This window comes from Diadema antillarum, unplaced genomic scaffold, assembly GCF_040938485.1.
Source record: "Diadema antillarum isolate AM-2024a unplaced genomic scaffold, OU_Dant_1.0 scf00000143, whole genome shotgun sequence".
In the NCBI taxonomy this organism is placed as follows: domain Eukaryota; kingdom Metazoa; phylum Echinodermata; class Echinoidea; order Diadematoida; family Diadematidae; genus Diadema; species Diadema antillarum.
This window is the reverse complement of record NW_027271032.1, coordinates 248,750-314,472: the sequence shown is the minus strand read 5'-3', so window position 1 is coordinate 314,472 and position 65,723 is coordinate 248,750. Positions and strand designations below refer to the sequence as shown.

The 65,723-nt window shown below is 37.9% G+C and overlaps 2 protein-coding genes across 2 annotated transcripts; both read left to right on the top strand.

Annotated features, from left to right (window-relative positions):
• The first annotated feature begins 10,448 nt into the window (after nt 1-10,448).
• On the top strand, nt 10,449-59,693 carry LOC139721404 (cystine/glutamate transporter-like). Its single transcript, XM_071632720.1, has 12 exons — nt 10,449-11,322; nt 21,145-21,304; nt 45,770-45,893; nt 47,510-47,879; nt 51,534-51,659; nt 53,632-53,731; nt 55,318-55,362; nt 55,998-56,121; nt 56,869-56,972; nt 57,535-57,778; nt 59,047-59,224; nt 59,629-59,693. The coding sequence occupies exons 1-12, from the start codon at nt 10,449-10,451 to the stop codon at nt 59,691-59,693; spliced, it is 2,514 nt and encodes an 837-aa protein (XP_071488821.1).
• A 2,367-nt stretch (nt 59,694-62,060) lies between these two features.
• LOC139721446 (beta-1,3-galactosyltransferase 5-like) lies at nt 62,061-64,944 on the top strand. The gene is made up of 2 exons (XM_071632761.1): nt 62,061-62,284; nt 63,375-64,944. Exon 2 carries the CDS (start codon nt 63,510-63,512, stop codon nt 64,683-64,685), a length of 1,176 nt encoding a protein of 391 aa, XP_071488862.1. The 5' UTR covers nt 62,061-62,284; nt 63,375-63,509; the 3' UTR covers nt 64,686-64,944.
• The last annotated feature ends 779 nt before the right edge of the window (nt 64,945-65,723 follow it).

Here is a 65,723-nt window from a genome sequence, read left to right as displayed (position 1 = left end):
CACCAGAGGCATTACCTCTTTTAAATTTTCTCTCTAGATAATTCCAATTCTTGTGACCTTGGCAGTTCCGCTGGTACACGTAAATTATTATCTTTTTTCATCGTTTTTATGAAATTGTGTGGACTTACATGTACTTATTGTTCCTGCTTCACGTTCAGGGACCATTTGTGTGTGTATTCATTTTCTGAGTGCCTGATGCACACCTTGTACAGTGAGACATCACATGCTGTGCCTTGTCATCTGTTTTCACAGAAAGACTGAAGGTAGATAATACCCTTGGAAGATATGTCCAGTCTCCCCTGCCCCCAATGATTTCTTCATTTCTTATCCTCGAGATGTTGACTGGTTGGCATGATCGGACGATTGCACTGCAGTAATTCACTGCCAGTTTCCTCCCCTTGATTATGCCTCCGCCACGAAGTGGTGCCGGAGGCATTATGTTTTCGGGTTGTCCGTCCGTCCGTCCTTCCGTCCGTCCGTCCTTCCGTCCGTCCGTCTGTCCTTCCGTCCGTCTGTAATGATTTTTGTGGACAGGGTAACTATCAAAACCTTTTGAGGTATCTTAATGAAACTTGGCATGTATGTGTATTAGGGGGTGAACTTGTGCCTATCAACTTTTGGGTGCACGTGCTCAAGGTCAAAGGTCAAAAGGTCAAGGTCAAATACATAAAATTTCACTATTTCCACCATATCTATGCAATGCCTGCAGATATTTTCTTGTAACTTAGTGTATACATGTATTACCCGATTAAGATTTTCTGGTGAAAGTTTGGGTCATGAGGTCAAAGGTCAAAGGTCAAAAGGTCAAGTAAAAATATTGAAACTTCACCTTTTTCTCTGTACCTTGGAAATTGTTCAAGGTATCTTCATGGAACATAGTATGTACTGACTGGCAGTGATTATCTAGAGAATTTAGGGTTCATGGGGTCAAAGGTCAAGGGCAATACTTCAAAATTTTACTATTTCCCTCATGTTTACGCAATGCCAGCAGGAATTTTTTTACACTTGGTGTATGCATGTATAACTTAATAGAGATTCTCTGAAAGTTTTTTTCTTTTGTTTTTGCCTGAAAGGTCAAAAGGTCAAAGATCTAGTGAAAGTGCTGAACTAAATTTTTCCTCCATATCTCGAAAGTGGCTCAAGTTATCTTGAAACATACTACATATTTATGCATGTTCTGCCTGACAGTGATTATGTTATGAATTTTAGGGTCAAAGGCCAGATGAAAATGGCAACAATTTACTATTCAATACAGAAATTGCACTTTGTTGAAAATTACTCAATGCATTTAACGTATGAATGGGTCGAAGTCAAGTTAAAGTCCTTAAATCCCAAATACATGCTCTCCTATTCATCCAATTAAACGTAGGTCAAGGAAGGTGAACATTCAACACATTCATGACATACTTGTCATTTTATTATTTTGCCAATTTTGAGAAAATGTACTCACACATTGTCCACATGTACTATCTAGACCTATTAGGAGAATCATGCATTATGGCGGAGGCATACCAGTCGCCATAGCGACATTTCTAGTTTTAAATTGTCTTCTCGTTCCTTCACTATTTTTTGTTTTACTCAATTCCACATTGAATTTTGTTTCCCTTAAAGAAATAAAATCTGCAAATATCTTTTTCGTTGTTATAAGTCTGTTCTAGAGAGATGATGTAAGTTTTTGCATTTTTTTTTCTATGATGTCTGTTTCTTTTTTTTTTTGTTTTCATTGCTTTCTTTCTCATCCCGTCATGTTGTTCTTCATATCTGAAAACTACATGTATTGTGTGTTTGTGGTAATAATTTGCAGAAACAAAAACACTCCCCCCCCCCCCCCCCAAAAAAAAGGAAGCCCATAGAGACCTTTATTCCATGAATAATAGTTAGGAGTAAATACAGTGGATTTTTTTATTATACATGTACATTGTAGCAGTATGATAATCATGACAAACAATGAAATTGAAAAAAACCAATTGACATTCAGAAATATGAAACAGAGGGTTTGTCTAGCCTTTTTCTTATTTTTTATACAGAAATACTTTGCTGCAATTCAAGTGGGAAACAATACAGTTTTCTTTCCTCAAATTTAATGGAAGTGTATTTAATGAGGTGTGCGACAGTGCTCTGCTGGTCACTGCATACTGCCACTGTTACGCTGTGAGATGGTCCGGTCCCCATTTTATAAAAAATTGTTAATTTTATTATGATAGCAACTCTTGCTGGAATAGCAATTGTCATGGTAATGACAAGAATAAGGCTACCTGACTGGCTGTTACTACAATGTGTATGGGAAGTTGCCATTCCAGCAAGAGTTGCCATCCCAACATCTTTGATGAAATGGGGCCCAGGTATTTGTTTTTGTTTTCTCTTTTTTTCATATTGTAGGGGGAGGGGGATGGTACTTGATGTGATAAACATGTCATGTAAGGGTGTGTGATAAAGATGGCTCATATGTCGTGTTTGATGTGTACAATTGTATTCAACTAAACCATTTTGCAAAGTATGTTCTAAGTTGTGTTTGAAACCCGATTGGACCATCATGTTCGTGGCGATGAAGGATTATTTGTTTTATAATTTCTCTGTATATGTAGTTGGTACTATTAGCATTGATAGATCATGTTCATACATCAGATTATCTCCTGTCAATAGTCTGTACAGTTTATTCCCTCAAGAATAATACATGTATGCTGATTTGTTGACTGGACAGTGCCTTTGTAAAATCTTTTGTTTAAGAAAGTGTGGTCAAAACTTGTTGTAGTGTTCTTATTTTGTTATTGTTGTTGTTGTTGCTTTCTTTATCCCGATCAAATTTTGTACCACACATAGTAGTGTTTTGTGTTTATTTGCATCACATTTTCTTGTTTTTGTTGGCTATGTATATGTATGAGGACATGGTGTTTAGAGATCATCATTGAGATGTTTTGCTCAATGTTGGCGCAATAGCAACTGCGGAACCTGACTGATTGAGATGATTTTTAGCTACTGGCAGCTAGTTGTTGTGTTGTTGTATTTTTTGCATCGTAATTAATTTTTGCTTTTATTTTCTTCAACATGATTATACCTCCACCCCTTACCACATTCAGGATATGATGTAGGATTAAATTTAAAATTTGAAGTGTGCTCTGAAGTCCATTTTGAGCATGAAGTGTATCATGCATGTATTCCAGAGTTTGCTTTGCCCTTGTCAACGCAACTCGCTTCAATAAAATTACAAGATTATGAGCTTTTGCTGGCTTAAAAGCTTTTAACAATCTGTTAATATGGCGGGTGTATTGGATGAGCTGCACATTAAGTATGGTCAATCAGTGTATTTGCCTGTAATTCAATCATTATAAAAGATTAGAATGGTCAGGTTTATGATGCTTTGCTGTAGATGACATGTTGGCCATACTGGCTTTGTTAATGCCTTTGTTTGATATGATGTGTATATACAGTATTTAATTCAATACTTTACAGGAGTGTTAACTTTCTCACTTCTCTTTCGTAGGTAATTGTGAAATTCTTTTTTTAGAATTTTGCCATTGCTTGTGTATGATGTCTTCCATTCTGAAGTTAGTTGTTGAATATATATTTCACAAGATTTATATATTTTTATTATAAGTGTGTATTAACAGGACATTAACCAACATGGGAAACCTATATCTTTTACAGGGCATACAACTCACAATCGGCAATGTGTTCAGGTGCCCTTATGATGTGTGTACTAAAACTTGATAACTTGGACCAGACTGACAAAGAGGGCGCTATGCAGGAAAGTAAATCCTGATCTTTGACATGCTACAGAGTTATGTTTGTGTAACTAGTGACTCGCATTGTAGGCAGGTCTGGGCAAATAGGGAATCAACTGATAGTCATTGTGTTGAAAGATGGATGCATGTCATCACTACGAATATCACACACAAACTCCCCCCCCCCCCCCCCCATACATGTATCACTGTTACCAATACGGTAAGCATATTGTGTATGGGAACTTCTACTCCTGCCGGAAACACATACTACTGCTATCAATTATGTTAATGAAAGCCCACAGGTCTAATCCGTTAACATCTGTACACATGCATTTGGTGAGATGATAGTGTGCCTGACACAATGAAGTAATTCAGATTTGAATGTGTTGTGTGTAGGAAGACAAATCGACACTCTTACAACCAGTCCCAGACGCCTCTTAGAAATGTCACAGAGTTACTGGCTAGGATATTCTCATCGCAATTAATCTGCTTTGCTAACCCACGACTGCGTCGTTAGTGTACAACAATGCCACACAGCCATGTCATTCCAGTGCCCATATGGAGTGGCTTAATAGCATTTATAAATCAAAAATAGATGTTTTGATGTTACTATGAAATGATAAGTGGAAATTGTGAATCTTTTGTCTTCGTTGATACGTACATGATTGAAGTAGGGAACGTATGGTCTCACAAATATTCAGCATTTACAAAAATCAGTAAAAAACAGAATCAACTCGATGCAAAGACCAAAGCTTGGGATACATTTACATAGGACGAGCAATGTATATACAAGGTATACAAGCAAAATTGTTGCTATTTTGGCTACTGTTAGGAGCCTGGTCACCTCAGACTTTTCTTATCGCATCTCCATGATATGACTGTAAAAAACAAAAATTTGATGTCTGCAAATTTGTTGGTCAAACTGCATCAGGGAGTGTTTGTGAGTGTAATGTGTGTCAAAAACCCCCGGATGTTTCATACTTGGTTTCTGTGTTGAATCGGGTGAACGTGGGATTACATTACCATCCCTTCCGACTCTCTTGAAGTTAGGCAGTGTGGATTTGCATTTGTAAACATTTTTTTTTTTCATTACTTTCACACCCTGATTTGTTTTCTTGTCTTTTTTTTCTTATCACATGATATGAATGTCGATCAGCAGTACATTTATTATCAATGGGGGGGGGGGGGGGGTTTGAACAACCTGAAGCATTATTGATGTGGCGAAATTTGGTTTGTCCGTTCGCTTGTACTAATTTCTGTTTATTCTTGTCTTGAAGACTGATGGAATTAAAGCAAAGGACATTTTCTCGTGCTTATTTTACTTGTATTTATAATTGATCATTACAATTTTTGTTTGTTTTTTGCTTCTAAATTTTGCAGAGTATGTGCATCACTTGGCACCAACGTGATTTTGACTCTGTGGGTCTGACATAATGCTGTCATGCTTCTTTGAAATACATGTATTAGCACAAAAAAGTAATTTTTCAATACTCATTCTGTCTTGGACTCCTTTTGGTTGGTCCTTACTTGCTTGTGGCATGGAAGTGTTGAGACTTTTGCTCCCCAGCCGTGTGAAATGGGGTTCTTGTGTGTGTGTGTGTGTGTGTGTGTATGTGTGTGTGTGTGTGTGTGTGTGACTGTGTGTGTTACATTCACATCATTTATTATACATATGTAATGTTTATATATCATATGTACATAATATATACAGCCATGGAAAAAATGATGAGACCACTATTTATTGAATGAGATAATATCTTTTGTTCAGATGGGTGCAATTATAAGGAAATAATTATTGTTTCCCTTTACTTCTTGGTTTGGTTTCTATGGTATTATTCCACGCTGAGTGCGATGGTGTTACCCAAATTTTGAGAATTAGTACCCCAAAACTTGTTTTGGTATTTGGGCCCAACTGTGGCCGAATCGGGTGTTTGGGTTTTTTGGCCAAGTTAAACGTGGTACTTCTTTTCTCCATGAGAAGTTTCGCTAAGTACTGCCATCATGCATTTAAATCTGCTTTTCACGTATGCTCAGTTGACATGTTGGTAAATCGATTTCCACGATGGTATAATCTGCCGATATTTCTGGTATTGCCATTGAAATATTGCCGAAAGAAATATCGGCATATCGGTTTTTTTTCTATATTATGCTATCATATCGCTATCATATCACTATCATAATAGACAAAATATGGAAATACATTTGTCATTCATGTAACATTTACTATTACTTTCCCAATTCAACATTCAATTTCTTCCAGAAAAGACATTACTTCCAAAAACTGGTAATATTTATAGGGAAATTCATTTTACCCGGTCATGCATTAAAAAAAAAAAATTATTCGCGCAGAAATTTCCACATTTAAAGTTACAATATATAGGTATACCAGTACAGTATCCCGCATGCGCGTCATAATATATACAAGTAATCACTAACACACCAAACGTGCACTCATGAACACCCCAGTCTGGCAGCAACATCAACGGAAGGTAATCGGTTCTATTTTTTTTTCTTGTCACTTTTCTTTTCACTTTCAACAGTACTTTGCCGATATTTTAGTATCATTACTACACAGACTTTCTGTTTCTTGTACAAATACTTAGTGAGCTTTTCTAATGCTTCGTTACTCCTATTTTCTTTATGATTGTGATTTTATTTTTTTGTTTTGTTACTACATCCCTGATGAAGGCCCATCAAACGGACCTCTCTTCTTTTCTCCTCTCCGTCTCTCTCTCTCTCTCTCTCTCTCTCTCTCTCTCTCTCTATATATATATATATATATATATATATATATATAGGCCTATATAAATTATATACATATTATATATATATATATAATTATACTGAAAGAAATTAGACTGGGGCGGACGTAGCTCTCGATCTTGAGTCTCCCTTTTATTCAGTCAAGGTTTCGGCCAGTCATCAGGCCTTCCTCAGGATCTACCAACAGAATAGTTATTATCTGAATAACCTGATATATATATATATATATATATATATATATATATACAAGCGTGTTTTTCCCCTCTTAATTGTATAACCTCAAAGTGCTGTTGATTAACTATGCCTCGTCTGATGGTTATGTTTGAACTCACTTCTACAAACCAGTGACGTGAATAGTCCCCATTTCAAGCAAGTAACTATTGACCAATACTGACGTCGTTTGGTAGATAACTAAAAGAAATAATCATACAAGTATATATCACATGGCTCTGATTCAATCAAACCTTTCGCGTGACAATTTTTTCGGCATTAAAAACTGAAGTTGACGTATGTCTAAGGAAAAAAAAAACCAAATAACAAAAAGACCATGCAGGAGGGAAAATGATACAAATTAAAAAAACGCTTCACGTCATAATGTCGTAGTTAAACAGTTAAATATGCTCCGCTGTACAACGACATGGAAATGTACAATATTTGGACTGACATTGTAACCTCTGATTTCTCAACTCTGATAATACATTGGCTGTCCCTTTTATAAGACATACATACATCTGACGTCTTTACCACTTCATATTTTATTTTTCTTGGCAAATAAATATAACTTCTTTTCATATATTATATCCACTATGTTTATACATACATATATGAAATACGAAGGAATTTATATGAAAAGGAAGCTTGTTAGACGTGAGACGTGGAGTTGAAATACGAAGAAATTCCCAAAACCTTAGACCTATAATTATTATTGATGCAGTAGATTCCTCAGCAAGAAGCTTTAGAGAAAAGTGCCGGCTACAAATAAAATGTGCAGCAATAAGGTGGAGGAGAAACGAAAGATAAATAAGAACAAAAATGAAAGGATGACATTACACGAAAGTCGATCATCACTTTACTTGCAGTCCACGTCCAATAGTGTAATGTGTTGGGTAATCTCTAATGTCCGCGATGCGTTCTGAACTTCTTACGCGGATGTTTTATTCTCTTCTGTCATAATGCTTCGTTCAATGTCATGTTAGCATCGCATACAACTGGACAAAATAATATTCAATCTAAACCTTAAAATCAACAGATTTGGAAAGTGTCGCATATAGTTTTCAACACGACATTCTTTTACTGATCAAATTAATAACACGACAATATGCAGTTGAGTTATGCTGAGAAGGTGCATTGTTTGTGATTTTTTTTTCAGGGTCGACATCACGAGGTGTAGCACAGTCCTGCTTAAGGACGGTCGGCTAATGTTGGTTGCATAATTGGTGGATGATTTGACTAATGAGTATCCACAAAAGCAGCTAATTACAGATGATACTATTTTTTGTAGCTTTTATTCGAAATTAATTCTATAATCCTTCTATACACAAACAAAATTACTGTATAAGAGAACAACGTCTTCCTGCCGCAAGTAGCACACGAAGGATTTACACTTCAGGCATCGAAACTCTTCGCTACAACTTGCTAGGTTTTTCATTAACAATCCTTCATACTCTAGAAAGAATGAATTCATTGCTGTGATCGAAGCCGGCTCATTCAGACGTCACAATGTATAATCATGTCCGTTGGATCAGGGCCTTGCTAGCACAATAGAGATTATGTTGACTACCGGAATAGGTTGTTTGTATTCATGTCAACTGGGTAAGGAAACACAATAAGGGAAGGTCTAGACATCATTAATTGATTTTTGAAGCGTTTTTACTTTTCTGTAGACGGTTCACAACTTGTGGAGATTATCACAACTTTTTAGACCGCAGTTATATCCATGAGAAGGAGGCGAACAATCTGTCACTGGCTGTGCCTCGACAAAATAGTGCAAATTGTAGGGTTTACTACGCTTATCATAAAATGTGTCGATCTCGCCTTTCTATTCCTATGGCACTTAAACATCTAAACATGACACGTATTGAAACATTGCCCAATAAACAGGTGTACTCAGTTGAAGCGTGAATCAGCTGGTGCTATGCGGTTGTCCTGAGCAGAGATTGGTGTGAACAAGGAGGTAGGAATTAACTATTACAGCTATGGGCGTGTGGTTGAAGTTCGATATTCCGAAGGTTCGCGAATCCGATAATGAAATAATGTTCGTTATTCCGAAAGCTCCTTAACAGTAAAATGACAAAAAAGTTCGTTAGTCCGAAAGGTTCGTTAATCCGAAAAAAAAAAAAAAAAATGGCTCCGCAATTCCAAATGGTTAGTATACAAACCTTCTTTCCGTTATCGGATTAACGGACCATCGGAATAACTAACCATATTTTATCATTTCATTAGCGTACCTTTGGAATAACGTATGCCATTTCATTTTCGGAATAAAATCCCTCGGAATAGCGCAACAATTTAATGTCCGGATTAACGAACCCTTTTTCATTGTCGGATTAAACGAACAGCTGTTATTTGGAATTTGTGTGTTTCTGAAGCTAAGACCAGATATTTCTCAAGTTTCAAATTTAAGTTACGCAGCCATGTTCCGTTTTTACCGCGCACTTCGGCGTTTGCATTGAACGGTTGTAGCTTTCCGAGGGCTAAGGCTAAAAGTGAAAACGTGTCAGTTAGGATGCGTAGTAAGACAAGATTTGGATTATTTTGCAGCTTCAACTACAAAGTATTTCAATTGCAATTGACACTTCAATCGACATAATTAACAGGAGTAGTAAGTCTTGGAGATCACTGTTTACACTATGAACCATGAGTCGTGCAGGCTGGCCTGTTTATTTCACCGCTTTGATTGACAGTGCAAGTTGTCATTGTTGTCTTTAAAGTGTTATATGCTCAGTCATGCATGACATTATTTTGTAGACACAATTAGGTACCAATCAAAAGAAGAAGAATTGTTCTTTGCTCACAACTAATATTGCGCTCTCCGAACGCAGCCCTCTAAAGTATTATAGGATCACTTTTCTTTTTTAATACCACTGCATTATGATCTAACGGTAGCGTATCTCTTCTTGAGGCCAAATTGGTTTAGGCTGATGAGGCTATTATCGCAAAAGACGAATATTAACTAACCTTACCAAGGATTCTGGCTGTGAGGACTGCAAGGGGTGGGTGGGGTTGGGCGTGAACCCTTACATGGAAAAAAAAAATCATGAGACCATCATCAATGCCTTTGCCCCCTCCCCTCCTCCCTTCAAAATGTCTGGAAGTAGACTGAAACGTAAAGATGCTCCATGGTAATCGCCATTTTGCGAGCATCGTCACATTTGACGACCGGTTGGACAGCGCTTTAGCAACTTTTTGCGAAAAAAAAAACAATAATTGGTCAATGGTCAGATATCAGTCTTTTTTAGTAGGCAATTGATAGGCAACCGCATGGTTGCCTACCAAAAATCTTCATGCCAAGGGCCAGACATACAAAAAAAGAACAGAAAAAGACCACTTGCCAACTAGTTTGGTCGACCTAAACAACCGGTCGCCGCCCGCTGACAATCAGTTATCGACTTGAGAGGAAACAAACAAACAAACAAACAAACAAACAAACAAAAATAAAAACCTTTTGACGACCTGTGACAACCATCTCCCGACTAGTGAGTAGAATGGTCGGCGGCCGGTACTTGCTTATGTGTGACCACGTCCTAAAAGTAGGCCTAATTGGTCAACATACAATTTTCATATCATACTACTATTTCTCTTTCATTGTTGATGCTGACCTGATCTCATAAAATCGAGATAATATCATCAGACTAATATGATTTTATTATACTTTTCATTCTTTCTGAAATAGTGCATGGAAAGAAGATGGAACACATTAGTAACGCACGCTTCGTGGCGACCGAACCGATCATGTTTGTAACTATGGCTGTCCAAGGAACCCTTGCCACACTCAGAACATTTTACATCAAGGAAAGGTTAGAGGAAAGCTTCGACCACTTCATTCATCAGGACGGAAATGGCACGTGTTCCAGTAGCAACATCAGCGATCAAATAGAGAAGGAAATGCAATCACGAACGTCTCTTTGGATCATGTGGATTGACACCTTCTCAAAATTTCCACCAATCTTCACGGCGACATTTCTCGTAGCTTCCTCGGATTCCGTCGGTCGAAAGCCGATCCTCATCTTGAGTGGAGTTAGCCATTTCCTTGCTTCAATCATCTTTCTCCTGGCAGTGTTGTTTGACTTGCCCCTGTTCGTATTTCTGCTCGCGGCATCTGTTCTTGGACTGTGTGGTGATACAGATTCTGTCAGTATGGTATCTTCGGCTTACATTGCTGATTCGACCGAGGGCAAGTCTCGAATACAGAGAATGGTTGTGCAGTCACTGATGAGTTACTCTGGCTATGGTACCGGACAAGTGATAGCGGGTGTGATTCTCGATTGCTCCCATAACTTTTCAATCTCCTTTGCCCTTCCAACTTTACTTGCTGCCCTAAACCTTGCGTATACAGTGTGCCCAGGACTAGTCCTAGAAACGGTGCCGGAGTGCGTGGACTTGGCACCGGGAAGAATTGTTAAAGACACAATTCACAGCTTGACTGGGTTTTACACACGCATTGAAAGATCAAAGAGAATTAAGATTGCCATCCTGATCATCATTCTTTGCTTTCATCGCCTGGTGAAGGAGGCTTTCTTCGACGTTGTTGCTATCTATGGTTTGGGAGAACCATTTTGCTGGACACCCACAATCGTTGGATGCTATTACGCTGGCATCGGTTGGTTTCCTTCTTCAGGTAAGGGTTTAAAGCAAGGGTAGACATTAACGGCGGCCCAGAGGCTAGGGGGTCACTATGAATTGATATCGGGGAACCAAACTTCCAAAACGTTTTTTGTTTTTGCCCGATAGAGCAACTGAGAATCCGATTAAAAAACCTCTAATAAAACTCACATCGGGGTGCTTAAAGTACACTAAAATGAATGGTATATAGCTATGGTTGAGATGGGACTTCAGGTTTCCAACTCTTTGTGAGATAATGAGAAACTTCTTATGAAACTTGAAAGAGCATAACATTCTAAGAGGAATTCAAAGTTTATTAAATTGCTTGTGAAATGGCTGAGATGTTCGAGAATGGATCGAGAACATCTCTTCTTCGGGTCTCAATTTTAATTTCAATGTTGAGTTTGAGGTTAAATGTCGATAGCGCAATAGAGGACTTTAGCGCTACTCCGCGCATTGTACAAAGAAAAGTAAACTTTTTTTTTGTTTTTTTTTAAATCTCTGGTGTGACTTTAACAGACTTAAAATAAACTGAAACAATATGTTTTGCTAATCTTTGCTTACAAATTCGAATCAATGAACGATATGAATGTCATGTCAAATACTTTCTCACTCCGACTTTTCATTATGCAGTTCACGCAACGGTAAAACTTCAAGCAGGACTGGTTCGAAGCATATGTTGTAATCATTCCCCAAGTTTTAAACAACTGTCCTTTTCAATGTGCTCTTTTAGTTGCGACCATTGTAACCAGACCTCTTCTGATGTGTTTTTCCGAGAACTGGTTGTTACATTTTGGATTCGTCTCCTTTATCGCCCAAATGATCACCAGCGGCCTGGCAGTAAACACTTTGCAGCTTGCCATTATAGGTATGTTCAGATATTCATGTGTAAGCCTATCTATTGAATTTCCGTTCAGTAAAACTGAAGTAAGGCATAGGCTGTAAAGACCTACACAGTATGATAATAATGTTTTGCCCTGTAACCAAGCAGTATTATAATTCTGGCTGACCACCCCCCCCCCCCGAAAAAAGTGGTTGTATCAAGTTCAGCACTCCGTCGCTAAAGAAGAACAAACAAACAAATGAACAAACAAAAAAATACCTTTTCCCCTAATTCACACTAGGTTATTCACACTAGATAACCGCATATTTTGACAAATGTGCATAATTACCTTTATTCCGTATATTATAATGTGTATGCATTGCATTGTTCTTATGCAAGAGTGAAAAAGAAGGAGAAAGTTTGTTGACATGAATTATAATCATACCTGATATCTTGCTCCTTTTCTTTCTTTCTTTCATTTTTTACACTACTACAATGTTGATGTGTGAATTTTCTTCAATCTGTCTCCCTCTACAAATGAAATTTGTAAGCTTGCAACCGCTGATCTATACTGAATTCAACAAATTGTTGAATTATAGATCAACAGTTGCGGTCTCACAAATTTCATTTGTAATGCCCCAGTCACACATTGCTTTACGATGGGTTACGTCCGCCGCGGATAGATACGGATGAGTGGACGCAGGGGGACGCAACGTGGACGCAGGCATCCGCAGGGTCGTATGTAGACGTAACTGTCCGTATCATCCGTAAAGAAACGCAAAATGACGGCGCCAAGCCTGCGAAATTTTGAAATGTTCAAAAATCCACGGATGCAGACTTACGCAAGTGACCGTAACCAAACGTAACTATCCGTAACTGAACGTAACTATCCGTAACTAAGACGCAGACCATCCGCAAAAATTTTTACCTCCCGTCCGTTTGCGTTCGTTTACGTCCACCGCAAGTATCCGAATTTAACCGCAAGTTAACGTATCACAACACTTTCGTCCGCTTACGGATATTTGCGGACAGTTACGGATGCTGCGGACGATTACGTCCTTCGATGTTTTCCGTTTTCCACTCGCATGGGAACACAGAGACTCGTGGAAAGCCACACAAAGCGTGTTGTCAAGCTGCAGCGTATTTACCTGAAGGAATACTACAACACAGTAGGAGCGGTGGAAAGGCAGAACCGCATTGTCAACTTATGAAATTTCTCCCACAAATGGTCATTTTAGGTGGCACCCATATACTCATGACATCGGTTGACCCTTCTTCTTCTTCGTCTGATTAAGTCTGCCTCCTTCAATAGACTGAAGATTCTTCCAGACTGGTGCTATTTACATTATAATACAATTTATTTACAGATATTTACCAAGCACATAGAAAACAGGGGCGTCACCAGCTTTTTTTCAAGGGGGGTGCGTTTTGACACTAAATGTAACGAGATTTTTTTTTTTTGACAGACATTTGGAATATAGGAAGCTCTCAATCCCTAGACTTTAACTGTTTTTTTTTTTTTTGAGGGAAACCAAGCGGGGAAAGGGCACCGGCGTATCTAGGATTTCATCTTGGAGGGGGGGGGGGGGAGGGTGTGGAAGTGCCTGTTGTCCCCCCCCCCCCCTCCTCCCACGGTGAGAACTTTTTGCATTTTGATGTTGTAAATGGTGCAATTTGATGCAGGCTTTTTGCGTGTCACACTTGTTTAAGGTAGCAGTACATTTTGATGGAAATTGTTGTTGCACAAATTACTGGCAGCAATATCAGGAGAAAGGCATAACGACTACATGCGAGCGAGCGGAGCGAGCGAGCATGAAAATTTTGACATTTTACAGTCCAAAAACAGCCGTTTATAGCCATATTTTTTGCTTTGGAAATTAAGGGGGGGGGGCGCACCGGGCGCAACTGCTGGCAATTACTGGCAGCAACATCAAGTGAATGGCATAACAATTAAATGCGAGCGAGCGGAGCGAGCGAGCTTGAAAATTTTGACATTTTACAGTAAAAAAAAACAAACTGCCGTTTGTAGCTATATTTTTTTCGCTTTGGAATTTAAGGGGGGCGCATCGTGCGCAACTGCTGGCATTTACTGGCAGCAATATCAGGAGAGCATAACGATTACATGCGAGCGAGCGGAACGAGCGAGCTTGAAAATTTTACATTTTACAGTCCAAAAACTGCCGTTATAGCCATATTTTTTCGCTTTGGAAATTAAGGGGGAGGGGGACACCGGGCGCAACTGCTGGCAATTACTGGCAGCAACATCAGGTGAATTGCATGGCGATTAAATGCGAGCGAGCGAAGAGAACGAGCTTGAAAAATTTGACATTTTACAGTAAAAAAAATGCCGTTTGTAGCTATATTTTTTCGCTTTGGAAATTAAGGGGGGGGGGGCGCACCCGGGGCGCAACTGCTGACAATTACTGGCAGTAACATCAGAAGAATTGCATAAAGATTAAATGCGAGAGAGTTTGAAAATTTTGACATTTTACAGTCCAAAAACTGCCGTTTGAAGCTATAGAAAGATCTTTTTTTTTTTTGCTTTCGAAATTAAGGGGGCGCACCGTGCGCAACTGTTGGCAATTACTGGCAGCAATATCAGGAGAATTTAAATGCGAGCGAGCTTAGCAAGCGAGCTTAAAAATTGTGACATTTTACAGTCCCCAAACTGCCGTTTGTAGCTATATTTTTTCGCTTTGGAAATTAGGGGGGGGGGGGGGACACCGGGCGCAACTGCTGGCAATTACTGGCAGCAACATCAGGTGAATTGCATAGCGATTAAATGCGAGCGAGCGAAGAGAGCGAGCTTGAAAAATTTGACATTTTACAGTAAAAAAACCTGCCGTTTGTAGCTATATTTTTTCGCTTTGGAAATTAAGGGGGGGGGGGGGGCGCACCCGGGGCGCAACTGCTGACAATTACTGGCAGTAACATCAGAAGAATTGCATAAAGATTAAATGCGAGAGAGCTTGAAAATTTTGACATGTTACAGTCCAAAAACTGCCGTTTGAAGCTATAGAAAGATCTTTTTTTTTTTGCTTTCGAAATTAAGGGGGGCGCATCGGGCGCAACTGTTGGCAATTACTGGCAGCAATATCAGGAGAATTTAAATGCGAGCGAGCTTAGCAAGCGAGCTTGAAAATTGTGACATTTTACAGTCCCCAAACTGCCGTTTGTAGCCATATTTTTTCGCTTTGGAAATTAAGGGGGGGGGGCGCACCGGGCGCAACTGGTGGCAATTACTGGCAGCAACTTTACGACTAAATGCGAGCGAGCGGAGCGAGCGAGCTTGAAAATTTTGACATTTTACGGTCCGCAAAAACTGCCGTTTGAAGCTATATTTTTTCGCTTTGGAAATTAAGAGGGGGGTGGGGAAGCCTGGTGCGCCCCTCCCCCTGGATCCGCCACTGGTAGTCAAGGGTGTCGGTTTATGTTCATGACTGGGGGAGGTATGACCAGCGAGGTGGCGTCGAAGTGACCAAGCGGGGGAAGGATGTCCAAGATCTGCACTTTAGAGCATCCCATCGGTGCGTGTTTGTTTGTGTGTATGTATTATATACATGGAAAAGTTAGGAATTAGCCCAGGTCAAGTCTTTTTATTGGCAATGCAAGACATTTTTATACAGACTACTATGTAAAGCAACACTGCAAAATCAATGATCTAGCTTTGATATAACGAAGCGTAAGGTACAAAGGTGTACATACATCACATTGCGCAACATTGTAGCGACTCTTTGCAACATTGTAGCGACTCTTTTTGCCGTTCGGATGTTCTGAGTACACTGCGCACATCCTGCTTATATGCAGAATGCCAACCAGGAATCACGCTGATTCACAATCTTTTGTCGGGTCCGGGCTTTTTGAACAATGTTTCACACTATATACCTATTTTATTATGGTTAAAAGAAATCATAGAAAAATATCTTATTTCTTGATGACCCTTTCATCCTAAAGCAGTTTACTAACCCTTGAATTACTATTTTGGTAAGTCTTTTTTTTTTTTTAACCAGCGGATGGGGGGGGGGGGGGGGGGGGGGGTGACGCACCCTCCGTAGTTATGCCACTGCTTTTGGGTGAAATAATTGGACAGATTTCTAACAAAAAAGCAAGAAAATCTTTTCATCGCGTTAATTATGATTATGTGGGGTGGGGCAAATGGTGCGCTTGCCTTCCAATATTTTTATGGGGACAACATTTTGTTTTCTTTCAAAAGCAAGAAAATCTTCTCATTTCGGGAATCATTAACAAGGGGGGGGGGCAAAATTAAAATATGCTTGCCCCTCCAATATTTTCATGGGGGTAACTTTTTGTTTTTCTGTCAAAAAAAAAGGTAAGAAAATCTTCTCGTCTCTGGAATTATGGAGGCTAAGGCGCACTCTTGGGCTGGCAATATGGATTGGTCAGAAGTAACGTATAGACCCTACATACTTGTAAGTAGCATACGTACACGTACGTGCTCCGTATCGTACGGATGTACAGTACGGTTGATAAATAGTAAACACTGGATAGAATACTAGTAGATATGTATAAAAAAAATCATTGCTGCCAGAACCAGGGGTGCGAATTGTTTTTGCCCACGATTTTTTTTCTTTTTTTTTCCCTGGTGCAAAATATTTAAAAAAATAGAAAAGAATAATTATTTAGCGTCCGGCGTTGAGGTCGCTCGCAGACTGAAGTTTTTTTTTTTGGTTTTGTTTGTTTGTTTTTTGTTTGTTTGTTTTTTTAAGGGGGTGCGTTCGCACCCAACGCACCCCCCCCCCCCCCCCCCTGGTGACGCCCATGGAAAATATGACGAAAATAACTAGCCACTGTGATCAACCGTTAGAAATGATCCCACAGATGGCGCTGAAACAATTTCTGACGACAGGGAATTCCAGTTCCTTACAGTTCTTGGAAAGAACGAATGGCGATGCGATTCTGTTCTCGAATATGGTACCTGATAGGAGTGTGGTTGCGAGGCTCTCGTCAACTGAGTAGCCTGTTTGATGATATAGTCCTGTGCTGAAAGAGGTGTAAGATTATTGTGTATTTTGTACATCATAATTAGCCTGTCATTTTCTCTGCGCTGTTCCAGAGTGGTCCAATTAAGTTCTTGTAGCATTTTGGTGACACTCGAGGTGTTATGATAGCGATTTAAAGTGAATCGCGCAGCTCTTCTCTGGACCATTTCCACTTGGTGGATTAGGTTCTTGGTAGATGGATCCCAAACTGTGGAAGCATACTCAACAATTGGTCGAACCAACGTTTTGTAAGCTGTGGCTTTAACATCAGAAGATTTTATGCGAAGATTGCGTCTTAGAAATGCAAGCACGTTATTTGCTTTATTGACAGTATTGTTGATGTGTTGAGTCCACTTCAAATAAGAAGTGATGGTTACACCCAAGTACTTCACGGATTCAACAGACTCAAGAGGGGCGTTATTTAGATGATACACGTGTTGCACCTTTCTCCTTTCTCCTTTTCCTTTTTCCTTTTCCCTTGGTGCTGATTTTTTTTTCTTGCAATCTTTGAAGGTATATTTTTCGAAAAAGGCAATATTTTGGGTAGGGGATGGGGTGGCAGCATTTTATTCACTTTTCTGGCCGGGGAAGGTGTGTGACCGCGATAACTATAAAATGAGAACGAATTTAGTATTTCTCTATTACCCACTTTACGCTCCATGGAATGAGTATTACATTATATATATATATATATGTATATATTGCACTTTGGTGTGGGAGGGGTGTTTGAAAGTCTTGATGTCTTTTTTTCTGGAAATTTGATAAACATTGCTTTATTCTAAAAATCTCCTTAACATTACCCAATATTAAAAGTCATGAATATCGCTGCGCAACGACAGCGTAACCACAGTTTGTCTATTCCATGACTGTAAGTAATATTTTCTTACTCTAATGTTTAACTTGTCGATGTATATTGTATTCTATTTTGTCGTATAATTATGTTCTGTATTATTTACATTTATGACGTTTATTCATATTTGAGTTGCATAAATAAAATTCAAAATTCAAGTTAAACATTTCATGTATCTTTTATTGCTGTTCAGGAAATTAAAGGGTTACGATTTTTTCACAATTTGTACGTAATTCAATTTCAGTTTTCCCCAGTGTACAATGTAAGACAGTCCAATATGTGATAACCTTGCTGTCATAAACTGACTTAGCAGGGATCGTCACAGAAAACCATATTGTCCATAATTATTTATAACAAAGTGTAACTATCCGTAACTATCCGAAAATATCCGCAACTCTCGGCAAGTGTTCAGAACTATTATGTGCCAATTCGTAAAAATATCCGCAAGTGAACGCAAGTATTCGCATCTGGTCGTATTTGTCCGTATCGCCCGCATTTTCCCCGTATGTTTTGTAAAAATTTTCTGGTGACGGCAAAGGATCCGCGGGAGTCCGCAGAAAAAAAAATGACTTTTTTGGACGTAACGCCGGACGCAGAGCATTATGTGAGTGGGGCTTAAAGGGAGACAAGTTGAAGGGAGACGAGTTGTTTTGTAAAAATTTTCTGGTGACGGCAAAGGATCCGCGGGAGTCCGCAGAAAAAAAAAATGACTTTTTTGGACGTAACGCCGGACGCAGAGCATTATGTGAGTGGGGCTTAAAGGGAGACAAGTTGAAGAAAATTCACACCTCAGCCTTCACCCCAGCTCGGCTTGATATTCTTTCGCTTTCTAACAATGGTGTTTGCTATACGTTCATATCTGTTTGGGTAGGTTGTCGAAACGTGATCCTGGCATACAAAGAAAAGGTTAAAAGGGCATTCCAGACGATTTCATTATTTCACATCATGTAGTACATATAGATCGACAGCTCAATGTATAGATTTATGGAATTTTCTTGCGGTCTTTGAGCAGAGAAACCAATACTCTGAAAGATCTTTGCCAAATTAAACTGAACAGTGTTGATGACATAGGAGCCTCACGTTTTGAGAAATGTAGCAGTTTAATTCCATTACAATACCGCATGATTGACAAGTTCACCTGTGTAGAGTGTATATACATGCCTTCCTCTTTTGTTGTTTCCTTGAGCTCCAATTTATGCATTCCTATGGTGAGGCTGCCATGTCATCATCCTTGTTCATTGCAATTTATTACAAATTTAGAAAACATTTTTATTCCTCTTCCCAAAGTCTGAAACTCTGTACTCAGTACTCTTTTCCTTTTTTTTTTCCAGTATAAGTTATTTACGTCGATGTAGGGCAATTTGTCAATCAGTTGCAATGAAGTAATTTATCATTGTCTGATGTAAAAATGTGAAAATCATCGGGAGGTCTCCTTTAATACTGCATCTGACTGTAACACAGACCTGGAGATGGGGCCAGTCTCTTCAAACTCAGTAATCTTAAAGGAATTGTACAGTTTCGGTGGAGATGGGACTTAAGGTTTCCACCGTTTTTTGTTTTTTTTTTTGATGACGATTTTTGTTGTTGTTGAGATAATGAGAAACCTTTTGTGACATATTGAAAGAGATGTTATAATTCTTTGAGGAATTCAACGTTTATTGACCAGAATTGGTTTTGAAATGGCTGAGATAATCATTCCAAAACAAAGCGATCTTAATAAAAGGTGGGACCCACCTTTTATTAGGACCCCCTCTTTTTTTTTCTTTTTTTCTAAATCTCAGCCATTTGAAAACCGATTTTCATCAGATAAACTTTGAATACCTCTTAGGATTCCATCCCATGCTCTTTCGTATTTCATAAAGTCATTTCTAAGTATATTAAGTATAAAAAGTTTAAAGCTGAATTCTCACTTCAACCAATACTATACCATCCCTTTAAGTTACTCATTGCACATTCTCCTCGTCTATGAAGACACTACTAGTATTGTGAAAAACAAGAATATTTTTGTTAGGGGGCAGTCTTTTCAAGCTTAATAATTTCAATTATGCGTGTCATGAAACAATACTATTTTGTCTGTGCTTACGTTATTACTTTTTTATGTTATTATTGGGAGAAAATGGGCTGGCAGACGGGGAGATAGAAGTTGCTATTATATGATTAGAGGTGAATCACGTCTTTTGCATTTTCTTTCCATTTATGTTAGCTACTGCTGTGGGTATTCTCCGGACCATTCCACAGCCTATTTGTAAGAATATCATCTCTAAACAAGTCAGCGTGAAAGAGCAGGGTATGTACATAATTATATTGTACTTTTGAATGATCTCAAAATTCACGCATATATGGCCCATATATCATGATTAATTAATTTGTAAATGTCGTGCAGGAGACATAGCAAGCTGAAATGCTCCAAAAGTTACGACATATGTAATTATACTCAACCAACTTTATCTCCGCCGAAAATAATTGCTCCGCGACATAATGCTCCACAGGCAAAAATATGCATAGCTTCGCCAGCGTTCGTTGCTCCGGTAACATTGATATTGCTCCATTGACAACTGCTCGGCTGACACGTTACCTCCGCCGAAATATGCCCCAAAGATACGACATTTGCTCCTTAACAATAACACTTTCACTGACATTTATTCCGCGGAAGATTGAACTATCAGCAATTGCAAAGTCAGTAACCAGTAACCCTCGATTTATTCAAAAAGTTCATCAATTATGCAATCCCAAAATGTGATAAAGTTACTGGCTCTAGTCAACAAATTAACACTACACTACTAATATTAATAATTAAAAAAAGAAGACTTTATTAAATATTGAACATTTAATAAAGTCTTCTTTTTTTTTCGTTATGTCCATGTGTTTTTCCAATGTAAAGTTTTATACGTCATGATGAGATGACCACTGTAATTTAATTACATAAGAAGGAATGTAAATTGAAGGAGTGTACCTTTTTCATAGATTCTATGGTAATACTTGGTATCCATTCCACTGTAACCTGACGATGACGTCGACGGAACTTATCCTGCCACATATATCCTCTGAGGTTAATTTCTTCACGTTCGCTTATCGTTAAAATTCAAAAGTACAAGATTAAAAATTTGCTGGTCCTTTATAACAATGATATATGCCTTTGCTAACAGCTTGATTGCTGTTTGATAGGTGCGGCGTTTGCCATGCTGACAGTTGCACGGTCTCTTTCTGCCGTCTGCTCCTCGTTGTTTCTAAACGGACAGTTCATCTACACCGTGAAGTTGGGCCTTGCTCAGATCACCTTTTACGTCGCTGCTGGCATTCTCATTATTCCAATCTTCTTAAACTGGTAAAGTGCATACATTCTGATATACAAATTTTCAAGGGCATTCTAAGGTGTAGGTGCTTCCTTCTTACTACACAAGTAGGCCTAAATACCTTTCAGTTTCCTACTTTTTTTCCTTTTTTTTTTGTTGCTTTACTGGGATTTTCCCTCGGGATTTTGTATCAGCAATGGCCTGATTTGAAATGAACTGATATGTGTACTTCAAAAGTGGGGAAAAACGGGCATCAAAATTATATATACTATCCTCTGTTCGGATTGATTGTTTCTATTATCAATAGGTATTGCTACGAAAAGGCTTATAAATACACAGTTCACGGTTTTTTTTCTTCTATTCAGTAGTTTCAAAATATGATTCAAATTCAAGATTCAGATTCAAGTTGTCGATTTGTCCTTCATTCATCTGATAAGGACAGGTTTTTTTTTTTTCGAATACAATATAAAGTATATGCACGAATGATGTCATAAAAAAGAAACAATGTACACTTTATCATGGTAACCAAAAAAGTAAGTAATCATAACAACGGAAAACAGTGTTCCACTAAAAATCAAGCTTGTAAGACGTGGAACACTGGAAACAAAACAACAACAGCACCAATTCATTATACCAATAAAATATATTCATATTAAATTCATCTATATATAGCATTGTACATTTGCTCATTGACATATGATGCTGATAACACAGTATAAACAATACTTAGTATGATTTAGAATGCAAACATAAACATAATAACATAGCAAATTTATGGCACAGACACTACTTGGCCGTGCACGCCAGGAAAATGTGACCAAAAGAGAAGATATACACGCGGCCACACAAAACAATAACGACAACAACCACAATAACAGCACAAAACCCAGAAAACAGAACACGTTGACATGTTGCAAGTTTAGCTGTCATAACAAAATCTCTTAAAATCATGGAACATAATATAGCCAATTAATGGCATAGGAAAAGTTCCAAAACTAATGCATTCAATACAATATGTCGTGCTATGCCAGCTTCAAGACTACACAACCTATCACCTGCCTGTTATTCTATTGATTAAACTTATCCACGAATTGATTCTCCATTTTTCTTTTCAGCATGTTGCAGATACTACCATGGAAAGAGGATGAAGATACGGAACAGATTCCACTAAATAAACTCTCTAAAAGTACAAGTAATACAAGTAAATGAAGACACATGCGTAAGAGTGTCGCATTCAAATGAGGTCTGATTGATAATTTTTTTGTAGTACCTCCCCCTCCCCTTTTTTTGTTCAAATTATTTTGCCAAAGCCAGATATTGACTTGAAAATAGCTCCCTGATATTCACTACCGGTCATGTGAATTCCTTTCCACGATTTCTACTGATGGTATTGAATATTGCATTCGCATCATAACTTCAGGCATTTTATGATCAAACAATAATTTTATGTGCCACCTTTGGCACACGTCAATACATGCATGTATGATGCCAAAAACAAAACAAAAACCAAAAACAAGCGAACATAAAACAAAAATAAAGCTATACATTCCTCCTTGTGGCGTACGGACGAATGGCGTAATTATCGAATTCACTGGTAGCCTAACATGTCAAGGCCGCACAGAAGCTAACAATAGTGGTAATGTTTCAAGAACTCACCAACAGTGCCAGGGGCACCGATAGTGACAATGGTATATAGTGAATAATTTCTTGCGTGGGCTGTAACTTCAGTTGTCTCCCCCTTTTTTTATACCAAGTAGACCTACATCAAAATAGACATAGACTTAATCAAGAATGTGACGAGTAGTGGGCGACATAGATTTTGCTGATGACGGCATGAGGAGACCAATATATAGGCCTAATCTTTTTCAAGAAGAAAGTGAAAGTGACTTTTTCAGGAAATAACGGTTTTCCAAAGTAGTGTTTCTTGACATTGTAGGCCTTTCACGGGGAAAAACACACAACAATAAGTAGGTAATCGTGTACCGTATCAATCAATGTAACTTAAAGGACAAGTTCACCTTCATAAACATGGGGATTGAGTGGATGCAGCAAGTTAACACAGCCGTAAGAGTTTGAAGAAAATCGAACAATCCGTTCGAAAATTCTGATTTTTTTTTGTGTAGTTTCTGCTCTATCAAAGAAGACTGCTACAGCTTGTGATCTCACATGTGTAGAACGATACAAAGAAAATAAAGCCTTTATATAAAGAAAATAATCGTATCTTCAATTTTCTCACATAATAAGAGAGCAATTGACTTGCCTCTTCGAGAAAGCAGGGGAATATTACCCTTAACATACGTCAGTGACAAGTCGAGGAAATGTGCACTTTAAAAAAAAGATAAGATTTCTTGCAATTTTCTTTATATTTTGCTTATCGTTCTGTGCATCGGACATCATACACTGTAGCAGCCTTCTCATCCAGCAGTGACGGGGCAGAAATTTCAAAAATGTATAACTTTTAAACCGATTTTCCGATTTTCCCCAAACTTTCACTAATGTGTTCTACTAATGTTGCTGCATTCACTCAATCCACATTTGTCAATGTTTATTGGTGTACTTATCAAAAGGCTGCCTACCCATTAAAGCCAATGATTATGCAAATCATCATAGGCAATATAGAGCCATATCCAACTATAATATATATATATATATATATATATATATATATATATATATATATGTGTGTGTGTGTGTGTGTGTGTGTGTGTGTGTGTGTGTGTGTGTGTGTGTGTAATTACACACACACACACATAAGAAAACTAGAAATATCGCTAATACGGCGACTGGTATAGCCTCCGCCATAATGCCTGGTTCTCCCAAGATAGATCCAGACTACGTCTTGACAATTTAAGATGACATTTTCACATAACTGGCAAAGAAATAAAAGGGCATGTTTGTCACAAACGTGCTCAGTGTTTATTTTCCTTGATCTGATTGTGCAGTATTATCTACAGGTCAAACTTATTTCTTTCCGGTTTTCTTTTCTTTTTTTTTGGGGGGGGGGGGAGTAAAAGAATACGAAGGTCATTCGGAAGACGGCCCGTGCGAGCACCAATATACCTTTCCACTTTCATTACTCCGCATGCTTCTATGAAATAAGAATAAAGCTAATTTGTGCATACATTAATGGTATTTTGAAAATGGAATCCATTGCGCTTGTTACATTTACCCGTGTAATCCTCGTTTTTAAGAGGAGGAACGCTCATTTTCTATAAATTGCAAACTATGTTTACTGAATATTTTTTTTTTCAATGTTATCCTGAATTGTTTCCTATCTCATGATCTCAGACTAAATGATTATCGCTGTACTTTCTAAAGTCTTGCTCGCCATGTGCAATTCGTGAATGGGAGTTGTCTCGTGCCTCTAATGATGTTTCTCAAAACTATAAAGAACATAAATAGTGGAATCTTTTGTTACGTGGAAGTTTGTCGGGGTAGCGAGCGGGATGGTTCTTGCGAGTGGACGGGGCGTAAGTTTGCTGCAATTCATACTTTAATGTATCTTTATTCATTAAAAAAACAATAACAGTATTACGTTAAGAGTCGTAGTAACCTCAGACAAACACACAACAATGTGCTTTTATAACTGTCTTACATATTTGAAACCTTGATTGCCATGGCAGCCACGCACATTAAACCTGCACAGCTGCGGCAGTCAACTACTTAGAAATCTTCTCGAGGATCCATGGCATGATCCTAAGCAATTGTATTGGCCTATAAAATCTCTTTGGCTTCATCTTAAATGGGTTGTTCATAACAAAGCATTATTATCTGTGTTTATTGTGACGGCCCCTGCAACAGCTCTCAGCTTTGATATGAAAGAGAGCATGCAATGACTTATTGCACCTTGTCTCTACATGATTCATTGTGTTAGTAATTTTTAAAGAAAGTTCAAATCATCCGCAATCTTTAGTATAATGTCGTTTTCGTTTTTATTGTATTCGTGAAAAAGTTACACAAATAAACTGAACTTGACTTCGTCTGACAAACGTCTGAGCGTATAATCTTTCATTCAAATATGGACATTTGTCTATTGGTAAACACATTAATCATTGGATTTACAGTATCTTCCCATGTCTCCACGAAATATTGATATATGAAACGATAAATAAGGCATACGGATTAATATCAAAATTCTATTAGGATACAAACAGTCAATACAAATGGTCTATAACAAGCTGATGCCAATGTATTGATGCAAGAACACTCTTTATGGCGGGGCAAACGTGAGGTAAATCACACCTCTCGCTTTAACGTTAATTTTGAAGAAAAAAAAACAACAACTAAGGGACAGGATAGCTTATTCACTGTATTCAAGGAACAAAAGAAACAGGTATATTCCAGGAAACTTGATGATTGAGCAGCAAGTATGATAACGAAGAGTATGTGTGCATAATATAGCATCAGCTTGGCGGAGAGATAAGAAGGACACACATTATTAGTCAGTTGGTTTAATAGCATGTGGACAGTGAGTTGAATTATTGTTCCACGTGACAAAATAATGAAAGTCTATAATATAATTATAGTTATCATGATGCAAATAAAAACGTTCGGAGAGGTATCTTCCAGATAGGAGAATATAAAAAAGGAAAGAGAAAAGTGACTTCTGCAATACACTGACGATAGAAGGCCTATACACGTTCTTTGTCCAATGCATATATATATATATATATATATATATATATATATATATATATACATATATATATATATAATATATAAATATATTATACATTCATATATGTATATATATAAACATATATATAGTTTAAGAAATAATGAGTAAACTGATGCTGAAGGTGTTTGTAACGCGAATATAAAAAAACCCAAACTTATTTTCACAAGAGTGAGGCAAGAGTGAGGCATTATCAATGACTCGCATGTCAAATTTATCATATTGTTTCTTATACATTCTGTCGAAAAAAGTGAAAACAAAGTTTGAATTTGAATTTAAAGTTACTCAAGACTCATCTTGTAACATAAACAGAACATTGTGCTTGTAAGAGGAATCTTCAGCAATAAACACTATTAACCACCATCACAAACTAGATTGAACATTATCTGTTTTGTAAATACATGATACTATTACAACCATTCGAACAGTTCATTTCTAAAAGATGCTAGAACTTGCATTATTTTTTAATTGAACATGTTGAACATGACTTTTTTAAAAGAAGTATTTTCATGTTTTGTAGACTCATATACAGTAACATCTTCACAATACTGAAATTCATGTAAGAAAATGGAGAAATCGGGCAATGTAAATTATTCGTCCTGATTTACTGGCCAAATCAGAATGATGATTTCAGTTCGCATGATTTTTATATGTTCTCCATTTTTACGCATACTATCATAAAATATTGTTTTCTCGTCAACTCGTTAAGTTAAATATAGAAACTGAGAAGAGTTTCACACTGGCTTATAATGTAATAAAGTTAATGGCATTATTTACCATTTACAGGTGAAACAAAAACCGAGCTTTAGTGCTTCAAAATAGTGCTGAAATGTGAGTTAGGGATAGAAACAACCAAAGTAAAAATTTTGATCATTATAATCAATGTTAAATATTGTTGAATATACAAAATGTGAACAATAGTTATAACAAAATTGTTACCAGACTAAAACCATGTACAGTTATGGTTTAGTGAGAAAAATAATGATTTCTCCTTATATTTTAGGCTATGCAAAATTTTCATATGAAGAGATGTTTTGTGGTCCAACTGACCTACTCACATGCAGCAAATGTGATAACTCGAACATTTTAAAGTTAGTGCTCCCAATGGTAGACAGTACCTTTAAAGGGATCGTATAGTTTTGGTTAAGACCTAACTTCAGGTTTCTGGGTTGTTGTTGTTGTTGTTGTTTTGTGTGTGTGAGATAATGAGAAAACTCTTATGAAATATGACAGAGAATGTAATTCCGAGAGGGTTTCAACATTTGTTTGATAAAAATTGGTTTTGAAATGGCCGAGATATTCAAAACAGAGCAATCCTAATATATAAAAGGTGGGACCCACAAACTCCCGTTATTTATTCCCTTCTAAACTCTTACTTCAGAAACCTAAAGCATTGAAATTTAATGATACATTATAATATAATCAGATTTTTCATACTGATGAATATATATATATATATATATATATATATATATATACATATATGTATGTTTGTGCTATTATATTATATATATAAAGTGTGATTCTTTTTTTCCATTAACAAAGCCGCAGTTAATTCATATCCAACACGTCAGACGGCTGATTATCATCTTAGAAACCCTAGACTCATCAAGCCCTAAAACATTTAAACAATATGGGCCAGGTGTCTGAAACTATCTTCACTCTAAGCTAAAATAGGTGAACATCTTTTTTAAATTCAATTCGGTTTTTATTGTCACTCATCAAAAAGTAAGAAGACTAAAAGTGTGAGCTTTTGCTAAGATTAACCCAAAAATGAAATTAAAATGGAATTCACGACAGCATTGCAAAATTGTAAAGCATTTATATCAAATATATATACAATTAAATATCACATCAAAAACACTTTGAAAATTACTTTAAAGATAAGCGTCTATTAAAAGGAGACTTTAGAATGAAAAACATAGAAACATAGGAAAACTGTGTGTGTAGAGAAAGAGAGAGAGAGAGAGAGAGAGAAATGGAGAGGGATAAATTCAATAAAAAAAAACCAAGATAAGTATAAAGAGCAATACAAATATTGTGCAAAAAATTGCTCTTAAGATTCTGTGTACAATAGGACAAGTTATGTCTTGGTTATCCATGCAAAGAGGGAGAGAGAAAGAGATAAAAGAAAAGCAGAGAGAAAAACGAAGAGCAAGGAAGAGAAGTCCCGATATATATACATATATATATATATATATATATATATATATATGTATATATATATATGTATATATATATATAGGTATATATATATATATATATATAGAGAGAGAGAGAGAGAGAGAGAGAGCTAGGGAAGAATAATGAAGAGTAGAGTACAATATTGTATGAAAAAAGTGGCTGCACAAAAGAATCATGCGTTCGACGGCTCCGAACACGTTCCATGCGAGTAAGTCTTGCACACAAAGATTCCTATATTGCTGGAATGGCAGCCTTTGTACAGTGCTATACTGAGTGATAATACGAACTGTATTTGTATGGATATGCATCACAAATAATATGAATTAAGATTTATAATACAGTGTACCCGGCTCCATGCCAAATTTGGTGATAATCTGATTGGACAAATAAATAAAAAAAAAAAAAACTCATAAAGCACAGTGTAGGCTGGTGATAGAATAGACAAACGTTAAAAAGAACATGTGGCATTTTTGGCATGGTCCCTCAGTAACTACAATCCATGTACTGGTTTCTGATAAAGACAGCCTCTGCTAACCAAAGGAGAAGTCAATTTCCATTTTCAGCAAAGCAGTTAAAGTTGAACATCACGAAATATGCCCCGGACCCTGTCTTATACAGATTTATCATTAATTTGAATTGATGGTAAGTCCCTCAGTCAATTGCACCCTTCAAATAGATTTCAATTTCATCCTGGAAATATGTTGAGATTGACATCAATTGTGAATAACAAGCCTGATACTTGAAATTTCACTCCTCAGCAACAGGAGCACGCACCACATACCGCGTGATATGCAGACTGTATTCGTATGAATATGCATCACGAGTAATATAAATTGATTATTCATAATACACGGCTTCATGCAAAACTTACAACATTATGTAAGTGTTGTTCTATTGTGTTCCACATCCAAGGAGGAAAAGAGAGGAGAGAGAGAGAGGAAGAGAGGGAAGGAAGAGAAAATCAATTATTGGAGGGAAATGGGAACAAAAAGAGAAGGAGTTCAGAGAAGAAAAATGAGAAAAAAGGGTAGAAGGATAACTGGTAACACGCACGATTGAGCTTAATGATCCACGGTGTGAGCTAGGACAACATATATATATATATATATATATATATATATATATATATATATATATATGGAGGGAGAGACATAATCATATACATATGTATATAATATCACATACGTATATCATGTATATAGGTATTTATATCATATATCATATATAGTGGGATGATGCTGATACACGTATCGTACGCCTCTGTCATCTAAGGAAGAATTATAATATATCATATATCATATCATATAATATATATATATATATATATATATATATATATATATATTGCACAAAGTTACAAAACTAAATGAGACGACCCCGCATGAGACCTGAAATTCCACTGCACAGCAACAGGAACTTCGCTAAAAACTTATTGGTTAAACAGAGGGAATGCACTGTATAAAATAATACAAGTATCAGAAATTCCAGCGGCTTCCACAGGCATGTACCACAGTATGAGTGATCTATCCATATATGCATCAATGAGTAATATCAATTGATCATTTGTAATACAAATGTTCATGTACAACGTAATTTTGAGTGGCCGGAACATGTTCGAGATCCAAGGAGAGAGTTCGGAGAAGAAAAAATAAGAAACAGGTAGATGGAAACATTAACACAACTGGTAACAAGCAAAAGTGGGCTCAGTGTCAGTGATCTTAACCAAAATGTGCAATTTATACCAAAATGTGCCGTAACACCACCCCCCCCCCGAAAAAAAAACCACACACACACAATCGGATTTTCGCAATTGATAATTTCCAAGGTGATGAGTCTGTCTGAATGCTATTTCAGGGTCTTAAAATATGACATCTTATAGCTGTATTTCGCAGAAATCCTATTCAATTAGGTCAAGTGGTCACAGAGAAATGTGAATTGTGGTAAAGTATATGTCACGGGTCTTATTTTTCAGGTTTAGCACTTGCATGCTCTTAGAACTGCAGATTAATGTGTGGACACAATGGACAGAATTTGGAGGGAAGGGATTCCTGACATGTTCTACGAAAATCTTTGACCACTGAACCAAATCGCATTTGTTTATCTGATGTGGGTAATAAGTTATAATTTCATACCCTTAAACTATCTGACTACTAGTATATTTGGATTTATTCACTATTTTTAAAGTCATCGTTGTAGAGGGTCCCGTTCATTATAGCAATATAAATTACATACAGATACACACACACACACACACACACACACACACACACACATATATATATATATATATATATATATACACATACCATTTTTTTTTGGGGGGGGGGGGCGACATACGGTACAGTTGCAGTTTCCAAGCAAGCATGAGAGGGAAATATTTTAAAGAAAAGAATTTTTCAAATTGTGGTAAAAGGAAAAAAAAAAAGAATAACTTGCATGACTACAAGCATAAGCCATGATAGTATATTGCACACAGACACAGACACAGACACAGACACACAGACACACACACACACGCACACACACAAACAGACAATGAAATCATGTAGTAGTACTCATTACTGCATGTTGTTGGGGGTACTCTAATGTGTTCCACAACCAAGAGACAGGGGTAAAAAGGCAGGGTAGGGATATGAAAACATTGTGGAACAAAAAGATAAAGTCAGTTAAGAGATTAAAAATAGAATATGGGTGGAAAGAAAATTTGTATGTACCTGATACCACAAAAATGAGTTCCAAAAATGTATAAGTCCCTATTAATCACTATAAATCTAAATAGTATGAATCATGACAACGCAATGTAAGTTCTGGAAATACTACACAACCATTCCTGAAATAATCTAAATTGCAAAATTGCACGCAAAAATACAAATATACTTAAACTAATGTGACAATACAATTTATGCTTATTTAAACAAACAAAAAGTAATTATGGTAACGATCAATATACAAGATTGTGGAAACTGTGATATAATTCTGCCAAAATCTGTATGGGGGGGGGGGGGGTGCTACCTATTATTCAAAAGCCCTATGAAAGATAGGCTAGTTGATATCCTATATCTCTCGGTTCTAATTCTAAGCAAGGAGAGGAGCGATGCATTTCGAAGGGTACGACTACAATCACTAGCCCTGTACTCAGGCAGGTGGTGTCGATGTACCATCGATTTGAGAAGTGACTCTGATCTGAGAAAAAAAAAATCTGAGAAAAAAAGCTGGTCTTTCTTCAACCTTTCAGCCACTGAAGATTCTGTACTAATGGCGTATGGTTCACTGGAAGGTACAGTAATATAATTGCTCTAAATGATATTTATTAGCTCACTGTATGTTTATTTTTGTCTATGATATATTATAAGTTATGTTTATTTGAAAGCCTAAGAATAAGACTTATACAAAGAGAATAGTGTGTCACAGAGGTAATCCTGATATACATTGTTGACCTTTGACCTTTTTCAAATTACATAATTACAAATTCTATATGAAAACACAAAAAAAACATCGCAATGCCCCTGACACACTTTGCAGGATAAGGTAAACGAATGAGAAAAGAGTGTCGATCTTTGGCATCTGTTACAACGGGTTTCAAAGGGTTAAAATGGGCCACAAAACTTTGTGCATGCACAAAGTTGTTTTTTTTCTCGCCAAAAACGGATAGCTAGATCTGACCCTTATCCGATAGTTGTACATTTTTCCTGTATATGTATACTGTACTTTGTCGTTTTGCGTGCTTTTCCATCCGCTTGGCATCCTGCAGAGTCCGTTGCTGCAAGAGATGGAACGGATGGAACGGCTTTGTACAGCACATCAAACGCCTGCGTTTTCTGACATTCGATGTGCGTCTCATGCATCACCCATTATTGTTCCTCGTACGTTTTGTCCTGTGGGCATGCGGTTCATATTCATTTCTCATACGTTTGCGCACGTTCCACTGTCCTGTACACAATAGCCCCAGATGTGTTTTGTTCGGTCCCTAGACCGTGCATGTCCGCTCCTCCAAAACAAAACCTTTACACTTTGTCCATCGGATTGGCGATTTGAACAACGAGTGAGCAAAACATTGCCTGTTTCTTGTACACTGGGCCTATCTAGCAAAGTGGGACAGGAGCTTTAAAGCATAAGACTATTTGGCGTTTCAATGACTAATGGGTTAAGAGAAGAGCCACCTATAGGTCAGACTGCACTTCATTGTAAGTTCTAGTGTCCGGGTAGGTGAAAATCCTGAGAGCTCTTCTCTGAACTCGTTCAATGATAGAAGAGTGGTCACTTGTAATCTCTGAGCCCCAGACATGTGAATCAAAATCCATAGTTGGTCTGATGAACAGGTTGTAGATGGTGACCAGATCACTAGTAGTAACACCATTCCTGGGTAGGTTGGTGAGCAGATACAGTCTTCAAATTGAAGCATGGGTGATCACGCAACAAACGCTGTCTGATTAAAGATCGTACAAAACTCACGCGTTCGTTGTACACTATCTTATTCAAACCCATTTCGCACGGTGAAGGAACGGTGAATGATAATTAAAAAAAAAAAAAAAACGGTGACGGAAATTTCGACTTTTTGACTTTGCCGTAGATTCTATTTTCACGTTGTGAGCTTCCACATTGTTTCGTGCATGGCGTTTCATTTATGGACCTCCTAGGAGCGAACAGAAACTTGTTTTTGTGATGAATGTTTGAAACTACAGTTCCTAAAGTAACACGGCATTGACAACGGCAGGAAGCAACACTCGGATCGCTGTTTCATACTACCGGGCCGGTGATGGGTAAATCTTGCTTTCCAAACCACTGAAGACAAACTTAACAGCACCTTCGTGACTGTCAAAGCGTGAAAAGGTTAGAAAGCCATACAATATAGCTCACCCCATTTTTTGCTTGCCGTAATCCATACTATTGTGTGCTGCACCTATCTGCACTGTACAAAAAAATAATGATAAATACTGTAAAATTACAACGAATCTGACGGCAGCAGAGTCGCCAGAAAATTGGCTTTAAAAGTACAGGCTGTATGTATTGTAGCATACATTTTAGAACTGTAATTCGGATCACATAGGTCGCTATGTAGCCTGTACTAGCAGAAATATGCTGTTAAGCGTTTAACATATCATTTCTGTAGAAAAACATATATATGTTACATCCTGTTAAGCATGTAAGGTAGTGTAAATGGCTGACAAGGACGTGTTGCTTCTGAAAAGAAATTGGCGCGGAATTCGTGCACTGGAAAGCAGGCATGGCAATCACAACGAGAAACGAGACTGTGAATCAGCTTGCAGCTCCTGCCTGAAATTATCAGACATCATTGGCAACAAGGAATTCGTGGAGACAATTAAGAAAGCAGTAAGAAAGCTATTAGAGAGGAACTGCAGGAATTGAAGGTGAGGAATTGAGGTGAACGAATCTAAAATCGCCGCACTCGAGATCGAGAACGAAAAAAAGAAAAGAAAAATAAATCAAGATTCTTGAGAAACGTCTTGAAAGTCAAGCGGAAACACGACTAGACTTCAACAGAGAGTAAGAGTAAAGAAAGCTGAGCAACACTCGAGGAGGAACTGTCTACAATGATTGTTTGGAATCCCGGAAAACAAGGAAGAAAACACCAATGAAATCATGCTCCATTTGTCGAAGGAAGAGTTTGGCGTTGACTCTCACGTCGAAGACATTGACCGCAGCCACCGTATCGGACCCATGCAAAGGACGGATTCGACAACTGGAGTTTCAACATCAAATTTAACCCAAAGCGTCGCTTCAAAACCTACATCATGGGCTGCAATCGCATCGGACGGCAAACGCAGAAAGGAACGTCACCATCCGATCATCGTGAAGTTTGCGACTTATCGAGCGAGACAGACCATTACAGTGGTAGTGAGGTGCCGGGATATCCATCGCAGGAGACGACCGCATCCAACTACGAGATACTCGGGGAAGAGAGATCGTCACCAAAAGTAACTGCAGCCTGGTCACAAGTTGGTCGGATTTTCGTAGCTGATACTTGCAACAAATAGGAAATCTATCAGGAAAGTCATAAACAGCGTAGAAGAAGCAGGCAAACTGAGGTTAAGTACAATGAAAACTGCGCAAGCTCAACCTGACAGGTTCTATTTCGCTTATTATTTTTTTAGCTGATCCTTTTACACCATTGCCTGTATAGACATCTTTACATAGTTGCTGTTTCGAAAGTTGCTGTGTCTTTACATACAGTGTATATCGAGTGTGTGTGAGTGTTTGTGTGTGTGTGTGTGTGCTTTCCTGAAACCTGCGCATTTGATCGTCTCCCTTGTTTGACAATTTGTCTGTATATCTCATTTCACTATACCCTGTTGTGAAAAATCGGTCAAATTAAATCAAAAGGCTTTAATATGTACTATTGTAAAAGGTGGATGCACATCTCTTGTGCTGGAGCCCCAGACAGCCTCTGTAATGATCACTTTGAATATTTCGTAGAATGGCGTTTCCCAAAATGCATATTTGCTATGCTACCGTTCAGCAACACAGAAAATTGCGTAAATAAATCTATGTATCCTAAAGATGTAAGAAGGTTATCAAAATGTCACACATGTACTGATGAGCCCATTTCTCTATTTAAATTACGAATTATTGTCTGGAAAAGGCCTCACAATTTGCTCGTTTAGATATCATAAGTTTGTTGAAAAATATTGATGAAGGTGGTGTATTTTTGACTGAAAATGATGTGGATGTGTTTGCTTTCATTGAAACGAGACATGATAGTACTTTTATTAAGAATGCAATATCTGTTCCTCGATATGATATTGTTGGCAAAGACAGAGATCGAATGGGAGGTGTCGTCGCAATCTATGTGAAAAATAGTGTCGAGTTTCTGATCATTGATCACGATGTGTTCTCTCAATTAGAAGCTATTTGTATCAAATTATGCTCCGCTAAATCAAAACCAATACATGTATATTTTGCTGATTGGTATAGGCCATCGAAGGCCAAGTTCAACATTTCTGATTTGTACGAAAATATCAGTTTCTTGACAGATTTACCGCTGACATTATAGTTACGAGCAATGCTAAATTGCGATGCATTAGATAGAAAGTACAACTCTATTCGAGATAAATTTGCCAGTAAGAATAATGTGTATTCTATGGAGCATGGTTCATATAAGCAAGCGAACCGACAAGAATTACAAACAAATAAGTAACTTTGATAGATCATATTGTAACAAAAAAATAATCTAAAGTCAGTTGGTACATGCTGATAACACACTGAGTTATACATGACATGGAAAAGTGAATTGTTTAAATTTGATCCCCTTTTATATAATATTGAAATATTAACAAAACTGATGTGAACAGCTTTAAACACAATCTAATAAATCAACCATGGTAGACTGTGAAAGATTGCTCCGGCTTAGATGATGCGGTGTGTAAATGGGAAGAGTTGTTGATGGAGATAGTAAATAAGCACACACCCATGAGAGGAAAACGAGTGAGAAACCAAAGTTGCACTTGGAAGAATTCATAAACTTATAAGAGAACGAGATAAATCAAAGAAGAGAGCTTGGAAAGAGAAAGACAGTTAGGTAATGAGTAATTATAGGAAATTAAGTAATAAAGTAACAGCAGAGAAAATAAAATTGAAGAAAAGTTATTATGTAAAAACACAAACCAGAAATGAAAACAAAAATCCAGCACAGGCATGGAAAACATTGAAAGGGTTATTACCCAGTAAGAAATTTTCTAACATATTGCCCCATTGATACAATGAACAGTTTCCAAATGCATTAAATTCCTTCTTTTCTGAAACTAGTCAAATTTATCTGAATTGATCCCACATGACACTCATAACAATGTTTTTGAGAGTGAAGATAATGTAATTTCAAAATGAGTTTGAGTTAATTACAGTTTTAAAGTTTTAACTGAATTGAAGAAATGTAACAAAAAACACACACGAGAAGTCAAGTGGTCTTGATGGGATATCATCTATAATTCCTAAATTGTTGGCTGTAGATATTACACCAATTCTCACGTATCTAATCAACAGGTCAATTTCTGGAAAAAGTTGTGCCTTCTCGATGGAAAGTAGCAAAGTTACTTCCGTTGTTTAAAAGGGCAATAGAAATCTACCAGATAATATTACAGCGGTGTTGCCTGTAGTTCTTTATGTACTGGAACGTGTTGTGCACAGGCAATTGTATGACTACGTAAAATGCAATATGTATAGGCAGGGGGAACAGTCAGCATTTAGACGACAACACTCCACACCTATGTCATTGGCTAAGGTCACGGGTGATTGGCTCAATGCAATGGACATTGTCCAGTCAAAATATGTTTTCATCAAACACTATTGCAGTCGGAATTCCACTGCAGTTCAACTCGTCATGGTCTCCTAAACACAAACAAACAAACAAACAAACAAACAAACAACAAACGAATAGACACAATATTTAGATCCGAATGTGTACGCACGAAAACTTTATCAAGTTAATCAAATGAAGTATTTAGGTATCACAGTTAATGCTGAGTCGAATCGGAATATCATGTTGATAATGTTTATAAGAAAGTGCGTACATGATTATGTACACAATTATATATATATATATATATATATATATATACGTATATATTTACGAGGGATCAAAAATGTAATCAATGAACAAAACGTGAGATTGATATACAATTCTTTCATTTTACCACATTAGCTCGATTACGCACATAAATAAGGGACTCTGGTAAAGACAAACAAATTCAACAACATCAAGATAGAGCAGGGCGAATCAATTTGAAGATTAAATAATATTCTCATGTATCAAACCACACACTACATTCTTAAGTGGGATGCTATTGTTTTTAAATGTATCCAATATTTGCTCCAATTATAGTCTATAAGCTCTGAATAAAATGGCTCCATCTTATCTGACTGAATGTTTTGCTCATAAAGAAAATGTATATCATTGGGTTTTGAGTATCCCAAGCATCCCAAGACCAAGGAGTAATTATTGCAAAAGAATCAGGGGCAGTAAGGCTTTTAATACATTTTCTCTGATCATCAAAAGGCATCCACTTTTAATGCTTATAAGGGATTCATGAAGGAGAATGTGTTTTTCAAGTATGTAAATTACAGGAATGTGACAAAAAAATTTTAGTGCACTATTTTTCAAAATATGGTTTGTGGGAGAAAATGTATACAGCGTGTAGCTTGACTTGTGTTTGTGTGTGCGTGTGTGTGCATGTCCGTGGGCGTGAATCTATTATCAATTCGTTTTTAACACTTTTGTTTGCTTTGTTTTGGGTTCGTCTGTATATGCCGTATTATGTATCAAATTGATTCACTTACAGTGCTAACTGGACCCTCCTATGAAACAGCGGTGTCATGATGGCTATTCGCTGAGTGAGGTATCCAGCCATTACCATGTGCGAAAACATTATTTACATGATTGCTTTTACTTTGACGGGAATGAATACCTTCCTTCCTATTTATACCTGCTCATCTCATTTGAGATGGTTCTGAAAGAAGACCCCAAGAAACTTAAGGGAATTACGACTTCTATAGCGTGGTAGATTTGATGTTGAGACTGGTTGGTGACTAGGGTTGTCGATGAAACGAGATCTGCATAGCCTTGCACTTTGCAGCATTCGGAACAACATCGTTGTTTTCACACCTTCGTATAATACCAATTACCTTAGGAGTCAATATGTGTGACAGCAGCTCAGAACGTGTTTTCCTCAAAACCTCCATAATGGCCAAGTCATCCATATACTTCTATCGATGTCCACAGTTATATCATTGACAAGGACCACACAAACAGGATCGGTCCAAGGCGAGTACCTTGTGGCACCCCACAGGTAACGGTTTGTACCTGAGAGGCTTTTCCATGATACTGTACAACAGACTGCGTTCTGTTAATGGAGAGGAAACTGCGGATGGAGGGAAGAGTGAAGTGGTCAACATCTAAGTCGATCAGCTTGTTGATGACGATGGTGTGGTTGACATGGTAAAGGGCCTTCGTAAAGTCTATGGTGGAAAGGTTAGCAAATGTTCCACACTTGGTGAGCCAACGATGGATAACGTAAAGTATAGGCTCACCAAGCATGCCAAGTACAATGATCCATGAAGATTACCAAACTGACGGCGGTCATCAACTACTGACCGACGGATGGTACTCATGATCCAGTCTGCAGGGAAACCCTCCAAGATACGAGCTAATGTGGGGGTTATCGAGATTGGCTAGAGTTGGCTGTGACTTTGTAACAGAGTCAGTTTTAGGAATGGCACAGATAGACGCAGCTTCCAAAATTAATATCAGGAAGAGAGCCTTTGGCTCACGCAAGAGATCGAAAAGTGTTGTTAAAGGCTCAGACAGTTCGAACGCAAATTCCTTCAGGAGGCGAGATGGCGGATCGTTGGGATGACAAGCCTTGGAACAAAAAAAAAGAACAAACATTCTTGCACACCTCCTGTCGATTGATGGAAGGAAGTAGCGACGAAGCTATAGCTGGTAAGAAAAGCTGACAAAGCAGTCAAGCCGAGCGGGGACAATGACGAACAGATGACAGCTGCAAAATGCGAGTTCAGTTCATTGGCAATATCTAGATCTGATTTAACATCGATCAGATCGGAAACTAAGCTGCCTCTTGCGGATTCAAGACCATTGACAATGGATTTTCATTGGTAAAGTCTAGATCTGATTTAAAATCGATCAGATTGGAAACTAAACTGCCTCTTGCGGATTCAAGACCATTGACAATGGATTTTCATGGGCGTCACCAGGGGGGGTGCGTTGGGTGCGAACGCACCCCCCTTCAGATCCTAAAAAAAGAAAAAAAAAAAGAAGAAAAAAAAAAGAATAAATCAGTCTGCGAGCGACCTCAACGGCGGACGCTAAATAATTACTCTTTTCTAATTTTGTTTATATTTTGCACCAGGGACACACACACACACACACACACACACACACACACACACACACACACAAATCAATTCGCACCCCTGTTTCTGGCAGCACTGATTTTGTACATATCTATTAGTATTCTACAGTGTTTACTATTTATCGACCGTACTGTAAATCCGTACGATACGGAGCTCTTATACACGTTTGCCCCATCCCACATAATCATAATATCCGCGATGAAAAGATTTTCTTGCTTTTTTTTAGAATTCAAGAAATCTGTCCAATTATTTCACCCAAAAGCAGTGGCGTAACTACGGAGCGGGGGAGGGGGGGGGGGAGGGGGGAGGGGGTGCGCCCCCCTCCCAATCCGCTGGTAAAAAAAAAAAGACTTACCGAAATAGTATTCCTCAAGTGTTAGTAAACTGCTTTTGAATGAAAGGGTGATCAAGAAATAAGATATTTTTCTATGATTTCTTTTAACCATAATTAGATAGGTATATAGTGTGAAACATTGTTGAAAAAGCCCGGACCCGACAAAAGATTGTGATTCAGCGTGATTCCTGGTTGGCATTCTGCATATAAGCAGGATGTGCGCAGTGTACTCAGTACATCCGAACGAAGAGTCGCTACAATGTTGCGCAATGTGATGTAGAATGTACACCTTTGTACCTTACGCTTCGTTATATCAAAGCTAGATCATTGATTTTGCAGTGTTGCTTTACAAACTAGTCTATGTAAAAATGTCTTGCATTGCCAATAAAAAGACTTGACCTGGGCTAATTCCTAACTTTTCCATGTACATATACGACACACACACAAACAAACACGCACAATTAGTCTAGGGGATGCTCTAAAGTGCAGATTTTGGACATCCTTTCCCCGCTTGGTCACTTCGACGCCACCTCGCTGGTCATATACCTCCCCTGGCCAGTCATGAACATAAACCCACACCCTTGACTACCAGTGGCGGATCCAGGGAGATGGGCGCACCGGGCGCACCGGGCGCACCGGGCGTCCCCCCCCCCCCCCCCTCCCCCTTTAATTTCCAAAGCGAAAAAAAAAATAATATAGCTTCAAACGGCAGTTTTTGGACAGTATAAAATGTCAAAATTTTCAAGCTCGCTCGCTCCTCTCGCTCGCATTTAGTCGTAATGCCATTCTCCTGAAGTTGCTGCCAGTAATTGCCGGCAGTTGCACCTGGTGCGCGCCCCCCCCCTTAATTTCCAAAGCAAAAAAAAAATAAATAAAAATAAAAAAATAGCTACAAACGGCAATTTGAGGACTGTAAAATGTCAAAATTTTCAAGCTCGCTCGCTCCGTTCGCTCGCATTAATCTTTATGCCATTCTTCTGATGTTGCTGCCAGTAATTGCCTGCAGTTGCGCCCGGTGCGCCCCCCTTAATTACCAAAGCGATAAAATATGGCTAAGAACGGCAGTTTTTGGACTGTAAAATGTAAAATTTTCAAGCTCGCTCTCTTCGCTCGCTCGCATTTAATCGTTATGCAATTCACCTGATGTTGCTGCCAGTAATTGCCAGCAGTTCCGCCCGGTGCCCCTCCCCCCTTAATTTCCAAAGCGAAAAACATATAATGGCTAAGAAAAGAACGGCAGTTTTTGGACTGTAAAATGTGATATTTTCAAGTTCGCTCGTTCCGCTCGCTCGAATGTAATCATTATGCTCTCCTGATATTGCTGCCAGTATTTGCCAGCAGTTGCGCCCGATGCGCCCCCTTAAATTCTAAAGCGAAGAAATATAGCTACAAACGGCAGTTTGTTTGTTTTTTACTGTAAAATGTCAAAATTTTCAAGCTCGCTCGCTCGCTCGCATTTAATTGTTAATTGACGCAATAATTCTCCTGATGTTGCTGCCAGTAATTGCCGGCAGTTGCGCCCGGTGCGCCCCCCCCCCCCCCCACCTCCTTTATTTCCAAAGCGAAAAAATATGGCTCCAAATTGCAGTTTTGGGACTGTAAAATGTCAAAATTTTCAAGCTCGCTCTCTTCGCTCGCTCGCATTTAATTGTTATGCCATTCACCTGATGTTGCTGCCAGTAATTACCATGCAGCAGTAAGATGCGCCCGGTACGCCCCCTTAATTTCCAAAGCAAAAAAATACGGCTACAAAAGGCAGTTTTTGGACTGTAAAGTGTCAAAATTTTCAAGCTCTCTCGCTCGCTCGCTCGCATTTAATGCAATTCTCCTGATGTTGCTGCCAGTAATTACCGGCAGTTGCGCCCGTTGCGCCCCACCCCTCCTTTATTTCCAAAGCGAAAAAATATGGCTACAAACGGCAGTTTTTGGACTGTAAAATGTCAAAATTTCCAAGCTCGCTCTCTTTGCTCGCTCGCATTTGAATATTATGCAAATTACCTGATGTTGCTGCCAGTAATTGCCAGCAGTTGCGCCCGGTGCGCCCCCTTAATTTACAAAGCAAAAAAAAATATGGCTACCAACGGCAGTTTTTGGACTGTAAAATGTCAAAATTTTCAAGCTCGCTCTCTTCGCTCGCTCGCATTTAATTGTTATGCCATTCACCTGATGTTGCTGCCAGTAATTGCCAGCAGTTGCGCCCGGTGCGCCCCCCCCCCTTAATTTCCAAAGCAAAAAAAAATATATGGCTATCGCTACAAACGGCAGTTTTTGGACTGTAAAATGTCAAAAATTTTCAAGCTCGCTCGCTCGCTCGCTCGCATTTAATTGTTATGCAATTCTCCTGATGTTGCTGCCAGTAATTACCGGCAGTTGCACCCGTTGCGCCCCACCCCTCCTTTATTTCCAAAGCGAAAAAATATGGCCTCAAACGGCAGTTTTTGGACTGTAAAATGTCAAACTTTCCAAGCTCGCTCTCTTTGCTCGCTCGCATTTGATTATTATGCCATTCACCTGATGTTGCTGCCAGTAATTGCCAGCAGTTGCGCCCGGTGCGCCCCCCTTAATTTCCAAAGCAAAAAAATATGGCTACAAACGGCAGTTTTTGGACTGTAAAATGTCAAAATTTTCAAGCTCGCTCGCTCCGCTCGCTCGCATGTAGTCGTGATGCCATTCCCCTGATATCGCTGCGAGTAATTTGTCGTTTCACATCGTCATTCCATAATCCATTCATAAGGGGTACAACCCTCTCCGGCACTTCCACACCGTCCCCCCCCACCCTTGCTCGCTCCCTCGCATACTATCCCCCCACCCCCCCCCCCCCCACAAGATGAAATCCTAGCTACCGGCGCGCCGGTGCCCTTTCCCCGCTTGGTTTCCCTCAAAAAACAGTAAAAGTCTAGGGATTGAGAGCTTCCTATATTCCAAATGTCTGTCCAAAAAATCTCGTAAACATTTAGTGTCAAAACGCACCCCCCTTGAAAAAAAGCTGGTGACGCCCCTGATTTTTTTTTATGCCAGGTTCAGATTTCCTCAGGTAATCAATTTTGCGACTGTAGAATGACACCTTTGCTTCGTTAATAAGCCTTTGTATATGGTTTCTCACCTGTTTCAAGTCTGCACGTCCACTATGCCACTATGCCATTTCGAAAGCTGGAATCACAACGATTGATTGCTTTGCGAATTCCGTCATTCATCCATGGCTGATCATCAAACCTACGCTTAACAGTAACAAGTCCAAAATAAATTGTCTGAATTTCATGTTGATTAAGTCGGTAAGCTCAGAGGTAATGGTATTGGCATCGTGAGCTAAATGAGAGGACCAGCCCATCTTTTGTACCCATTGGCCGAATGTTCTGATGAGAGAATCGCGAAAGGGGCGTTAGGGTGTCTTAAAGATTTCCGGAGGGGCGGCATGAGACAAGGCTAAACACCGACGACGTTATGATCACTAGAAGCTTAATTTTTTTAAAGGACAGTTTAAAGATAATGTTTATATCTTTAGTATCTTTTGATACATAAATGAATGTTAACATTTACACCTTAGGTCCCTAGCGTCTCGAAATAGTAACTCTACGGTTATTATCGTAATATTTCATTGTAAGATATTTTCTTATATTATAGGTTTTCCCGGCCAATTTCGCACTTTTGTCAGTCCATTTGATAAAAGGTTCATCCAATTTAGCGAAAATCCTCGTCACTGCACATTCTGTCATTCAAAATTGCAACTTGTTCGTCCAATTTAGCATTTCGGTCGATGAAATTCGCTCATTTGCCTTTCGAATTCGTAAAACGGGCATTCAAATTGGCACGTGCTCTTCAGTCATTCACATTCGCCAGCACTGGCGGAAAATGGTATTTCAGTCATTCAATTTCGCGTATGGGCAGTCAAATTCCAAACATGTTCATTCAAATTGGCGTAATGTTATTTCTATTTTGAAAAGGTGAGAACCGTGATTTATATGTATTCAAAATAATGTGAATTTTTGTTTCATCCACACACTGTTAAGTATAAAGTAAAGGTATCTTTTGTTTGTTGTTCTGTTTGTTGTTCTTTCATACATGTTATTTATCAGAACTATACATGCCATGCTTGCACCAATACCATAGATTCACTTCACTTTCTTATGTCCAGTCATGGCAGCACGAGTTAGATACAGGCATATCTCTCAAGAAGACAGGGAAAGAATCATAGAAGCATTTGAGGGTAATAACCTTGACAAATTGATGGCTAAGGCTGATCCAAGAACTTTTATTTATTCCTAATGATAATTAATGCAATCTAGCACCCACCAAATGAAAATAATGAAACATGAAGATGAAAGAAATAATCACGATGTAAATTGAAACCTCCTTCTCCCAATTATTGACAAAACAAACTTAAGATCAATGTATCTGTGAATGAAATAATGCTATCGAACATTATAAACACATACACATATCTTTAAAGTACTGTTGCAAAGGTGATATCAGAATAAAAGCATAAACGTGTCTGCTAAATTGACTGCAGTATATGCGAAATTGAATGCCCAAGAATGAATTCGAATGAACGAGCGCAGCGTTATACGTGATCACGTGACTATATCGTGCTAAATTGAATGAACTATTTGCAAAATGGTGCTTGTCTTACGAATTTGAACTGAAAAATTGCTGATTCGAATGATGTGAAAGGTAATTTGAATGCTCCAAAATGAATTTGATTGAAAAGCTTATAAAATTGAAATACCGAACATGCCGTCTAGGCCAAATTGTGCTAAATTGAATGCAGCAATTAGGAATTGGACTGAAAAAAGTGCGAAATTGGCAGGGAAAACCTATAATATACGAAAGTCCACATGCGTACTTTTTCAGAGCAACATCATCACAGCACAACGCACAATTTATTTCACAGCACGTCCTATTCATGACCTCTGTTCACTCAGTATGTGGCAAGATTCATAAAGTACCTTATGATAGTTTATTTGTTTCTTATTGCAACATTTAAGTAAAGTCATATATCTAGTAAAAGCTATACCTATGAATATGGTTCCAAATTGCATTCCAAATATTTTCAGTAAACTTTACTGTATAAAGTGTTCCCATACTAGTGTACATTCAACATGAAATTGCTTTATATCTTTAAACCTCTTTCTTATATCTAAAAAAAAAATCATGTTGATTTTCAAGTACGTATAATTTATATAGGCAACCATGCCGAAACTTCATCAGTTCTTACATAACTCTATTTTTATAATTTCTCTGTATATAAATGTATTTTTGTCGATTTTTTTTTGGTGATTATGTAATTGTACTTGTCGAGTGTGTTTTTTACTATGTAAGATGTATTTACATGTTTTTCTGTATTGTCCTTTGTCTTTGCCTTGTACCTCCTGTTCAATCCAGGAGACAACCTAGGCTTATCATGTAACATTGCTTATTGATATAGTAAGAATGTTGAACAACACACTGGAATGGGAAAACAATATGGAACTGAACTAAGCTCAAGGTCCAATCCGGTTGGCCTCAACGTTTGATCTTTAATGTCGCAGAGCGAAACATTTACAGAGAGGATATCTACGTGTACTTAAGGAAGTGAGTGGTCTTCCTATTCAACTAGTTTTCCGAACTGCGCGTATAATGTTGACTAGTATACACGCCTCTTTGTTGCGTTACAGTATCTAGTTTGAGAGACCGAGAAGAAACCGACAAAATTGCGCTCACCCGCCAGCTTAGGACACCATGGGATCTTATTTGCAACGGTAAGAGTTTTCATTTCCATCCTTATCACTCTTGAGATGTATACTGCTCGATTATTATAACGATATTGTGCAACACAGTCTAATGCTTCCAATAAAGTCATTTCATAACATATTTCTTTTTCTATATAATGCTGATAATTCTATACCTTTTTTAAAAATTTTACATTCTTTATGAGCTACAAATAATAAGCTGAAGTTATGAAATGACGAAAGTTATTGAATATGAATATTTCATGTTTCATTTTTATTGTCACCATTTTTTATCACTAATGTCATGTATTGTCGTTTATTTGACCAAGAAAAAAAAAACATACCATGCCTTTAATAAAACAGAAAGGATAATAAAACAGTACACATTATATTGGAACAGGACAACAAGGAAGGAAAATGCTCCACAGTGCTGGTCTGGGCTTTTCAAAAGCAATGTGACTTGCTGCTGCTCCGAATCATGTCAGCCCAATATGTAGCATTGAGAATCAATCAAAGCACATACAATTAAGCCCTTAACACAAAAGGTATCAATATGAAAGTCATCTGCCTTTGAATACAGAAAACTGAATAAATTGTTATATTTATTATATATATAGTTATAATAAATAAAGAAAATGAATCCACATAATATAAACATCTTAAAGCAGCAACCATATCAAGTCCGATATTCTTACCTTGGAAGCTTTCGCTGTAGTGTCGAAGACAACGTCCATGTCGTTGACGATGACGAGCCGTGTGAGAGCAATTCGGACGCTGATGGTGGAGACAAAGTTGCTATTCCTAGACATCTTGGATTGTTTGGGTGCGTCTGGCACTTGGTAAGTTATGTTGTGCCGTTTTTTAAATGAAGGAAGGAATCCCACATACTCTTCTCAGGTTCACAAAATTCACAAAGCGTGTGTGCGTAATATTATGTATGATTTGTTTTTGTGTTATTGTCTTTTCCCTGTCCTTTCCCTTTTTTCAGAAAATTTATTTGTTATAGACTTGTTTACCCATTACCACTAGCTATTGCTCTGGTGGGGACTGTATTTTACAAGCCATGCTTTCAGCAGTTCCCTCCATTTCCAACAACATTTCTTTGATACAATTAATTCGCACTTAGAATATTATGATTCTTTTATCTTAACAAAACTATGTTTTCCTTGTCAGAAAACAATGAGCTGCATTGATTTCGTATGTAGTTGAAAATCTTATACTGTACTTTATACTTTTATTGGAAAGGAATCAACTGATGTGAAAAAAAGTTAAATGAACAACTTAAACGTGAATGTTGGAGCACTTTAAAAGTATCTGCAAGTACTATGAAAATGAGTTTTATAAAAGGAATGAGGTAACGGCTATCACTTTCTTATCAGATTATAATAATGTTTCAGGGATTGTATAGTATTGGTCGAGAATTAACTTCAGGTTTTTATCATTTTTTTTATGTGAGATAGTGAGAATTCTCTTATGAAATATGAAAGAGCATGTAATTCCATGAGGATTTCAATGTTTATTTGAGGAAAATTGATTTCGAAATGGTTGAAATATCCAATAGAGTGATCCTAATAAAGTGTGGGACTAACATTTTATTACGATCGTTTTGTTTTACTTTGTTTTTAGATGTTTCAGCTATTCCAAACCCGATTTGATGTTTGAAAATAGGTGTGAACACATTTACACCACAGTAGCATCAGATGGTGTGGTCTCCTATGGACACTGGGCGGGTGTTACACCATTGACATTAACACCAGCAATGTTAAATCAACACCATGCGGTGTCATTGTTGAATTAATTACACCAGCGCAATGTTAATCACCAGCTACAGTGTCATATTAACACCAAAAAGCGCCAGGTGAACTCTTTTCAACACTACCACAACATACTTTTTACACTTGTGGGTGTGGTCCTCTATTGACACTTCTTGATCGGTGTCAGATTTAACACCCATGGAGTTACATCTAACACCGATGTTTACGCAGTACATATAAACCGCGTGCAAATGATTGTCAGCAGGTGCGAGTTCGTGGAGTAAACACTCATCGCTTTCGGGGTTTCTTTTTCTCGCAATAATTGCAGAGCAACATGGTTTGACAATATAAAGCAACGTTAATCAATATAACAGCGATAGCTGTAAGATGAAAACAATCATTTACGCATTAAGGGATGCTGATTACACTACCGTCCTTGCACGTGCATACACTGTACAATAGAATAAACATTATCAATTAACGCAGTACAAGACATATTCAAATCGCGAAACAAAAATCACAAGAATTTGGTCGATTTTTGTTTTTCGTTTTGATAAATATCATTTCATGTGGAATATGATGTGAGATTATTAACATGTTGTGTGTCAGGGTATGTGTGTGTGTGTTTATTGGTGTGTGTGTGTGTGTGTGTGTGTGTCCGCTTTTTCTAATTGTAACAGTTTCATTTTTTTTTCATACAGATTGGAACAATTATCGGAACGGGTATTTTCATCTCTCCAACGGGCGTCCTCCGGGGTGCCGGTGGGTCCGTTGGAGTGTCGTTCCTGCTGTGGATAGCCTGTGCTGTGATCAACGTTTGTGGCGCCCTGACCGTGGCGGAACTCTCAGTGGTCATGAAGAAATCAGGGGGTGACTTCACGTTTATCCTCCAGTCATGGGGCCCCCTGGTGGCCTTCGTCCGACTCTGGGTGATGGTATTTCTCATTTCTCCAGCAGCAACGATCTTACAGGCCTTGGTCATATCCAAGTACATCCTCACCCCATTCTTTCAGAACAGTCTGACCGGCGCACCAGCATCATCCATCCGCCTCCTCAGCGCCTGTTGGATTTGTGAGTATTTCATTTGTCTTTACAGGGATGGTATAGTTTTGGTTGGGACTTGGCTTCAGATTTCTATCTTCTTCTTTTTTTGAGTGATAAAAGGAAAGCTCTAATGAAATATGAACAATAGAATGTAAAACCAAGAAGAATTCAGCGTTTATTTGATGGAAATTGATATTGAAATGGCTGAGATATTCAAAGCAAAGCGATCCTAATAAAAGGTGGAACCAACCTGTTATGAAGATCGCTCTGTTTTACTTTGTTTATTAGTATCTCAGCCATATCAAGTCCGATTTTCATCAAATGAACTTCTGAATTCCTCTTAGAATGGTATGATCTGTAGCATTTCATAAGTGGTATCTTAGTATCTCGCCAAAAGTTAAAAGCTCAATCTTCATCCCCACCGATACAGTACTATCCCTTTAAAGTATCTGCGAGTATGTACGACATTGTGAAGTTTTGAAGATAGCATAATTATCACCTAAATTACTTATTAAAGGGGCCAAACCACGACAGAGATTAAACCATAAGCTCAAATTGCTCTCCTAGCATATACGGCTGAATGAAAGAGATTCAATTTAAGCCGTATACATAAGTTCTATTGTGACGTTGATGCACATCAAAATGAATCGAGGCACTTGGGACTACTCACTATTAAAGGGAAAGGACTGTTATTTCTTGCTTTATTCTATGCTTAATTCTAGGGTTCATTGGACATGTTGAATAGGAATAATATCATTGTTGATTCATTCTAAGAGCGTGTGGTCTCTACAGAGGTAGCTATATAAACACTAAACAAAAAATAAAGTTCCCCCTAAAACAAATCGCTGTAATTTCTAAAATCAGGAACCCTTGAGGAAATCTAAACAGAGGGGCAAATAGCTGCACTTCCAAGCTACCTTTCATGGGCAATTCAGTGGTCACGCTTCAGAGAGCACGCCCTGAAGGCAAAATGGTCACTTCTTGAAGTTCACAAGCCCTATTTGGTAACTTTGAATCTATATCGGAACAGATTTCAATTTTCCAGAATAACAAGGCATGCGACGTACAATGTAAGTGCTTCCTATCATACACTATGACTTGTGGGAAAAATTTCATGGTTGAGTGATCACGGGGTAAAAATTGCCAAAATGGCAGTATGGTCATTTTTCCCTTGGTACATTATTTGTTCCAACGGATGGAATTTATTTTTAATCAAACTTGGAAAACTAACAACGACTTTTGCACACAATAGTCGTCAATTCCGGGTTGGATGAGCACATAACAAGACAAACAAAAATCATATTGAAATTATGCAGTAAGTGGTGTTTTGATTTTGTGCACTTGCATCAACTGAATGACATTATTTTTTTTTTCATTGTCTTTAGAACCGATGTGCATGTACAGTGATCCTGTGGCATTTCTCTAGTGTCACGCTTCAATGAGCACGTAGAGTTGGAAAACCATTTTACCCTAGAAATGGACCGAATTCAGTTCCTATGTTGTGTAGATTTCAAAAGAAATTGTAAGGATTTGAAACTGCCACTATTATAGGAACGGTTTGGTGGTAAATTCTTGCTTCTTGGTGACCTCAAATCATAGGCCTATCTAGTAACTCATTGCGGCATGAACACACGCTGTCAATACAATAAGTACTAAATTTCAACATCAGTTTTCATCATTATTAAATGCTCTCGCAATACTAGGGAAGCAGATGTTTGATATAGCGTCGACCCCTATATGACTGAATGACCTCAGAAAATAAATCCAATCGAAAATTTCATTGAAATTGATATTTCAAGTTTGTAGTCAGATGTCCTTACGTCAGTCAGTTATTTCTTTTCATTCTATACCTTGTAAAACGCCTTTTTCATTCACAAATCAAAATAATAAATTTTTCAAAAAAGGAAAAACGTCTTGTTCTTGCATCACTGAAAGCAAATTTAATGTCAATTTCGTGTGAGATAGATTAGTCTTGATGAAGTTTTAAACGAATTGAATTCGTAAGGCTCAAATAATTCATATTGTTTATGAACAAGTTTACTATAGGTAATGTGGGAATGCAGATATTAACCAATGTTCATTATGTTATCACAAAGAAAGTCTACAAATATTTAGACATATTGCTTATACAGAAGAAACCTGATTATGTTCATGTCATATGTGTTGAATGTGTTAAATATCGTCCAAGATCCGGGCATGTTTTCTTTTGTCACTCATGTATAAAAGTGTGGACATTATATCAAACATGCCTACGTTACTGTCAGACCATATTTTCAACGACGGAGGGCATTGAAATTTAACAGAAGTGAAATTTGGCACCTTTTTACTGTTTGATTATGCTCATTTTTACCACGAGTTAGTGCATGACTTCAGGACGTCACCGAGAATCGAGATTTTAACACCAAATCAATATCCAGCTGCAAGGTTCCAAGGATTTAATTTGCTTAATTGCTCATCTCTGTCCTCGCTGAAGCGTTAGACATTGGGATTTTTATCCAAATAAGATCAGAATAGAAGAACGCTTCAATAAAGGAAATGCCATACGAATACTTATGCACTTACATACCTACACTTGACTTACACACTTGCTATAAACGCAGTGATAATAATGTCATTGAGTTGATTTTCAGTGCACGGAATTAAAGCAATACATTTACTGCACAATATCAATGTGCTTTCTTTTTTTAATAATGTGCTCATTCAACCATGAATTGACACATATTGTGTGCAAACATCGTAATTAGCTTTCCAAGACATGAATTCGACCTCTTAAGATAAAATTTACCATGGGAAACATGTCAAAACGCAGTATTAGCAGTTTTTACCCCGTGGTCACCCAACCGTGAAATTTCGTCCACAAGTCATATGGTAGGGCTACGATATAGGAAGCACATAAGTTGTTTGTTGCTTCCCTTCTTATGCGGGGAATTTGAAAGTTCTTCCAGTATCATTAAATCGAAGTTATGAAATTGAGTTTTCTGATCTTCGAAAGTGACCAGTAGATTTTGCCTTTAGAGTATGCTCACTGAAGCGTGACCGACTGATACCTACTGAATATCACAAACCCGTTATGAAAGGTAGCTAAGAAATACAGCTACAGGCAGCTGTATTCAGATTTCCTCAATGGTTCATCCAGATTTAGAAATTACAGCGATTTGTTTTATAGGGGAGCTCATTTTTGGTTTAGTATTTATTAAATGCATGTCGATGCCATCAAACACTTTAATCGATATTATGTTGGAGGACAGAGCCTCGTGTATGACTATGATGTGTTAGAGGAGAATAAAACCCAAATAATGTGGATTCAGGGAATGCAGCAATATGTAACATGGTGTAGAACATTATCAGCGTAATTCGAGGAAAATCAGACATTCCGTTATTGTAATAACTATATATATTGTAATATTGTAACGTAGTAATATTAAATGGTATCATTCCGTTATTGTAATAACTATATGTATTGTGATATTGTAATATTGTAACAGCAATATTAAAAGGTAACTTCTAAGATATTGTAACATAGTAATATTAAAGGGTAACTTGTAAGATAAACCAATTACTTGATGATAAATGTCTTATCACAGAAAGAAGATATTTAAAAGGTTTTAAAATTCCAACCAACAACATTCCTACGCACTGCTCTTTCTTGTTACCGAGTTTTTCATCTAATCTCTTGTGCAGTGCTTTTCATGGCCGTAAACTGTTTCAGTGTTCGTCTGACATCCAGACTGGCTGGCTTTTTCAGTGTCATGAAGACTTTCGGTCTGGTGGTGTTGATTGTCACTGGTTTCTACAATCTAGCCCAAGGTACCTAGCAGTTGATTCAATGTATTTACTTGGATATATCTATATATCATCACTTTACTTTATTGAAGTTAACCAAACAACACCAACAAAGGAAGAGATTGAAAGATGCAACAACACAACAGATATAACACTACCATTACATCATGCGTTTTACTTTTAAAGTTGTTTATTTATCTTTTAATTATATATATATATATATATATATATATATATATATTGAAATGAAATTTATTTACCAAACAAACAAACATTGTCAACAAAGTCACAACAATCAATAGTTGAGATATAGTTTGGCAAAAATGAACTGGCAATAGCGTGCAGGCTAGTCGAGGCCAGTCCTTTTAATGATGATATAGATTATAATATAACGTATTTATAATATTTACGGAAGAATTGTTATATTTACATATTCACATGTTTTATAGGGGATCATTTATACTATTTTTATTATATTTGATAACAGATACTTTCGCAATGATATCCGAAAAGTGTTAGGGGTGTTAATCTTTTTTATATAACGTGGAAGTCCTCTCCAAATTATACTGCCTTCATATGACAAGGCGTGTTTGCCTGTTTCAGATCTGATTTTTGTTGATTTATAATTCATATCATTCTTAAACCTTGTTCCGTAATTATGCTCAATTTTAAAACAATAATCGGAGACATCGTGCGGTAAACTATGATGGATTAGGTCAAACATTACAGTTCCAATTACAAATTGGTATAGTCTGTAAACATTTAGAATTTGTAAACGATGAAATAAAGGGTCAGTATGCTCCCTAGGTCCTTTGAAACAGATTGCACGCACTAATTTCTTTTGTAACAAAAATATAGATTGAAGATATGAGTGATATGTACATCCCCAAACTTCTAGTCCATTAGACATACGCGGAAGGATAAGGGTGTTACTTAATAATGGTAAGATTTGTCTAGGCACAAGTTGTCTAATTCTAAATTTGATTCCAATTGTTTTCCTCATTGAGGAAGAGACACACTCAATATGTTTTTGCCATGATAGAAGTTTTCGTCTATATTAACTCCTAGAAACAAAGTCGAATGTACCTGATCTATAATGTCTGTGCGTACCATAATATTTCCATTTATCTCCACATGTCTACGTTTGCTTTTTAAAACTATACTTTATTTTGACGTGTTGATTGTTAATTTGTTAGCATGACACCATTTCATAACGTCGAGTAAATTATGTTCAACTTCCTTTAAGTCATTATTCTGAGTTCCAGATGGAAATCTGGAGCTAAGAATATTGACTTATATATATATATATATATATATATATATATATATCATATATAATATATATCAGCTTATATACATAATATAAGCCGATTTACAGCGAGACATGACCAGATATGCATCGGATGTGCAAGAAATTGGTTAAAAAAAACAGAGAACCACGCTTGCAATAAAAATGATGATTATTAGTCGAAAAGTATAAAAAGGAGACATAGTAATGTGCGTTCAAACCTGCAGTGTACACCTGTGTTACAGCCATGGATATAAATGTATCAATTCGTTTGGTTCCTTACAATATTCTCCGATATCTGCCCTATATATTCAGTCTCAGAATTGCCAGAAGACCATTGCTTACTTCTGAATAAAAAGAAAAACAAAAACAACCTTCTGTCTGATGGATCCTTTTACGTTGAATCAAAATAACCCAAAGTTGTACAAAGCGAATTAAGACTGTAGGGAAAAAATAATAAAACAATTAGTCTAAATAAAATGTAAAAAGAATAAAATGGAACCCAAATATATCGTTCGTCATAAAGGCATCAAATACCTCTCTGCGTCGTGAATTAGAGAGGATTAGAGAAAATGGCCCACAACCGACGTGAAAACTCGGACGACATGAGATCAATTTAGATTGCGCATGCGCAGAACATTTTTTTTTTCATCCTTTCTCTCTGAACGCCCGCGTCGCAAGTCTAAAACTCCCTATTAACTTTTCTAGGACACACCGAACACTTTCAACACGCTTTCGACAACAGAGACTATGACGTCAGACTTCTTCCAACGGGACTCCTCTCCGGCATCTGGGCCTACTCCGGATGGTAAGTCCATTTGGCTTTAATTAGAGAAGACATTCACCCCAAAAAATTAATAAACTTCAAAAGAAAAAAAAAATATTCCGTACAGAATGATACAAAAATAACAAAAATCGGGTAAGATTTAAGGAAAATATGACATTTTGAAATTTCATATTTTTGCGGAAAATATTTCTTGACCAGTCCTTTTGAATATTCAAATGAGCGGGTTGATGATGTCATACCATCACAAATTTTCATGTACAATGTTATACGTGAAATTCGGAAAAATTGTTATATTTAGCTAATACATGTAAAAGCATGTTCCCGTACAAAGATATATCAGAGTTTACATTTTGTTCTTTTTTTATTTTGGGTGGTTTTAAGACAAGTCTTTAGTACAGCTGAAATATGAGATTTTTGTCATTTCTGTAGGCCTATATGAAATTGATTAGAAATTGTGAGAGCATGACATCGTCAACTTGCTGATTTGAATATTCATAAGGACTGTCAAGAGATGTTTTCCGAAAAAAAAAAACACCTTAAATTTCAAAATGTCATATCCTCCTTATGTCTTATCCGATTTTCGTCATTTTTGTATCGTTTTGCAGGGAACATTTTTCTCTTTCTTTGAAGTTTATTTACTTTTGGGTGGATTTCCTCTTTAAGACAGCGTCTGGGTAAACCTATTCATAGCAAAAGATGAGGACTTTACTGGTTTCCTTGTATGTGCAATAGCTTGACATTAGCGAGCTTAAGATCTGCGACGCGAACGTTCAGACGACGCAGCCTCCCAGGTTGAACAATGGAAACAGCTGTGTCGCGCACGTGCTGAACACCATGATTAGCCTAATATCATCGTCATTATCGTTCGCGTCGCAGAGCTAAAGCTCGCTATCATACTTTTGCGAAGGAGAGTATTAGCTTGGGTCACATCATCTTGTTGATTGATTGTTAAATGATATTTCTGGGTAGAGGTATATTTCATCAAGTGTTTGGTCAGGGATTTTCAGTGAAAAACTTTGCTCTCGGCCGATCAGATGCGAGGATTTCAGTAGCTTAAAACAGTTGTCGGAGACTGACAAGTTTCATGAAACGCTGCCGTGATATATCTTACAATAGTATGAAGATGCGGGATGATAGCGACTTCCATAAATTTCCAAAATTCTATATGATCTGTACATTGAATGTGTTAAATACAATAAAACCTTTCTGATATCGACATTACTGAGGTTAAAATATAACTTTTGTTCCTTCCTTTTTTCTCTTTTTAATTAAGAAGGGATGGCTCCGACGCTCACAACATCATGCAACTGGTTATTTATAGTTATGTGTAATTGAGTTTGTGGGGAGCGTCAAAGGAACAAGAGATGCAATATAATTTCATGACAGATGAGTATGACCCATCACAGTATCACAATATTCTATAGAGCAGACACATTCCTTTACTGGTGTCCGCATCGTGATGTCAGTATTTCGGAGTGTATGAGATTGACTATAAACGATTATGGTTGCTACTATTATTGTCATTCATTATCATTGCCATGACCGCGGTAGAGGTTGTATTTTCAAGATAAAAACTGGACAATATTTCATTTTGTCTGTCGTTCTAGGAGTATCATAACGACTGTAACAGAGGAGATCAAAAGTCCAGGAAGGTAAGACGCAAACTGCTAGTAGAAAGACTAAAAAATACATTATGGCGTATAGTGTTTAAGTGTGGGTAATCTTAGTATTATGTCACTGTCTCGCTACTATGTCATGACACAGATTGTCCTGTATGTTTCTCACTGACACACCGTGTATCCCTCTTAACCTAGAATGATGAACGCCCAACCTTCCTCGTTACCAAATTTTTGAATCCAGTTTCCATTGAAAATGTTATATTTAAAACAACCATGCAGGAAAACCCTTAAGCTATCTTGTAGCAACTTTAAATCACTTACTTCTGCCGTCTACTCTCAGTCCCAGCTGATATAAACACAAAACAAGGAGTGATTGGCTGGAATTACCTGTCATCAGAAATTGTTGCAGCACCATCTGTGGTAGCCTGTCGTAATCGACTGACGGTTGATTACTGTGGCTAGTCTTCGCCTTTTCCTATTTCCTATGCATGTATATATCATAACAATTTAAATAACACACGAATGGACGCAAATTGATGTCAAGCACATCACACAGTCTGCAAAAATCAGCTAATTCAGTTAATTGAATGACATAGACCTACATCAGAAGAAAATAGAAGAAGAAAGCTTTGACGATATCTCCTTGACTCGATTTTCTCTCCGAGTAGAAACATCCCACTTAGTATCATCACAGCGTTGTCGTTGATCACGGGAGTCTACCTCCTGGCAAATGTCGCCTACCTGACCCTTCTCTCCCCGGAGGAGATTCTCACTTCTGACGCCGTCGCAGCGGTGAGAAAAGACTGGCAGGGGAATGAATCTGCACAGAAAAGTAGATTGTTGCCAATGAAATATCACACCGACAGGTCACCGGAGTTGGATCAATATCGGAAAAGGTTCTTCAAGACAGATTGAAGCAATCTGATGAGAATCAGTGCATATAATTAGTGGAGATGTTATAACATAATCGTTGTGATGATAATGACTCTGTTGCCAACTTCTACAGAATGTAGAAATGTACAATAATCATTGTCGGCGAAAAATAAGTTCGAAGTAAAATTTATCTATATTTGTGAAGAACTCATCTGCTCATATACCTATTTAGGATGCGTGACGACATTATTTGGTTAATAATGTGCTAATCATACAGAGGTTCATGATTATACAGGTAAATGGAGAAATCGTCAAGACAAAACGAATGCAGGCAGGGGCGGATCCAGGAATTCTGTAAAAGGGGTGGGGGCGCAAAGCAGTTTATTTACCACTTCCGGGTTAATCAGCGGACAAGCAAAACAAAAAAAAAAAGAAAGAAAAAGAAAGCCTCAACAGGTATTTTCTCGTCCCACTTCCGGGTGTGCGCAAGCGCCCCCTTTCTATCTTTTTCCTTTTATTTTTTCATTTAAGAAAAAGAAAACAAAATTCAAGAGGGCGCGCACAAGGTGCAACCCCCTCCTTGATCCGCCACTGGCAAGTGATAAACAGTCAAAGTAAAAGTTTATGAAAACGGACACTGACATTGGGCATAAAATCTCTTTGCAGGATTACAGCGTGCTGGCGCTTGGTCATTGGTCCTGGTTGATTTGGGTCTTTGTCGCAATGTCCGCAATGGGTAACCTCAATAGTGGTATGTTCAAGCAAGCAAGGTGAGAGCTAGGATTCTTGACAGCCCTCTTTATCTGTAGATCGGTATACTGTTCTCACTGATTTAAAGGATTCAATTGATTTTGCGATTAAAAAAAAGTTCTGCATTAGATTCATCTGCAGACTCTTGGTAAGATATCAATATTGCAAAATAAAACTACACGACATATAACCTTGCTTATTTTAAGATAGAAAACCTTGGATTAATTTCAATGCCGTAATGAAAAAACGAAAAATATGACACAGGGATATTTAGAATCATTCTTGAGTTCGATCGTCTCTGTACAAAATCACAGCTGCATGTTTTTTTTTTTTTTTTTTGTCCCCTATCATTATAGTTACATGATCATCAATTACTATTTTATGGCCATTCGTAAAATGGAAACTTGATATTATGGCAAATCTATCGATCATGACAACTTTGAAAATGTTCAATCCTAATGATTACAGGCAACATATCAAATCACATCGTCAGTCACACCTAATTTCAAAATCCTATATTCTTTACCATTAAGAGTCATCTCAATCATCGTTATAGTTTCACATACATTTACTTCCTCCTAGGGTTACTTTCGCCGCTGCGCGCGAGGGCCACTTTCCAGAGATTTTCTCCATGGTTTCGATCCGACGTCTCACACCTCTTCCTGCCCTCCTTTACTGCCTTTTATCTCTCTTCTGCCTCATCGAGCTCGACGTCATCAACCTGGTCGAGTACGTTGGCTTCGCTGACGCCGTGACGGAAACCCTGACTGTCGCCATCGTTCCGTATTACAGATGGAAGTATCCCGACATGCCGCGGCCATTTAAGGTTTGTCTGGAGTAAAATGTCATGAATGTGTTGTTATTTTTTTTTCTCTTTCTCTCTGTACGTTTTTGATGTGACAAACACATACACACACACACACACACACACATACACATTCGCACACAACCAGAGAATATAAACAGCTACCATGTATAGGATGTAAAGTGCCAGCTTACATATTAAAGGCCTTACAAGTAGGCTTAACAAGACAATACTAAGAATCGGTTGTTGCAAGTGACGCATCAATAAAGGCAATAAACATGAACGACTGAAAAAGAGATCGACTTTCATGGAAGTGGAACGCTAATCATTTTTATTGTACATTACTGTGGTATTCCCATATAAATAGACTACGTCTTCATACTTTAAAACCCACTAGTGACGACACCACGAGATTTTGATGTCATTTTTTTTTTCAGCGCTATAGTGTTTAAACTTTGCACGGAGTTTCGTAAGCACTGCACTGTTTCTATAACTGCCGCTTTTAAATGAGATCCACAGAAGTATGCAGCTTTGTAAAATTTATAAGCGCAAGAAGTCTACATCCGATTCGCAACTTGTACCAAAGAAATTGGGGTGCGAGAATACCAAAATAAGTTTGCAGCTATTGTTAACTGTTACAATATTATATTATTTATCAATCGCTGCAGAAGTAGTTTCAGGTAACGAGAGCACGTGCTGTCCTCCTCGGCCACTATAGGCATCCACAGGCGAGAGGGTGCACGTCACGAGCTCGACACCCACGAGTCATACAGTCTACGAGTCATATTGCTCACGAGTCATACAGCCCACGAGCTACACACTACGTAAACGAGACCCACGAGCTAGACATCAAGTAACATTGGCCCAGGATGTAATGCCGAGCTGGTGGGCCTTTTTTCTCTGTGGTGTCGAGGTCGTTCGTGGACCTTATTTGCTTATACATGTAGTGTCTACAATCTCATGGGCCTGTTCTGCTTAGAGTAGCTCGTGGACCTATTTTCTTGGTGTCTAGCTCTTGGGCTATATGATTCGTGGACTGTATGATTTGTTGATGTATGATTCAGGAACTCTTTTTTTTTTCAAAGTCTAGCACGTGGGCCGTATTACTCCTGGGTGACGAGCTCGTCCCACCTCCCTGCATGACCCTAGTTATGCAGGCAGCTGTATCAGCGTCAAAAACAAGCAAGCGAGCAAACAAACAATAAGCACTGACTGTCCACTTTACTCCTTTTTCTCTAACCAGATGATGGAAGTGTGTTTGTTTGTTTGTTCTCTTGTTTCTTTTCAAGGTTCCTCTGGTGATAGCCGTTTTGTACTTCTGTACGCTGTGCTTTATTAGCGCCATGTCCTTCTACGCCGATCCTCTGAGGAAGGGACTTGGAATCCTTGCAGCTCTGGTTGCGATTCCCGTCTACTACGCACTGGTGCATCCTAAGTACAGGTTGAAGTGCCTGCAGCCGATCTCACGTAAATACTCGCAAGCACTCACTTTCTTTGCTCTCTGCAGAGGGCATCATTTATTTCTGTATTAATTGTTCCATGTCCTTAGAGGTCAGAAGAATGGCATGATCTGAATAGTAAATGTATAGGCCTAACTTTAACCATACATCATATTATGTATTATCAGACACATATAATTAGAAAAATGAATGAAACACTGATGCTAAAGTTAAACTTCACAGGGCGTCATATTTCTTCATTAGTGTCTTTATTTTGGAAGCTCCAACATCAGACCATACTTTAATGTTAGAATTTGTCATTAGCCATTTGTTTTCATAGTGATCGAGAGAAAAGTCGTAAATGCTTTTCTTTTTTGACAGTGCTTATAAAACTTATGTTCCTTAATTGATTTTTGTCTTTCCCTATTTCAGGCAAGGTCACCCGCTTTCTTCAGAAGGTTCTCTTGTGCGTGCACCAAGAAAAGAAGACATTTTAAGAAAGCAAAGACGATTTAAGTGCAATGCCTCCACAATGTTACGATTTTTCATGCTATTCCACATGAGTCTTATTGGGTTGAGTGTGTATCATCACAACTTTATCACAATTTTGTATATATCGTAATAATGATTTTTTTTTTTTTAAGTAGTGTGTAGAAATGGCATAGGGTAACAACTATAACATGGTACATCTTTACGGGTTTTTATATACCGCATAATAGAAAAGATATATATATTGTTATTGTTTATGATATCTGCAGTAAGAAACAGAAAGGCGAATAGTTACAAATCCTTCCTTTGTTATTACGTTCTTCTCGGGTCGATCAGCCTATATGTCTACTGAAATATTGTCGTTTTAAGCAATGTGCATTCTAACTAACGATCTGAATTCTCCGGATGATTTTCAAACTTTTACATAATGACCAAGTATAAAGTGGTTATACTGGGTGGATAGTTTCAAAGTTTGTAGTGATTGGGATGAGTTATAGGAGTGTTTTCAAAATTTACAACAAATCACAATGAACAAGGATGATGACATAGCAGCCTAACTATACACGAATGTATGAGTAGGGGCTGAATGAAGCAGAACAAAAGAAGAAAGCATGCATAAATTTTACACAGGTGAACTTGTTACGCACGTGGTAATGAAATTACATTGCTACATTTCTGAAATATAGTATGTGAGGCTCCTATGTCATCATCCTTGTTCAGTGTAATTTGGTGTTGTTGGTTTTTTTTTGTCTTTTTATGAATTGATATCTCTGCTCAAGGACCATAATAAATTCCACAAATCTATACATTGAGCTGCTGATTTATGTATTACAGGATGTGAAATTATGAAAATTGTCTGGAATGATTAAGCTTTGTACCATAAACTTTGTCCGTGACGCAGCTAAAGATACTATATATACAAGTCATAAATAATAACATAGAGTAGGTCGAAGGCTGATGGATTGATCCCCGTTGAGTGGAGTCCAGTTTGTTCGGGTTCGATTCCATCAGTGATAAGGCCAGCTGGTAGTGTGGTTTTATAAAGGGCTTTGTTCGTGGTCATGATGACTGTTATGTCGTCACTTTATGAACTATGGTAACTGTGGTGTATATGCTCTTGCCAATCATGATTATGAGCTATATATACACAAGTGACTGATAATCACCATTGGTCCATTAAAATTGACATACTCGAAATTGTTAAATGTGCATGTCCACCAATTATGTGCTATATCTGTGAAGGACATATTCTTCCTCTATACTGACAGCTGAGAACGACCCCCCCCCCCCCAAAAAAAAAGGAACCAAATGAGTAAACACAAAAGGAGTTGGTATTCTATAGATACAGCGTTTTCTATTCCTTGGGCACGTGTTGGGAGCACATTGTTGAAGCAAACGTCAAATTGATTGGATGTTAGTCATGTTCGTGAATCAGTGTGCAAAATCTCAACTGTTGGTCAGACTGCGTCATAATAATACCGATATATTTCTTTTAGACATAATGCGGGTGCGTTGATGGAGGAGGAAATGGCCGCTGCACTGTGAATGGAAAAATGGACAATTAATATAATTCTGATAATTTCTAAAATTTCGTGGTAATTATGTTTGTTCGCATTTCAAAAATTATTTCGTAAATAATTATTACACACTCAAGGGATAACTATACTTATATTACTTGTACATGACGTAGGCGCTATTTGGCTGCCAATGCAGCGTGATGCACCTTGACTGTTTTGAAGTAACCACACGAATTTTAAGTCCGAGGCTAGCTTTCACCGATGAATCATTTTGTAAATGAGGTTTGCATTTTTCCTTCGCCGTGTCATGCACACACACAAACACAAAAACAAACAAAACACTCACCCCACAAACGCACGCATGCAAAAATGCACACACATACGCATACACTCACAAATGTGGGCTACACGCATACCATTTGTTCAAAGAAGAGGCAGTTATTATACCGCCTTACATGGTTATTATATACCTTTCAGTGCCATTAATGCATGAGCTATAGGATGTTGTAATTACAGATTTTGCATGCAAATTTCTTTTAATGGTCAATGGAAGTCAGTGATAATTTTTTTTTTCTAAGTGTTGACACAGTGGCATGTACGTGATTGCATGCTCCTGCGGTTAGGGAAGCTACAAGTTACCAACGATTAAAATACATGTATACGGATAGAACTGGACTGAGGTGAAAATGTTACACGCGCTTCCATACTGGAGAAAAAAACAAAACCCCAAACGAAATAGGAATATATATCCCTATAGAAAACCCACGAAATTATTAATACATTTATGATTTTGTGTGCGTCTGTGTGTCAGTGTGTATTCGCCAATTTTGTTTTTCTTTGAAGCGTACTTCATGCCTGCTTAAATGTCAGACAATCATTCATAATTGTGTGGTAGTTGGCTCTTGAGTTAAAAGTAAATACGATGCTACACGACCCAGACTACTGCGTTTCCAGTAGTTGGCACACAGGTCTAAGGCTTCAATATAGCAGCATTACATACGTGGGCAAACACCGAGCCAAGCTATGAGGGACCTTATTCATTGGACTCTTGATTTCCGCGTTAATGGCTGCAAGAATTGATGGTAAGTAATTAAGCTAGTATGTTCGTTTGTATGTCATAGATTTAAGTCTTCTTTTTGTACACTCTAAAAACACAAATGTTGAATTAGCATTAGCAAAAGGGCCGAGGAGTGACAACATTTTCAAAGTGTTGGTTTTCCTGCTAGATTCAACATTTAAAATGTTATTTTAAAAGTTGGATGCAACACTTCAAAAATGCTGTCACTCCTCGGCCCTTTTAAATGTTGATTCAACATTTGCGTTTTTAGAGTGTATTATTTCTCCAACTAGGTGAAAAAATAGTGACAATAAACGTCTTTATCATTGACACATTCATTATACATCCTTTAATGTTCTGCTACGTGGTAATTCACCACCAGATTGTCAAACACATGCCTTGCCATTTTTGTATTCATGTGCTCCTCTTCCCAACACGCATAAAATATCTCATTTCTGCATTCATTCTAACTAAAAAACAAAACATATCTTTGAAACAAATGTTACTGATTATCATAGTTTGAGGAAAATAAACATAACTTAATGAAACAGTTTTTGTAATTTATACTCATATAATAGTCATGCCAATTATGTTTGCAATAAAAATGTTTGTCATCTGTTTTATCAGTCGCGAAAAAACCGTTACACCCTGAGATAAGCTACGGGAAGTGTCGCGCAACCAAAACATGGAGTGTCCATGTCTAGTGCACATTACATGGAAAACAGATACACTGTAAAACATTTCGGTTTATGAGGAATGTCCAATGTAATATTGATGTATTAATGTTTGCAGTTGCATAGAAGGGAATGATTGTGCCACACCCGACTGACTATACTGCGAGGCAGCCATTAATTTTGTATTTAGCGACAGGTTGTTTTTCATATCCCAATAAGCCATCATACTCTGTTCCATATTGTATCACCATGGAGATGCTACGGAAAATTAGCATGTGTCAGCGACAAAACACCATCCGTGTGCTTGTTCATTCGTGGCATTGAGTTTTCATGCACATTTGATTGATGTTAAATCTATTCTCTGCGCTCAATCTGTGGTTCATTCGTCAATCTCCAGGGTCTATGTCCTTAATGATTGTGGTTCATTTGTCAATCTCTCAGGACTACAGGATTCGGCAAGATAGGAGTGTGACTGGACGTCCAATACCCGCAATCATAATTTTTAGTCCTGACCCGAGCGTAGATGGAGGTTCACATTGAAGGTTTTATCAACTTTTACCATTTCGCAGCTTCACAATGAGAGGACCAGGTCTTCGGTGTTGCCGCCGGGCTGCTCCCCTGTTCATTTTTGCTTTCTTCTTCACCCTGGGATTCAATGCAAAGTATATCAGCGAAAAACATCGTCTAACATTCATCCCTCGATTTGGCCGTAAAAATATTGAAAGAGAAGGGAAGACGTCCCATGTTGCAGCAGAGAGCTCCGATGGCAAGCGGTCTCCCGCTGACACTGTTGGGCCACATAGCTTTATAAAGCCAAAGGAATCAAACGATAAGAAACAGTCCGAGCAGAGCGAACAAGAGACGGGAATCCTAGCCCGACAAAAATGGGAGCCATTCAAAGACAGGCATGACTTCCCGTACATCTTCAACAACAGAGCGAAGTGTTTTAACACGAAAACCAACACCTTCGACAAGCTGACGCTGATCGTCGTAATCGCGTCGAAACCGGACCATTTTGAGCAAAGAAACATTATGCGGCTGACGTGGATCAAACACACAATGGAAAACGCATATGCTGTCCGCGTAGTGTTTTTACTCGGTCTGCCGTCAGAAAACAATGTGCAGCATAGAATCAAGCACGAGTCCATGCTTCATGGCGATATCGTTCAGGAGTCCTTCCTTGACACTTACCTCAACCTCACCGTCAAGACCATTGGCGCTCTCAAGTGGGCATCACGCTCGTGTCCGCGAGCCAAGTACTTTATGAAACTCGACGACGACGTCATGGTCGACATCGGCAACCTTACCGGCTTTCTTGAATTGCGGGCTGAGAAGTCAGGCTACTTTGGAGGTATCTTGCACGAGAATGCCACAGCGATTCGCAGTCCTCGTGAAAAATGGTTCGTCCCTGACGAAATCTATCCTCTATCCACCTATCCGCCATACGCCGAGGGAAAAGCGTACATCTTGTCGATGGATGTTGTCAAAAAAGTGCTCAGAATATCAAGCGATGTTGCAGTATTTCCTTGGGAGGACATATATGTTGGCCTGTGCGCAAAGCAAGTGGGCATCGCTCCTCGCGATATACTCAGCTTTCACTTCATGTGGGACGTACGCAACAGCACAAATGGAAGACTCATCAAGACGGCGAAATCCCTCAGAAAGCTCAACATCATGTATATCGCCTACGATCTCAACACGCGTCAGATGCTGGACGTCTGGAAGGCATGGAAGCTCAATAGTTGGGATTGATTGCGAGAAAGAAGGAGTTCGGATGGACGATTTCTCATTGACTCTTTTAATGAAGACTTGAAAATGCTACACCATAATACTCCGTGACATTTTGGTCGCTGATGACACGGATCAACCTCTAGAAGGTTGCATGAAGAGTGAGGTTTCAATGACATGCATGAAAAAAAAATGCGTTGGGCGATGTGAAATGGCTGTAGCGATGAATAATAGCGGGATTATTGTCCTTCTCACAAGATATCGAAAACGAAAGACACGTGAAAGCCAGGAAAATCAGTTAAGTAAAAAGGGATTTTCATGTTTCATGAACCTTACATGTTTCCTGAGCGAGGCATTGAGAGAAGGAAAAAAAAAACCCGAGGAAATTCCTAAAGAAATATCAAAGATAAAGTGTTCATCCACTGGGTTTGTTGTTTTTCCATGTATAGACGTAGTCATTGATGTCGTAATGTGCGGACTGTAAGACATTGCGCTTAATATATACTTAATGAGGCTGTGCATGAAACACAAGGCAAGCCATCTCACGTGGTGTAGAGCCACATTCAATTATTTTTTTTTTCTATTGTAGAATCTCACAATATCTTTATGTAGAAACTGAAACTAAATTTTCCGAAACGTTTCATTTTAGAATCACATTATGCGTACTTTGTAACTATCTGAATCTTAATCTTATAAACGACGTTCTATTTTGGGGCATGAGAGATGGATTCCAGACAAAATTATGAGCTCAGTGATATGAAATATCCAGCTGTTTAGCAATTCGGAATATTTTGTTTTAGGCAGCTCCCTCATTAGTAGCCCCCTAGTAGCTCCCAAAATGTACAATGCACGTAAATGGTTATAAAAGCGTATGAAGCATTTCTTCCAGTCCATACCACTATCAGAGGTGCCCAGCATCCTGAAAGTATAGGGATAGATCAGAAGCCAAAGTGCCAAAGTGCAAAAGTGCAAAATCATATTAATGTGATACGATATGACGCATCTGTAATGCATGCAAGCTTGCTTCGTGCGTCAAGTGTGAGTGGTGCGTTGTTTTAATGT

What these genes read in the sequence shown, in the direction of transcription:
- LOC139721446 (XM_071632761.1), top strand. Translation starts at nt 63,510, where the DNA reads ATGAGAGGACCAGGTCTTCGGTGTTGCCGCCGGGCTGCTCCCCTGTTC.
- LOC139721404 (XM_071632720.1), top strand. Translation starts at nt 10,449, where the DNA reads ATGGCTGTCCAAGGAACCCTTGCCACACTCAGAACATTTTACATCAAG. An exon ending in TTTCTACAATCTAGCCCAAG is followed by an intron (nt 51,660 to 53,631) that starts GTACCTAGCAGT and finishes TAACTTTTCTAG; the next exon opens with GACACACCGAACACTTTCAA. An exon ending in ACATGCCGCGGCCATTTAAG is followed by an intron (nt 57,779 to 59,046) that starts GTTTGTCTGGAG and finishes TTTCTTTTCAAG; the next exon opens with GTTCCTCTGGTGATAGCCGT.